The following is a 65,044-nucleotide window of genomic DNA, read 5'->3' as shown; positions in this document are numbered from 1 at the left end:
AGAGGACTCGGAGACTCACATCCAAACCCACAGGGACGTCTTGGCTCCAGGGAGCAGGCTCCGCGAGCAGACTTGCGCTCCGCTCCTGTGAGACGGGCGCGCCCGGACCTGCTCCCAGACGGACCTGGGCGGCCCTGGGGCTCGGGGCGTCCTCCTCACACGACGGCACCTGAGGGACAGGGCTGGGGGTCGGAGGTGAGCCTGCGGCTGAAGGGGCTTCAAATACACACAAACATACGGAATCCCAATATTCCTATTTCCTAGCTTTGGTATTTCTCAACATTTTACAAATTTTTCACTTCTGTACGTTTCATGTCTTTCTCTCTCTCTTCCTTTTCTTCCTTTTTTTGACTGAAATGGGAAGTGTTTACTCTTTAATTTTCATTTATGTATTCATTTATTTTTTAATTGGACTGTAGTGGCTTTAAAACGTTGTGTTAGTCTCTGCTGCTGCTGCTAAGTCGCTTCAGTCGTGTCCGACTGTGCGACCCCTGAGATGGCAGCCCACCAGGCTCCCCCGTCCCTGGGATTCTCCAGGCAAGAACACTGGAGTGGGTTGCCATTTCCTTCTCCAATGCATGAAAGTGAAAAGTGAAAGTGAAGTCGCTCAGTCGTGTCTGACTCTGAGCGACCCCATAGATTGCAGCCTACCAGGCTCCTCCATCCATGGGATTTTCCAGGTGTTAGTCTCTACTGTACAGCAAAGTGAATCAGCTGCATGAATACATGTATCCCTTCTTTCCTGGATTTCCTTCCTACTGAGGTCAACACAGAGCATTTTCCCTTTCTTTTTCTTTTTGCTAGACTGTTTTGAAGCAAATCCAGGGTACCCTGTCATTTCACTGCTCAGCCCTTCAGTGAGCTTCTTTAGCTGATGAGGCCCTTTCTCTTCCAGCATAACTGCCACATTGCTGGTACCCTAATCAAGTCAATAAGAAGCCTCTGACATTACCCAGTCCATATTCAAATTTATCTGGCCCTCTCAAAAATGTTTTCTTGTAACTGGTCTGTTTGATACAGAATCCAAACAAGGCCCACCCATTGGTTGTTTTGCCTCTTTTCTCTCTAATCCTTTCTCCTCAGGCCATTGTTTTTGTAAACAAAAAATAGTTTGTTTTTCCTGTGCAGCATCTCATGTTCTGACTTTGACTTATTGCTTCCTTGAGCACTTGTTTTACTTGTTTCTCTAACTTTTGCATTTCCTGTAAATTGTTAGATGTAGAAACTTGATTAGTTTCGGGTTCAACTGCTGGTGAACCCTGAGGGAATTCAGGAAGGAAACAAGAAATACCCACTATCTAGTAGCCATCAGACTGCAGCCACCCCTGATGGTGCAGCTTGAGGAAACTCAGGATGAGAAAACATAGGATCCTGGCCCCAGAGAGCCGAGGAATGATTTCAGTGAGCCCAAACTCTTGCATCTTCCCATACCTAGAAAAGTGCTAAATTCCTTAACTGGGGATATCGGTTTTTCTTTTATTACCAGTAACCTTTTGTTCTCACTATGTGTTGTTATCGCAAAAATTCCTGTATATCCTGGCATATATACTGGGTTCACCATTTCTTTTTCCAAACACTCTTATCTGAGAGGCTCTCTCCCTAAAACTGCCAGCCGAATAAACGTAACTCTCAACTTTTAGGTTGTGCATTTTTTTTCAGTGGACATGCTTTTGGCCAGAATATTTCTTGGGTGGTGGTGTGTGCTTCTTTGAATCACAGTAGGAGGTCCATGAACTTAGAGTCTTGTAAGCTTACAGTGAGGACAAGGTTGATCATTGAGTTTAGTTGGTCTCAGCCTTAATTTTCTATCATCAGATTCCCTGCCAGGCTTTCCAGTGCATGTTTTAAAGCCATCCAATGACATTGTTTTAGTTCTATGATTTCATTCAGGGGTGCAAAGTGGTGATTTTCCAATTCTATTATCCACTCTTCATTTATTAGCTGGAATTTTCTATAAATATTTCACTTATATAATGGTGGTTTTTTGACTGCAGCCATGAAATTAAAAGACGTTTACTCCTTGAAAGGGAAGTTATGACCAACCTAGACAGCATATTAAAAAGCAGAGGCATTACTTTGCCAACAAAGGTCCGTCTAGTCAAGGCCATGGTTTTTCCAGTGGTCATGTATGGATGTGAGAGTTGAACTATAAAGAAAGCTGAGCACTGAAGAATTGATGCTTTTGAACTGTGGTGTTGAAGAAGACTCTTGAGAGTCACTTGGATTGCAAAGAGATCCAACCAGGCCATCCTAAGGGAAATCGGTCCTGGGTGTTCATTGGAAGGACCTGATGCAAAGAGCTGACTCATTTGAAAAGACCCTGATGTTGGGAAAGATTGCAGGCAGGAGGAGAAGGGGACGACAGAGGATGAGGTGGTTGGATGGCATCACCGACTCAATGGACATGAGTTTGGGTAAACTCTGGGAGTTGGTGATGGACAGGGAGGTCTGGCATGCTGCGGTTCATGGAGTCACAAAGAGTCGGACACGACTGAGTGACTGAACTGAACTGAATGGTTGTTTACCCTAAAATACAGTTTCTACAAGAAGGGCAGAATAAATGCTTAATCTTTTCTCTTATGTACCAGTTTCCAGAGTGATAAGTTGGCACCTTAACAAACTCCAAGTGTAAATAATATTGTTTTTTAAGTATCAGTACGACCTCGTGGATTTTTCTATATTTGGTGTTTAAAATATAATTTACTGTTATATTTTTGTGTATTTAATGCGTTTCTATATTATATATTTAATCAGTTATAGTCATAATTCTCTGCCAGGATGGAAAATGCTCCATCCTAGCCTAGGGAGTCTCTCTCAGATTGGAGCCAGTGTTCTCTGGACATTCACCAGCCTTTGGTAGCTTCTCTACTATCTAGCACAATGAGACTCCAGACTCATCTTGTCCATCTCATGCTCCGTATTTGGAACCTGCCACTTCTATAAGACATCGTGGTTCTTTCTAGTGGCAAAGGTAACGACCCATGGCCTGTGTGCTAGGGGTGCTCATTGCTACTTCACTGTCTCTGTATTTGTAGGGGTGGGGCTGAGAAATATACACTTGTTAAGAGGGGAAAAGTCCGGATTTTATACTAATACATCCAATTCAAATTTAAGGCTATAGGATTTTAATATAACCTTTTAATTTTATATGAATCTTTTCTTATGTCAAAGCTCTTGGTTCTGATGATGTTTTTCATCCTCCCCCCCAACCTGACTTGCATCTTGAGAAGCTTCAGATGGACACACAGGCAAGATTAGTACAGTGCGTACTCGTACACCCTCCCTCCGGATCCACCAGTTGTAATCGCTTTGCAAATTTAATTTGCTTTGAGTGATTATAGAGGAAGTTGCCAGCTTTGTGACATTTCAGCCAGCCCTAAATGCTTCAGCTCGTACCTCCTAGGAATAGGCCATTCTTCGGCAAAATGTCAGTGCAGGAAACAACTCAGATGCAAATCTCATAGATACTGCTCTGAGGAGGGGCACTGGTCATGGTGTGTTCAGATGACTTTGGCTTTTCCACTGGACAACAGTCATGTTTTGCATCTTCAAAATATATGTTCTGCATGCAAACTCTGCATACATTTTACACAAATATACATGTATTTTGTGAAAACAAAATTCTTCAAAAGTACTTAACAGGAAGCCATTGCCTTCCACTGCACCACCAGGGAATTCCCCCACGTTTTTATACTGCTTGATTTTTATGTGTGCTTATGATTGATCGAAGTGGAATGTGGACTTGTTCTTGCCAAATGAAGGAGAGGACAGCATGTGTATCATCAGGAGTTGTAAGAAATTTATTGGAGAAAAGGGAAGGCAACACTCTCTCTCCCAGCAGTGGGTGTCTACAGGCCTCGTGGTGCAGAGATGACAAAAGGCAGGGGCAGTGGTCCCGGAGATGCTTCTGTGAGTGATGTGTAAGTAGATCATGTGACTGTGCCGGAGTTAGAAATGGTCCTCCAGGAACCAGCTATTAGGCCTCCTTACTCGAGATAATTTTATGGTCCTAATGAAAGTTCTCAAATGCTAAGGTTAACCAACCCACAGCCCACTGTCAAGGCCCAGGGAGGAGCAGGGGCAGCAGTTCTGGGCTCAGCAGATGGACAGGCTGCTGAGATCGCTGGGTCTGGGATGAGCTTCTGCTACGAATGAGGGGAGCCTGAGGCTGTGTCATTTATCACGTGCTCTCAGTCTCACCTGGACCCCCTGCATTGCTCACCTGTAGATCTGGTGATGAATCAGAGTGGAGGTGGCAAGGCTCATGGCCTCGTCAGCATCCCCCAGTCCCATACTCGGTGGGCTTTGCGCCTGGCCTTTCTGTCCTTTCAAACTTCAAACTTTCTTAATCTCTTCCAAAAGGAGACACAAGACCCATTCTAGTCTCAAGGACGTCCGCCTCACAAAATCCTTTTATTAAAACAATGGTTACAAATACTCCACGTGGCTCCTGAGTGCCCTCTGCCGTCGCTCCCAGCTCAGAGTCAACGGATGCAGCACTTGGCTTTGCCCCTGTAGCAGGTGCCTTCGATCCTGTTGTAGAGGGGGCAGGGCGATAGGTTGCAGGTCCCCCCTTTCCTGGCACATATGTAGCTGTCAGACCGCTGGCCGAGAGCCGTAAGCTCGCTGGCACCTGAGAGGAGGGAAAAGCAACCATGTCAGACTCCTGGCTTGCGGCCACAGGGATTTCAGGATAAAGCAGGACAGACAGCCCTTTGCAAAGCATGTCACAGGGGTTTCCCTTACAAGAGCCTCACACTAAGATGACCTGTGGAGCTGCTCATGAAACACGGCATCTGAAGAACCCCCTCAATGCTGGTGGGTTATGGTGTCTCTACCCTTAGCGAGCCCTCATTTTTTGGCATTATCTTTGAAGATTTAGTACATTGTAGGGCCAAAAAGGAATAGCAACGTATCTCATCAGAGTGCTTTGATTACGTTCCTTATTCTAGAATGAGTCTGTGTGATTTTCAGCAAAGCACTCAAACATTCTGAACCCCAGTTCTCAAATTTAAAATTAAGGAGACTAGATTATGTGATCTCAATAATTTTCAAGATTCTGAGGCTGGTCATCTTTCTTTTGGTGGGGAAATAGGACTTTTATGGTTACTTTTTTTTTTAATTTAAACTTTTTCTTTTATATTGGAGTATAGCTGATTAACAGTGTTGTGATAATTTCAGGCAGACAGCAAAGGGACACATTGATGCATATACATGTATCCATTATCCCCCAAATGCTCCTCCCATCCAGGCTGGCGTGTAACATTGGGCAGAGTTCCATGTGCTATACAATACGTCCTTGTTGGACGTATAGTACTTATATATACCATTTTACATAAACCATTTTATATATAGCAGTGTGTACATGTCCATCCCATTATGGCCGCATTTAATTCTCCAAGAAATGTATCACTTTTTCCTAACTAACTGACAGAAGAATAGAGATTAAATGTTCTCATTATCTAATCAGTCAATGCTTATATTATGTTAAAAGATGCAGGAAAATATTGGAAAAAATTCAACATTGATTCATGATTGAAAAAAAGAAAGAAAGAACTCCTACCAAATAAGGAACTGGAGGAAACGACCTTAACCTGAAAAAGAGTATTTAGAGAAGCCTACAGCACACTGTACACTTAATGGTCAAGCACTGAAACATTCCATGAGATGGCAATCAGACGAGCGTAACTGCTAGTCATTATCATTCCACATTGTACTTGAGGCACTAGCTATGGGAATAAGATAAGAAAGAAAGAAACAAAAGGTAGAAGCGTTGGAAAGGAAGAAAAAAAAACTGTCTCTATTTGCAGATATTATGGTTATATGTAGGCAGTCTAAAAGGAGTTAACAGGAAAGATTAGCAAATTTGCTGTCCATGAGATCAATATACAAAAAGAAAACAAAGAATTTTACTTCTGCAATCAACAGGAAAAAAAAAGAAAGAAAGAAAGAAAGAAAAACACCTTATAGAAGAGCATAAAACATGCCTGGTTACAAATCTAAAAAATAATGTGCAATATCTCTATCTATAAAGAATATAGTATTTTTTTTTTTGTAATTTAAAGAGGCCTTAAATAAGTAGAAATGCTATGCTTAAGCATTGGAGGATTAATTATTTTTAAACTTTTAATTTTCCCCCAATTAAGTGACTTCAGTTTCACTTTTCACTTTCATGCATTGGAGAAGGAAATGGTAACCCACTCCAGTATTCTTGCCTGGAGAATCCCAGGGACAGGGGAGCCTGGTGGGCTGCCGTCTATGGGGTTGCACAGAGTCGGACACGACTGAAGTGACTTAGCAGCAGCAGCAGCAAGCTGGGGTGCTGGCCCAAAACCATGAAAATCCCAGGAGATTCTTGCAGTGAAACTTGAAGAGCTGATTCTAAAATTTTTGTGGCAATTCAAAGGATCAAGAATAGTTAAGGCAGTATTAGCAAAAAAGGCAGGAGAACTTGCTTTACTGGGTTTTGAGACTAATTATAGAGCACAGTGGCAACCCACTCCAGTACTCTTGCCTGGAAAATCCCATGGATGTAAGAGCCTGGTTAGGCTGCAGTCCACAGGGTAGCTAAGAGTTGGGCATGACTGAACGACTTCATTTTTACCTTTCATGCATTGGAGAAGGAAATGGTAACCCACTCCAGTATTCTTGCCTGGAGAATCCCAGGGACAGAGGAGCCTAGTGGGCTGCCGTCTATGGGGTTGCACAGAGTCAGACACGACTGAAGTGACTTAGCACCAGCAGCAGCAGCATAGAGCCACTGTAATTAGACCAGATGGTGAGGATACAAACATACCAATGGAACAGGGCAGACAAATATACAAACAGAATAGCAGAAGATGCCCAAGGAGATCCATGCAGATACTGAAAGTTGAACAACAGTGGCTCGGCATAACAGTGGAGGAAAATGGTCTCCTCCGTGCTTGGTTCTGGAACAAGTAAATATTCATAATGGAAAAAATAAACCCTTTACCCTTAGTCACACCATACACGGACATTAAAAATCACTGCCAGATGATTATAAACCTAGATGTAAAAGGAAAATCAATAAGCCCTCAGAAGACAACACTGAACACTCTTCATGCCTTTAGGCTAGAAAAAGATTTCTTAAGGCATCAAAGTACTAACACTAAAGGAAAAATGTGACATGCTTAACCACCTTAAAATAATGTGGAAAATTCAGAGTGAAAAACTAAGGCACAAAGTGAGGGAAGATATTTGTCATGCTTACAACTGACACAGCTGCTATGTAGAATATATAAAAAATTAGTCCGGATTACAGGGTCTCTCCTCCAACCAGCCTCCACACCCAGGAGACCAATCACTTAAAGGAGCTATGTCTGGGGCACCCCTGGTGGTCCAGTGGTTAAGAATCTGCCTTGCAATGCAAGAGACATGGGTTTGATCCCCAGCCCAGGAACATCCCACATGCCTCAGAGCAACTGAGCCCCAGGTGCCACACTACTGAGCCTGTGCTCTAGAGCATGGGATCCACAACTACCGAAGCCCACGTTCCAGAAAGCCCGTGCTCATCCCCAACAAGAGAAGCCACTACAACAAGAAGCCTGTACACACAACAAAGAGCAGCCCCCGCTGCATAGCTAGAGAAGGTCCTCACATCAGCGAAGACCCAGCACAGCCAAAATGAAGAAATAGATCCTTACAAAGAAGAAGAAGCCATGTTTGATTCTGTGACTCTGGTTTGAAAGCCTCTGGGGCCCACCTGAACACAGATGGGGTCTCCTGCTGCCTCAGGCCTGATTGACCTGTGCTTCCCTACATCCCTGGCTCCTCTCCTGACCCCTCACCCAGGTCCTGGTACGCTTTGTGCCTTGACAGCCCTGCAGTGTTGGAGCTGATGGCCTGGGTTTGACAGAGTTGCTGCTCTGTCTGTTACCAATCATGTGACTTTAGCCAAGTTATTAAGCCACAGAATGAGGGTAATGAGTCTTCCTCCCCATAGCGGAGCTGGGAGGACTAGAGTAAGAGTGAGAGCTCTGCTTTTTTTTTTTTTTTTTTTAAATTTATCTGGATGTCTGGGCTTTCAAGGGGATCCCCTGGTTTCTCAGTGGTAAAGAGTCTGCCTGCAATGCAGGAGACCAGGGTCCAATCCCTGGGTTGGGGAAGATCCCCTGGAGAAGGAAATGGCACCCTACTCCAGTATTCTTGCCTGGGAAATCCTATGGATGGAGGAGCCTGACAGGCTACAGTCCGTGGGGTCACAAAGAGTCGGACACGACTGAGCGGCTCGCCCACCTCCTGGGCTTTGATCCCAGCTCTCCTTCCATGTGGTTTGTCCTTGCCCCCTCTCGTTTTGACAGAGGCAGATGAAGAGACAAAACAGGTGATGAAATAGTTAATCCCACTAGGGGACTGCAAGCAGAAAAATATGGGAGACCCCTGTAAGTTAGTGATCACTCGAGAGAGCAGGTTTGCTTAACCCCAAAACCAAGCAGATTGCTTAGCAACCAAACCGTGCAGCAGAGGCATGAGGCATGGCTCAAAACAGTAAAACAACGGTGGCATGAGACCCACATCTGCCCAGTGAGCTCAGTGAGTCAATGACCCCCAGGACATGCTCTCTGCACACATAGTAGAACTAATTTGTGGACTTAGCTTGACCAGGAAGAGACGAGAAAATGCCCCTGCTCGATCTGGAGGAGGAGCAATGTTGGAAGCATGATGTCCACTTAAGAAAGTCAAAGAAGTTCTTCTCCCCCTCCCCACTTTTCCATTGCTTATAAAAGAAGGCTGTAAGTTTTTTGGGGTACAGTACCCCTTTGCCTGCCCACTTTTAAATCTCATAAATGTCATATTCTAATAAATCACTTCTATCACTTTGCCTGTCATTGAATTCTTTTCTGGGCTGAGATATAAATAACTTTGGTACCAGAGCTCTTCAAAAACACCCCCGGGCAAAAATGACTCCAGTTTCACTTTCACTGGTTTAGTTAACCTGGGGCTGAAAATCCAGATTCCCACCTCGGCCAGGCAGATAACACAGCTCTGTGAAATGGGCTGAGGTGAGGCAGTAGGGACTGGTGGGGTCTGCGGTGTCCTGAGGAGTGCATCCTGTGTGGAGAAAAAGCCACTCTTGAGCTGCAGCTCACTGCTGCCATGCAGGAGTCTGCCACATCTGTTGTGTCTTTAGGAGAAGATAACATGTACACAGTGCTATATTTGATGTGGATAACCAAAAGGGCTTCCCTGGCAGCTCAGCAGGTAAAGGATCTGCTTGCAATACAGGAGACACAGGAAACTTGGGTTCAACCCCTGGGTCAAGAAGATCTCCTGAGGAGGGCATGGCAACCCACTCTAGTATTCTTGCCTGGACAGAGGAGCCTGGCAAGCTACACTCCATGGAGTCACAGAGACAGACATTGACTGAAGCCACGGAGAACACAACCAAAAGGACCTACCAAATAGCACAGGGAACTCTGCTCAATATTATGTAACAACCTAAACTGGAAAAGATTTTGAAAAAAGAGTAGATACATGTATACGTACAACTGAATTATGTTGCTGTGCACTTGAACATAACACATTTTTCATCAAGTATACTCCAATATAAAATTAAAAGTTAAATAAAATTTTAAAACTTTTTTAAGGAAATAAGATAAAAATCTGATTTTTTGTGTGACATATCCTGACTTTTAAGTGGGAGAGAGTTAAAAGAAATATTATTTTGAAAATTCCATGAGCTCAAAAATGACTTTCATCATTCCCTCACTTCTCAGCATCCTCAACAAAGCCTTCCTGGCTCCTCGAGGCCCCGTCAGCTCTCATCATCACGTGTTCCCCTAGCATTGTGCCCTTAACAGCATTTCACAGCACAACTGTCATTAGCTAAGGAATTCTGTAATCGGTTTGCTTGTGCTCTGCTTCTCAAATGTGCAGCCATGGATTCCGGGGCTGTTCCCTGACGCGTCCCCTCATCCCAGGGCAACGCCTGCCTGCAGCAGCTCTTCGCCTGATACTCCTTGAACAGCGAGGACACAGCCTCAGCCTTTCTCAGCACCTCTGCTGGGCTCCCGTCCAGCTTCTGCAGGAACCTGGGTGGTCTTGCCACTGTGACATTACTCCATGTTCACACAAAGACCATCCGAGTAAGCTAACAGTGGGCGACACAGGCCTTTTTCTCTGACTGGGAGGAAGACTGTTCAAGAGAACACCAAGTCTTAGGATCTCCTGCAGTGACCACAAAGCGCTGGTTCCCCAGAGCCTCACGGGCCTTGATTCCCCACCTGTGAAACGACCTGGTCTGAGGGCTCTTCCAGAAAAGGAGTGAACCGACCCTGTAGGGGTTCGGGGTGGCTGAGTAGTGCTGCCTCCCTCCCTGCACTAGCCCCAGGCCTCTGGCATTGGGGCAGCCTGCTGGCAGGGCGGGTATTGCAGGGGCAGCTGCAGCAGCCACAACAACCAGCACACAGCAACGAGCACGCAACCACAAGGAGGGGAAACACCCCAGCTGGCGCCTGAGCATGGGGCACCTCCACCCTGGGACACAGGCTGGGCACCCCAGTGTGTTCTGACACAGAAAACACCTGGGCTCTTCTTCTCCTCCAGAAGTTTCACATCCCCCAGAAAATGTGGTGTCAAGCTTGCCCTTCCCTGCAGCCCCTTTCCCAGTGTGAGCATCTCAGGGCTCAGAGCGGGTGCTCCACCTGCAGGGACCCCGCCGCTCAGGGCCCCCCAGCTCCAGCCCAGAGGTGGGGAGGACCCCACTCCGCCCCTTCTAGAAGAGAAGTTGGGCTCAGTGAGCAGTCCTGAGGGTCCCCATACTGAGGCCCTCTTTGCTGCTGCTTCTGTGCAACAGGGCTTGCCTGTCGTCCAAGGGCAGTATCTAAGCCAGTCCAGTTTATGCTGGGCGCTCCATCATATTAGCTGCCATTTCTGGAAGGAGTGATTAGTAAGTTCAGTTCCTCCTGCGAGTCCCCAGGAACACTCTTTTTCGAGGCTTTGGATGAGATGCTTGCAATCCTACTTAAATGTCACAGACTGGAAACAACTCTTCAAGTTAATATCGTGGCTTTCAAACATTTTGAGTGTGAACTGAGCTGCAGTAAGAGACTTTGCACAGCTGCTCATGAACACACGTGATGTGAGATGAGTGTGATAACAGCAGGACACTGCATGGATTTCTCTGAGTCTCTTAAGGGTCCTGACTGGAAACATTAAAGTTCTGTATTGGAATACTTTGGAACCCAGCTGTCTGAGGGGAGCCCTGAGGAACCCCTGGAGTAAATGAGGCCCAACTAACTGCACAACGACGTGCTGGCCTGGAGGAAAGCACAGCAGGGCTTGCAGGGAATTCCAGAGCTTAATGCTCTTAGAGCCCTCTGCCGCAGCCCACTCACTCTGCCAATGAGGAAACTGAAAGCCAGAAGAGGTGACTGGCTGGAGATGACCTGGGAGTGAGTGGCGGGGCTGGGATAAACTGTGTTCTTGATTCTTCTGGCAGGCAGGGGCTCGCCTTCTCTTACACCAGGGGCATTGCTGATTTGACCCCGAGGAATTGGCATCCCCTGGCCTGACACAGAGCTCCCCTGCAGTGCACTGGGGAATGGGCCACCCTGGAGGATGTGAGCAGATTTCCCAAGGAAGGTGGATCCCTGAGTGTCTGCACATGGGTGAGTCAAAGACTCTGGTGGAACTGGTCTTGTGGGCAGGGCAGGTGGCACCTGCTTGCAGGAGAACACCTGGGAGGGCCTACCCCGGGCCCTGGCAAGAGACGGGGTGCACCTCTGGGCTGGCTGGACGCTGCACCTCTCGGGGGTAAGGGGGCATATTACAGATGGAGTAGGGGTCCCCTTCACAGAGAATACTTTCTGGAATCCCAAGACAGAGACAGGGCTTGGGGTGTGGGGGCTGCCTGGCACCTGACATCCCCGCCAAGGGCAGAGGGAAGGGAGCCCTGAGGGAAAGATGAGAGAGAGACAGGAGGGCCCTCCTGCCGCTCAGCTGCCCTCAGGCTCCTGGGAGAACTAGCCCAGGGAGGCTCTAGGCAGGCAGGTGCACTCAGGACGGCCCCACCCCTCGGTCGGACCACCCCTCGCCATCTGCCCCCGACAGGCCGCTCAGCCCCGGAGAGGCCTTCCTGCTGCCCTGGGCTTGGGTTGCAGAGAAGGTCAACCTCAGACGCGTCCCCGAGTTCTAGCCCCGGGCGCTGCAGGGTCCCGGCTCACCTTGGCCCAGCTGGGAGAGAAGCAGGCCTAGGGCCAGCAGCAGCAGGTGGAGGACCCTCATGGTGGCCGCCGGCGGCCGGAGGCCCGGGGAGGGAGGCTCAGGGGAGGCCGGGCTCCAGAGGCTCCAGAGGCAGCAGGGTCACCGCCTTTATAGGGCTGGAGGATTGCACAACCGCACACACCGACGTGAAGGGCGGCGTCCAAGGCCAGGGACAGATTCAAATAAATAACCCTTCACGTCAAGCCCTGAGTCGTCGGGGAGTCACGTGGACACGCGTCTCCATTTGGCTGCAGCTGAATCCTGCGCTGGGCTTGCAGGCCTGGAGGCGGCGCCTGCTCTGCTCTGGGTCCCCGCGGAGCCGCTCAGATGGAGTTCCTGGGACGGGAGTGCACGCTGCAAACCCCTCCCGCCAGAGGCTCAGGGAGCCGGAGAGGTGGCCCCGGGGGCACTGAGTGAGATGGCCGCCTGGCTGGCAGCCCGCGTCAGGCCTTTAGCTGAGCTGTGCTTTCCATGCGGTGCCCCGGACTTCACCCTCGTCCCTCACAAAAGCCGGGCTGTTGCCTTTCCTCCAACCTTTAGGGATTGAATTTTCTTCCTGCCCAAGGTTGACTAATACTAGTCTTTCTAGTTTCTGGCTGGTGTTGCTTTTTTTAATCAAAATATCTCTCAAATCTTTTATAATCTATGAGCTCCTTCTGTCACTTAAACTTTTTTTTTTTTTTTGTCAAGACAGATTTTTTGGAGCAGTTTTAAGTGCACAGCAAAATTTAGGGGAAGGGACAGAGTTCATCGTATTCAAACATTTCTCCTTTCACTCACTGACTCAAGTGTGTATATGTGGTTTCTGTTATGTGCTGGGTGATGTTTAGGGTCTTGGGGTGCAGTGACGACCAAGATTTATGTTGGTTCCTGCAAAAGTCTAATTGAGGAGATGGACGAGCAGACAGGCCGTTGCCATGGCACTGGATAGGCCCTCAGATTGGCAGCAAGTGAAGACCACGGAACAAGGCAGGGATCTGAGGGAGTGTGTGTGAGTTTGGCTTTGGTTTCTTCCTTAGGCAATAGGGAGGTCTGGGAAGATTTGAATCAGGAGAAATACACAAGCCAGTTGCCATTTTAGAAACCATCTCAGGGAAGTGTGGGTGGAGAAAGAGAAGACTGGACTTGGGAGGCCAAGGGAGGAGCTGGTGGAGCAATGAGGGTCTTAACTAAGGTCATGAAGAGGGGAAGAAAGGAGACATGGATTCAAGGGATCTTAAGAAAGAAAAGTCTCCCAGACACTGGAGACAGATTGAGCTCGATTCCTGGCTCTGTCTAGGTAAAAGGTGATGCCCCGGACCAAGGTAGCATAACCAGGAGGAGGAGGTGATTCGGGGAAGTGGTGGTGAGTTGCATAGACATTTCCGCAGAAGCAGTGTCTCGGTTTGGGTTTCCCGAGGTGCAGAATGTGAGCCCAGAACGTGACTGAAGGTGGAGAGCTGGGAGAGTAAAGAGAGGGGAGAGGTGACTGGACGAGAAGGAAGCAGACAGAGACGTGCGTCACCAGCCCGAGGTTCCCTTCCTTGTCAGTGGCAGGGCTCCAGGCTCCCGCTTTCTCAGTGGAGCTGCCGAGCCTGGCACCACGGCTGGGACAACCTCTTGGCTGGACTTGCCCCGTCTGTGAACCAGGGAGATTCAGACAGAGCCTGTCAGGTCTGCACAGCTGGCATGTGTGGTGTTTACACAGATCAGGGGAGGGACTGGCGGGGCACCTGTGTGCGGCGCTCCTGAGAGTAAGAACAGCCACTTTCACTGACAGCTCACGGGCCCCGGGCCAGCCCACGTGCCCTGCGTGACTACTGAGCATGGAGCACTCTGCAGCAGAGATGGACTCGACTGCATTTCAACGATATTTATGACATAACCACCATGTGCTGAGCGCCGCAGGAGGGAAGAAGGCGCCCTGCTCCTGGGGGCTGGCGGCTCCTGTGGGTGAGCCTCTCTCTTGTTTGCCAGCCACCTCCTCTGAGAAGTCCTCCCTGACCTTCCCTAGTCCTAAAAGTGGCTGGTACTTCTGGGCTGCCCCTTTTACAGCCTCCTTCCTGTCATGTTCTTGGCATGCAGGCTGCTTCCCCCGACATCAGTGGGGTCTGAGGGAGGGGCCGCATGGAGACCCCCATCATCTCCCCTCCCGGGAGAGTCTGGTGTCAGTATAGATGACCAGTCGCTGGAGGAGATGAATGAAATGAGTGCTGCCATGGACTGAATGGTGTCCCCCAGTTGCCCATGTTGCAGCCCTGTGTTTGGAGGTGGGGCCTTTAAGGAGGTAATTAAGGCTGAAAGAAGTCACAAGGCCCCATCCCTGTAGGACGGGTAGTCTTATAAGCAGAGGAAGAGATTCACTGCTCTCTTTGCCACATGAGCACGTGGTGAGAAGGCCACCTCCAGAACCACGAGACAGGAGCTTCTGCCCTTCAAGCTCCCAGCCTGTGTGTTTTGTTACGGCAGCCATCCCGACTAATACATGTGTCTGCACCTTGGTTAACTCTCCGTCTCCTAGGACCCCAGAACTCCCGGGACTCCGCTCCTGAGAGCTCCCCAAACTCTTGGCACCCCAGCGATGGTCCTTCTTTAAATGCCACAGCCCACGTTTGTGAAAGGATTTCAATCTGAAATGAAACCGGAAGATATAAAATGGAAAATCTCATGCATATGCCCTCAGAAAAATAAAACTTCAGGACTAGAAACAGAGTTTCTGTAAATGCCTGGTTTACAGAAAAGTGATAATATTACAGTTTTCTTAAATGAGAGGGCCTTGGTCATAGGTTGCCTCATATCAGCCTTGGAAGGTTTGCTTACGGTTCCAGAGGTGAGAAAAAGAAATGACCTGGGTTAGGCTCATCTGAGCTTTGTTTGCCTGCCTGGGCTGGTTTTGTCTGCTCAGGGAACTTTAAGGCCTGGTCTCTGTACTTTTTTAAACTGATTTTTATTTTCATAGACTAACTGGACTCTCCCTTCTTTACATTTCCTGGCCATAAACACAGCCTACCCACACCTTTTACTGACTCACTTACGGCTTCTACAGTTTGTGTGCCTGGATGCAATTACTGCTGTTCCTGAATAAACTCATCTTTTCGGCAATTTTGCGCTCGCCTCGGTTTACCTCTTCACATGGTCCACGGTAGCTATTTCCACTCCGCTCTGCTGTGTCTGAAAACAGACTCAAGGCCTTGTTTATAGTTTGGGGCCACGTCAGGAGGGCCTGCATCCCTCACTGCTTTCTGGGGGGCGGCGATCATTAACACTCTTTGCCTGAGAAAGCTTGGGTCAGGGTCTTTTCAGGGAGAAACTTCAGATTTAAGCACATTTGTGTGGGGTAGAAGAAAAAGAAAATCTACGTGCGTGTACATCCACATATGGAAACACAGGGGAAAGCCTGGAGACTAACAGAAAGTCACCGAGTGGAAGCAGTATTTGCTTCTGAGAAGGGGCAGGGGTTTGGAGGGACAGGCCGGGGAGAGACCCTCTGTGTTCCCATGGCAGGTCTGCATCCTGATTATTCGGTTAGTGGAGCTCACATGGTGGTGAGGGGTGGCACATGCCCCGGAACTCCCTGCACTTGCTCCTGTTCTCTCCCTGGTGCCTGACCTTGGCTGCAGCTGGCTGGGTCCTGTCCTCGTCTGCTGGTCTCCAGGGCACGTCTGCCTCGCAGGCTGCGTGGCCAGCCGCTTCCCAGAGGCAGGAGTTGTTTGCATCAGGTGTTGATCACACCTCCCTCCTGAATCAGGGCTCAGGTGCCGCTGGGTGCAGATGACCTCAGGTGTCCCAGGCCACCTGCCACCCTCACGTTCCCATCCAGCAAAAGAAGGCGGTGAATTCTATGGGGTTTTTTAGTGGCCAGTTTCCGAATGAGGCAGCCCATCAGAATCACCAGGGACACCTTCACGAAAAGCTCCTGCTTGAAAATTACCTGCAGTGAAACTCTAGAATCTGTCTTTTATTTTGGGCTGTGCTGCACAGCTTTGAAGGATCGTAATTCCCTGACCAGGGGCGGAACCCTTGCCTTGGCAATGAAAGCACAGAGTCCTAACCACTGGATGCCAAGGAATTCCCTGGAATCTGCCTTTTCAACACGAAAAAGACTCAGGCGACGCCATGGCTCTGTGCACAGAAGGAAGAGCTTCCTGCAGGTCTCATGGCCTCCAGAGTTCCCGCCGGGCTGGCAGCGTGAAGGCAGCATTTGCTCTAAAGTTGTGGACTCACAAGGCCCCCAGTTTTGCTACTGGACAGGTGAGGGCCCTGTGCGGGCATCAGGATGGGAGGGGGTCGCCTGGCCCCCACACACACCCCCTGCTCCCACCCAGATCCACCTGCGGATGTCACCATCTGGCTTCCTTGCAAAGTACTCAGAACTAAAGCAGGTTTTACTTTTTAACAGCATCTACAGTGAATGTGTCAGAAAGGTAATGGAGCAGCTGTCTTAGCAGGAGAAAAGGGGGTGCACTGCCCCCCAGCACCCCATCCCCACACACCTGCCTCCCCATTTATCGAGCCCATGGAAGGCCAGGGTGGGTATTAACCCTGGGTGCTGGGTCCTGTGTAAATCATTACATGCCCACAGTCAGTGCCCTGGCTCCGAGCCAAACTTTTTTTTTTTTCCTCCTTATTTAACAAATATCACAATATCTGCCTGTGCCAGACGTTATGCCTGAGCATAAGGAACACCTTGCTGGTCCTGACAGCCCTCATATTATGTGTTGCTCATCCGTAGACAGAGATGGAAAAATGACCAAATTCTTGTTATTTGAACATATATGTCCAGATTCCTTGTGCACCACCTGCTTGTTACCCAGGAACTTTCTCATCACGGGAAACTGCTTGTATTTTCTCCAGACAGATGCTGCTGTGTGCTCACTGCCATTCTAGAAAACCAAGAGGCCTCTACAACAGGGGCCCAACAGGAGTCCTCAGCAAGTCCCTTCCTGGGCCTTGGTTTCTTGCTTATTAAGAATGAGTTTATAAAATAGAAAACAAATTTATGGTTACCAAAGAGGAAGGAGGGAAGAATAAATTAAGAGTTTGAAATTAACATATAGAAACTACTATATATAATAGATAACCATCAAGGACCTACTGTACAGTACAAGGAACTATACTTAATATTATATAATAAGCTATGAGAATGTAAAAAATGATTGTGCTGTTGCTGTTGCTGTTGCTGCTGCTGCTAAGTTGCTTCAGTCGTGTCCGACTCTGTGCGACCCCAGAGATGGCAGCCCATCAGGCTCTCCCATCCCTGGGATTCTCCATGCAAGAACACTGCAGTGGGTTGCCATTTCCTTCTCCAATGCATGAAAGTGAAAAGTGAAAGTGAAGTCGCTCAGTCCTGTCTGACTCCTACCGACCCCATGGACTGCAGCCTACCAGGCTACTCCGTCCATGGGATTTTCCAGGCAAGAGTACTGGAGTGGGGTGCCATTGCCTTCTCCAGAAAATGATTATATATAATTACATATGTAAATATAATTGAATCACTTTACTGTTCACCTGGAACTACCACAACACTGTCAATCAACTATATTTCAATAAATATTTTGAAATAAATAAAGGAATTTATTTAGGATAATAAAAGAATGAGTTTATAAGATAAACAAGGCCTTTCTGTATAGCACAGTAAACTATGTTCAATATCTTATAATAACCTATAATGGAAAGAATCTGAAAAAGAATATATACACACATATGCATATGGGGCTTCCCAGGTGGCACAGTGGTAAAGAATCCACCTGCTCATATAGCCCCAGGAGAGCTCATTTCCATCCCTGGGTCGGGAAGATCCCCTGGAGGAGGAAATAGCCACCAACTCCAGTACTCTTGCCTGGAGAACCCCACAGACAGAGGACCCTGGTGGGCCACAGTCCATGGGGTCGGTAGGAGTCGGACATGACTGAGCGACTTCACTTTCACTTTTCACTTTCATGCATTGGAGAAGGAAATGGCAACCCACTGCAGTGTTCTTGCCTGGAGAATCCCAGGGATGGGGGAGCCTGATGGGCTGCCATCTCTGGGGTCGCACAGAGTCGGACACGACTGAAGCAACTTAGCAGCAGCAGCAGCAGCAACAGCAACAGCATAATCATTTTTTACATTCTCATAGCTTATTATATAATATTAAGTATAGTTCCTTGTACTGTACAGTAGGTCCTTGTAGGGTTGGACACGACTGAGTGAGCACACACAGTGCACCCACACACATGCGTTTAAAACGGAATCACTGCTGTTTTAGGGAAATGAAAATGGAGTCTTGTTCAGGCTTCAGAGGCAGGAAAGCAGGCCTCCAACTGATGTCTGGTCAGCCTGGACTACATGCCTGCTCGCAAACACACCAGTTGTCATCAGCAAGTCAAGAAGCACGTTCACTAAGAGAGGGAGTGGGTCTTGGAATTTTCTCAAGCCCCTGGAGACCTGTTCACCCCCCAGGGTCCAGAAGAAAACTCACAAGATGAAACAAACAGCCTTGTAAATGTTAAAGTTAAGCCAGAGCTGCATTTCTGTGGGCAAACTGATGATGGTATCAGTTGGAGGCCTGGGATTATAATTGGAAGCGCCCAAAACTGCCATCTGAAGTCTCGCCTGTGGGGTGGATGCACCACAAAATGGCATTCTAAGTCCACTGAGGTTTTCCTCCAGGCAGCCCTGATGTTTCCTCTCCCCCCTCAGAGCTTGTGTTTCCAGAAAAGCTCAATGGGCTGGTTGGACCTGGCATCCACCTGCCACCCCCCCATTCCTGACCAGGGGGACTTTCAGAAATTTCTGGGGAAATTTCTGGTGTTTTTCCTAACCAAGGTGAGGTGGCCATGGCATCTGGTACATGGAGGCTGAGAGGATGGCTAAGCATCTGGGTATTGTCCGGTGCAGGAAACAGCTCTCTGGACCAAGGACTGTCCTCCTAAAGGTCCCGCAGTGCTGAGGCTGAGAACCTAGGTGAGAGATGGTCAGACCTTTCTGCCCTACTGCTTATCATCCTGCTCCTGTTGTTGCTATGACCATAACACCTGCTGTGGGCCTGGGTTCCAGGAACGAGTATTTATGATGAAATCAGTGGGAAAAACTGGTATGCTGTGGGCTTGATCTTATCAAAGATAATTGGCAGGGGAGCGGACCACGCTCGGGTTACTCATCAGGCAACAACTGCGGAGCCTCTAGTCCCGGGCGGGGCCGTGCGGTGATCCAGCCCTGCAGTCTGACACCCTCGAGTGGTGAGTGGGGGTGGGGGGGGGGAGAAATCAGGGTCTGAGCAGGACTGAGCGAGATACTGGCCGGGGATGCCATGCTCTGCTCCGAAGTTCTGAGTCATCACCAGTTTCACAAGCAATCCCAGGGGGAGGCACTCCAGGGCAGGCACAAGAAGCTTTCTGTTAAGAATAAATGTGCCCTAAATTGCTCTTAAATAGCCAACACCATTTTGAGTTGTTGGAGGTTTCAGTTTCCCAGTGCACTTGGATCTAAATATCACCAGTCCCTTATGGGGTGCTCCGTTCCTCCCACAGGGTGACTGCCTGTCTGCTGTGTGTCTGGGACCCTCTTGCTCTGGGGTTGGCCATGGTAGACGTGCTGGTCTCTCCAAGGGCACCATCACCCTGTCCCTTCACACGTGGGCCTAGGTCAGCTTGCTACCTTAGAGAGCTAGTGTGAGACTTGGGGCTGGAACTCTGGAGACTGTGACTCTAGGAAGATGGGGGACCTTCTCAGACTCCCATGAATGAGGCCTCTCACACCCCCAAGTCCAGGCTTGCAAAGGAGCTGAGGCTGGGGTCGTGGGCTACAGCCCAGCTGGGGACACCCCTGCAGGGCCCGCTGTTTGGACAGGTGCTGACTCTGTCTCTCTGATTTGACTCAGACGATTCAAGGACTGCTGGGTCCTTGATGCTAGAACTTTTACTTCAGTGGATGAGGGGGAGATGGACAAGAAATACAAACAGTACACACACGTGTGTGAGTGTTTGTATGAACGAATCAGCTCATGAGGAAAAGGAGGCAGCAGAAAGGATGAAGGGGGTAGTTCAGAGGGCGGGTGGGGGGAAGTGTCTGAGGAGGGAGCCTGAGACCTGCACAGGATGAGGCAGCAGCTCTGTGCGTGCCTGCGGGCAAGAGTCCTCTCGTTACTAGTTCCCAGTGAGGCATGCGTTCCCCCGGGGGGGTACACACAGGTGCACACACATGCCTGCACATGCACACGCACACACACACACAACACAGACATGCACCACACATTTTACAAGAGGTAGAAATAAAATTGTCCAGACTGTTATCCCTTGACTCTTTCTGGTACAATTCAGCCAGTGTTTTCTGAGTTCCCACGGTGTGCCTGAGAGTTGGTCACTGAACAAAAGTGTCTCAGGAGCAGGAACGCGCTTTCAGAAACAGCTCTGCTACTTCTCCGCCTTCAGGTGAGGGACTTGCCAGCAGACCTCAGGTTTGCTGATGGCTTAAAAGGCCACATCAAGGTCAAATAAACTAAGTGATTTAGAAAACTTTGTTTAGCTACACACACACACACAAAAAAACAACAGAAGCCAAATCCAGAAAACACATCTTACGGATTTTATGCAGGCAGGTGGAAAAGCAAAATGATGACATAGTTTGAAATTTTCTTTTTAAAGAAGGTAAAAAGAGCAGTAACCTAGAAACTCTCAAGAGAGGTTATTTAGTGAAGAAACCTGCCTTGTGCTCTGGAATCATGTATGTTTGGTTATGTATATGGTCCTCAGATCAGAGAAACAAGTCAACCTGACATCACTTTCCAGAGTTAATAATGGCATTTTTCTTACATTAAATGAACGATTCCTCTTTCCTCAATGGCCAAGAGTTGCACTCTCCCCTTCAGCTCCCTGAGAGGTGACGCTGGCCTGTCCGAAGTGGCAGAAGGACCCACTCCTTCCTCTCTGAAAGGAGGTGGGGTCCCCTCTCCCTTCAGGAAAATCTGCATTATTTTACTAGAGATGCAGCCTCATCAAGACCAGTGTGGCAAATTTGAGATGATGATTTTTACAATCTGAGAATCTCAAAGATCATGAACAGCTGTCACTGCATGTGAATCACAGGAAAAGTACTGTTGGAAACGTTTCATCAGCGACACTTCACTTTTCTCTGAGTTAAAAAGCAATTTTAGTCACAGTATTTTACAACTGCCCATTGACCAGCCAGAACTGCTTCTTCCTGGTTCAGGCAATGTTCTCAACGACCTTAACACTTTCAGGTGATAAAGTCATGAGACCAAAGGGCAGAGAGGAAAGTTACACACTTGCAGGACAGAGTTCTGCAGACCCTGATGGCATGTGCCACAAGTTACCTGCCCAGCAGCAAACAGGGATCACTGAACAGCTTCTGATGGAGGTAGAATGCTCACATCCTAAGTTCCTTCAAAGAAAGTCCATATGTACGAAGTGCAGACCCAGAGTCTGTTTCTTTCATAGAAGAATAATCTGCATGCAACCATTGCTTGTTGGAACTGAGGAAGGGATGAAGACAAAATCTAAAAACATAGACTCATTTCCTTCATTTTAAATAAAAGATAAGAACAGATTCTGAGTTAGTTGAAGAGTTTGTTTTTTCTTTTAACAAACTCTTCTTTCCTTTCTGTGGCTATCCAGGTAAGACTGTTTTGCCTCATTAAGAGTCACTGAAGCAAAGCACAAAAATAGCTTACATGTTATACACAGTTATACTGTGTATAACACATGTTATACACAGTTATACACACAGGGTGGCAGCGTCACCACCCTGGTTTGGTGGTAACAAGCGAATGGCAAACTAACTTCAGGAGACATGTCCTCTCAGCATGGTCACAGGCCTCTCCTATGGGGTAATCATGTTACGCATGTAATTTCTGTTATTAAGGAAGGACAGAAAGACCAAACAGAACAGCGATTGTCTGTGTTCAGTGCCTGTAAGCGCACCTACAGTGGACAATGCATGCAGTTCATTTCCCTTTTTATTCTGTGTGGTTTGTTCCGACTATGTTTATTGAAATGAAATGTTATGTTTGTTGAATCTAATAACAAAAAATAGGACTAATAATTTGTACATCTTTTAAAAATGCACAGGCTGGCATACACAAACATAATAAAAGTTTTCACCAGGAAACATTTGGGAAGCGTTGCTCTGAAGGATGTGGTTGTGGGGGGTGGGGGGAGGGGAGGGGAGGTGATGGGCAGAACCCCAGTTCTGACCACAAGGGAGATGGGGTGAGAGTTGCCAGCTCCGTGTGCATATTTTGACCAACTTGGGTTTCTTTCTGGGGTTTAGATTTATTTGTTTTCTCTGAAACGACTTTCTGTTTTAAAAGAGTGTAGTGGTTAAGAAAACAAAAGCAAAAACAACCTGGGATCCCTGGCAGGGTGCCTAGAAGGACCACTTGCACAAGCCGAGGAGCTGCCGGGCCTGGAGTCCAGGCGCAGGGTGGGGCGAGCTGCCGCCCTCTAGTGGTCGGACAGAAACACTTCACCTCCCGGAGTTAGCCTTTCTCCTAAGAAAACTCCTGCCTGCCCCCCTTCATTTTACAACCTTCTTTTTTATTTTTTTTTTAACGTTTTTAGTTTTTAAATTATTTTTGGAGTATACTTGATTTATAATGTTGTGTTAGCCTCAGGAGGATAGCAAAGTGAATCGGTTATACATATACATATATCCACTCTCTTTTAGATTCCTTCCTCTATAGGCCATCGTAGAGTATTGAGGAGAGTTGGCCTATAGAGTTCCCTGTGCAGCGCAGCAGGTTCTTATTCGTTATCTATTTTCCATAAAGTAGTGTGTATATGTAGTGTGCAGTGTGTATATGTAGCTTGTATATGTAGTGTGTAGTATGTATACGTACTGTGTAGCTTGTATATGTAGTATGCAGTGTGTATATGTAGTGTGCAGTGTGTATATGTAGTATGTATACGTAGTGTGTAGCTTGTACATGTAGTGTGTAGTTTGTATATGTAGTGTGTAGTGTGTATATGTTAGTCCCAATCTCCTAGACCTTCCCTCCCTCACCCCCACAACAGCCTGGTAACCATAAGGCTATCTTCCACATCTGTGACTCTTTCCGTTTTGTAAATTAGTTCATTTGTACTCTTTCTTAGATTCCATTCCTTTTGATAAACAAGAAAGCCCCACACTTACAGTCCTCCCCTTTTCCACCCAAAGATTCCTGGGGATGCTTGCCAAGAATTCATTCAACTTGCTACATATTTTCATCAGCTAGGAGTTGGTCCAATCTTTCTTGAAGCTTGTAATACAAAAATTAAAGTTGTGCCCCCATATGTCAAATGTAGATAATATTGTAACCCTGAATATACTCAGGTAAACAACTCCCCTCACCTCGGCAAGATTCCTGTTCTCTCCTGGAGCTGCATGTTCCTGAATGATGCCCCTTGCTTTAGTTGCTGCTGAAGATCCCAGCCCCTTTGAGCTTTCCTGTAATTTTCCTGCATGTTTCAGGGGCAGTGATGCAGGTTCTATGAGCAGGTTTCCATCACTCTGGCTCCTTTTGCTTCCCTCCCTTTCCCTCCCCTCCTCTTTCTCACCCTCTTTCTATATCCTCAGCCTGTCTCATCTTGTGGAGGGAAAACTGCTAAAGGAGAGGTAACCCAGCTCCAAGCTTGTGTAGACGGTGGTTCCAGTGAGCTACTTGTACCACCTCATTTATTTTACCCAGCAGCTTCAGGTGGGAGGTAAGACCTTAGAAACGGGAGCTCTGTCCACTCTGCTCAGAGGGGATCGGGGGTGGAGGTTTCTTCTGATGGACCATGGGAGGAAGGAAGCAATGGAAACCAAGTGGCCGCCGGTTGGCGGGGCTTCCCAGAGACCCGCCATCATCACCCAGGGTTTCTGCAGAAGCTCTTCCCTGAGCCCTGTGCTCCCCGGGAGTGGCTACCTCCTGAGCCTCCCTGGCTCCCCAGTCCTCTGCCCACTCCCAACCCCCACTCCCGGCTTCCCGGCTCTGGCATTTGGGGCCACCCTTCTTGCTCTGTGTTTCTTAGCTCCTGTTCATTTCTCCCACCAGCTGTGTCTCTGTGTCAGTTATTGCAGGGTTGCAAAAACACGTTGTCCACATCATGCTAAGGCAACTTCAGCTGCATGCTGTGGCCAAGTTTTGGTGAAGAAATTGAAATTTTCCAAGACTGTCTTGTGTCTGTTTCCTGGGGGCGGGGGTGTTTGTGGGGGGGAAGTGTGTTCTCAAAGGTTCTGCAACCCAGGAAAAGTTACTTCAGAGTGTAGACACCCACAGCCCATCCCTGAGGGGCTTTCTGGGAGTGCCTCCCATTTTTTCCTCTTCACTTGTCCACATTTGGTTGTGAGTCAGTTAGGGTTCTCCACAGAAACAACCCATTTCTTTAAGGAATCCTCTCACACCATTATGAAAGTAAGTCTCAAAACAAACAAACGCTTTGGCAAGTCCCCAAACAAACAAACAGATCCAGTGCCAGTTCGGTAGACCAGCAGGACTCAGGGAGGAGCTGATGATGGAGTTCAAATCTGAACCTGGCTGCTTGCAGAATTCCTTCCCTTTGGGGGGAAGTCAGTCTTTGTTCAGGCCTTCAACTGATTGGATGAGGCCCACCCATGTCACACAGGGGTAATAATAACCTGCTTTACCAAAGTCCACTGATTTAAATGTACGTCTCATTTCTAAACATCCTCACAGGAACACCCAGAATGACGTTTGGCCAAATATCCAGGCAGCAAGACCCAGCCACGTCTGTACGTAAGATGAGGCATCACAGGGAGGTTCTCAGGTTCGCTCTTCTCTGTCTTGTCTCCCTTTCCCTCACAGTGTGGGTTTCCAGCCGTGAGGAGCTTTGAGATGGACAGCATGTGTGGTCCCTTAGAGGTGAGAGGACACATGGGAGCGGTCCTCCGTCCCTCCTGTCCGGCCCGTTTACCCATTTCAAAATGATACCTAAAGAGCTCTTTTTATTACAAACCCTGCATTTTGTCTTTGCTAATTTTCAATTGATGCAGAGCTTGCATAGAGTGAGGAGCACAGATCCTGAGTGTCCAGCTGGAACCCGCATCCCTGTCAAACTATAGGACGGCCCCATCCAGCCCCAAGTGACCTTGACCCCCTCCCCTCCTCCTCTCTGACCCCCTCCTGCTCATCTCATCTGCAGAACTCTGTGGAATCTGGGTGGTGGGGTCAGGACACATTCTCAGCAGTGCAAGGACCTCCGGCTTTGTATCCAGTAGTTCTGATAAGTTCCCATATTTTAATGCCAGTAGTTCTCAACTCACATGGTTTTTCATTGTAGTTTACCTTTAAATAACATTTACCCTCATCTTCACTGAATGGTGGGCATTAGTCCCTTGGACTACAAGGAGATCCAACCAGTCAATCCTAAGGGAAATCAACCCAGAATATTCATTGGAAGCCTAATACTGAAGCTCTGATGCTTTGGCCACCTGATGCAAAGAGCCAAGACATTGGAAAAGACCGTGATGCTTGGAAAGACTGAGGGCACGAGAAGGAGGTGGCAGAGGACGAGATGGTTGGATGGCATCACAGTCTCATGGACATGAATTTGAGCAAACTCCAGGAGATCGTGAAGGACAGAGGAACCTGGAGTGCTACAATCCCGTGGGGTCACAGAGTTAGACATGACTGGGAAAGCAACTGAACAATAACAAGAACAACAGTGACCTCTGGGAGGGGGAAGGGACCACGAACTTGTCTGTGTTTGGCTCCTGACAGGTACTCCATTAAGTCTGTTGCCTCAGTGAGTGTGGAGCCAACACTGAGAACCGAGGAGGGCTTGGTCGTTTACTGGGCTCAGATTATGCATGTGGCCTATGCAGCAGGGAGCTGGAGGCACCACCGGGGTGGCAAAAGGAGCCCAGGGTGTCCTGCACTATTTTCTGCTATTCTCAGCCTGTGAATCACCGCCCCCTGTGGGTCTGATGCACTCCGGAAGCTCTGAAAACAGAAAAAAAATAGAGGCTTTTTGTTTAGGAGACCTAAAACTTAACAGCATACTCGCCCTACCATGGTGTCAGGTAGGGAGAGAATGCATGGGGTGCCTAGGCTTTTGCTTTTGTTCAGGTATAGGGTTGGGGTCTGTGTTTTCAAGGATGCTGCTGCTGCTGCTGCTGCTAAGTCGCATCAACCATGTCCGACTCTGTGCAACCCCATAGAAGGCAGCCCACCAGGCTCCCCCATCCCTGGGATTTTCCAGGAAAGAATACTAGAGTAGGTTGCCAGTGCCTTCTCCATTCAAGGATGCACTATTGGTGAATTGAAAACATACAAGGGAGAATTTAAAGTGTAGGAAGAGAAACCAACAAACAAGTGACCCAAATGGTCAGTTACAGAAATCAACCAAGGTTTGTAAAACAAAGGAGCCTGGGGAGGCAGCCGTGGCCTGGCCCTTCCTCTGGCATTTTCTGGAGTTCTGTGAGTCAGTCTAGCAAATTATACAACCTGAAGGGGGAGGTACTGGGATCTCTGAGTTTGCACCCAAGTCGGGCAGAAGTGTGGGGGAGCTGGGGACCCAAGAGTTGGCATCTGAGGTGGGGACAGTCTTGTGGAACTGGGATCCTACCTGTGAGGCTGCCCCTCCTTCTGGGGTGGTTAGTGTCAGAACTGAGCTGAAGCCCTGGACACACAGTTGGTGTCAAGAAGGGAAAACACACAAACAAAACCCTCTCAGCCAGGACCTGCGAACCCTCTGTAATCTCAGTTTTAAGCAACCACTCTCGACTTCCACCTCCTGTCTTTCTGGCTCAACCCTTTGTAGATGAAGAACCTAGAATCCTTGACCTGATGCTGCTAATCCCCTTCGCATGCCCCCGGGTTCAGCCTGTTTTCAGGATGCCTCATGCACAGAGGGTCCTGTCTCCCCACTGGCCCTGCTTGGACGCCTCCTTCCCCTCCGCTTGCCTTCACTCCCCACGACTGCTTCAGGCGGCATCTTCTCCTCCAAAGCTCCTGTCAGCTCACCACGCCCACTCTCAGCTGAGAGATGTCATCCCAGGTTTTCAAAGAAAACCAAAGCAACCAGAAATGAATTTCCCCAGTTGGGGCCCCCAGGTGTGTCCACGTCTGTGCCCACATGTGGCGTGGGATTCTATCCAAGCTCCCTGCACACCTTCCTGTCTCTTCTCCCTGCCCCCCCTTCCCCGGTCCCCACCATCTCCTTTTTCTTTCAGCATCTTTGAGAGATTCGGAGTGGTTTCTGTTTGATGATGACTCATCTTTGTCCAGGTGAAATATTCCTTCCTATTTTTCTTAATTTATTGTATTTAAGTGCTTGCTTTATACTGATTCTATTTTTTGTTTTTTAATTTGTGCTGGCTCTTAGCTGTTGCATGCAGAATCTTTAGTTGTGACACGTGAACTCTTAGTTGTGGCGTGTGGGATCTAGTTCCCTGACCAGGGATCGAACCTGTGACCCAGCATTGGGAGCTCAGAGTCTTAAGCACTGGACCACCAGGGCTGTCCCTGTACAATCTATTTTAAAGAGGTTTTGTAGGGGGGTAAACAGAATTGGGTTCCAGGCTACAGAGATTTCTCCCTATGATGCATGATTGTTACTATGAATACCTTCTTTCAATGGGTAACCAATGAGAATAACATCCCCATTCTCATAACTGGATTCAAAACTGCTGCCTCCTAAGCAGACTGCTTCCTACCAGTGTGGTCCCTCATGTGATGGTTAAGTTAGTACATCTCTTCTCCTTCCTGAAGCTGAGCTTCCTGTGTTATAAAGCAGCTTCCCACTAGCTAGCTGTTTTATATATGGTGGGATAACAGTCCTTTACCTTCGCTTCCTGAATCCAGTCTATATATAGCTACCGAGTTATTTCCAGATTACAAGCTTGACAGTGTTATTTTCTCATTTAAAGTCCTTCAGTTTCTTCTCTTTGCTTATAAGACAAATTCAAATATCCAAACCTGAGTCTACATATCCTACAGTGTTTCCTTTTTCTTTAGCCAAAGGACACATGACTTCCCAAATTCACATTGCAATCTACACCTTTCTATCTTTGCCTATGATCTTCCTTTTTCCAGGACTGGCTTCACCACTGTGTGTGTGTCTGCCTCATAAATACTGACTCATCCCTTAGACCATAAATCAAAAACTGACCTCACAGCAAAGTTTTCTCAACCTCTCCCCCTGCTCCCACCCCCACACCATAGGAACAGGAATAGCCATTCCTTCCTTTAAGACCCCTCCTCCTCACTGCAGTGAATAGTGATGAACTGTTACAGTGTGGATCTGTTTGATCCAGCTGAAAGCCCCTGCATTCTGGGAGCACATTTTGTACCTGATTCTGCCTAGGAACTGGAAATCGTGGGAGCAGAGGAAATGGGTCTCAGGAAGAATGGTGCTGAGCCAAGCTGCCCTGTGCCTGGAAAGGGGGCCGGGAGAGTGCTAGAAACTGAGAACCAGGTGATGCCCGAAGGGACCCATCTGACTGTTTCCTATCTTTGTGTAATTTCTCTCACTTGAGTGCTTTGCCCAGAAACTTTAAGGATGTTAGATTACTATACTCGTGTAACATGAAGCAGGTGGATAAGCCTACATTCTAAATAATGTACTTCCTTTTAGTAAGCAGGAGGGACAAACATATTTTCCTCAGAGGCAGATAATTAGTGCAGGAAGTATCTTTTTGCTAAGAAACCATCCATCAGAGCCTAGTGTCAGCAGGTGGGAGCCCTGGGCTCTGATGCTATAGCCTCTCAGAGTTGGAGGGACCTAAGTGTTCATCACATTTTCCAGATGAGAAAACTAAGGTCCAGAAAAGAGTGGGTACTTCTCAGGGGTCCAGCGGCAAGTGGCATCTCTGGAGCCACAGCCCTGGTTTCCTGACTCTAAAATTGGTGTTTTCTCAGTTAATCCTAAGACTCATTAATGACACTCTTTCATGGAAGAAATGTCTAGAGTTCTGAATAATAATCAGAAGAGAAATCAGAAAATAAAAGAAGATTAAAAAGGTGAAATTAAGCAATGTTGTGCTATTTCCTTTTATGGACACTTTTTAATATTATTGCCAAAGTATTTTTGTCATTTTCAACCTAAACCATTTTTTTGTCTCCCTATTTCAAATGCACCTGATGAAGTACCCTCCACAGACCAAGGTACTGAAGACCCCAAGACTCCTGCCTCTTAGCTGAGTGCCTTGCTTCCCTGCCCCTGCCCCCTACTTCCCCGCTGATGCGATGGTTAAAGTGCACATCTAGGTATGATTTACTGCGTTGTCTCCCCAGACAGGTTTTCTTTTTCTTGCTGGCATGCCGCCCTATTTCCTCTTGATTTCCTCCCTTCTGCAGGGGGATCTGACCATCTGAGCCCTAAGGCTGTGCCACGGTGTCACAGAGAGCTATTCTCCTCCTTCTATCTCCTCCCGTCCTCAGTGTTCCTGGCGCTGCAGTAGCGCTCGGACCCTCCAAAACCCTCCACTCGCCCAGCAGCTCAGCTCTCGGGGGTCAGCAGTGACTGGCGCCCTGAGCTTGCTGAGGCAGGGGCAGTGACTAGCCCCCCGCATTTTGCAGCCTTGCGTCCCCTCTAGTCTCTAACAATGAGCCAGTCCCGGGTACAGAGTCCCCGGGCACCAGGCACTGGCCCTTGGGTCCCTGCCAGGAGGCACCGCCCCTCTGCCGGTGCCCATTCAGTGATTTCTCTGGTTCACTAGGGCCCGGTGATGGGAACACTGCGGGCCGTCAGGGCGCCTCCAGGAACAGGCCCTGAAGGACGAAGGAGAGGCTCCTCAGGCCCCACAGGAGGGAGAGGAGGTGGGTGAGCGAAGCTGAAGGCCCAGGCGGACGGGGTCTCAGCTCGGGGGACCCCAGGCGGGAGCCCGAGGACCAGGCGAGCGGCCGTCCTCCCGCGGTCCCCACTCTGTGTCGGGCCCCCATGCCTCTCGGAAGCGCCTGGAGCCACGGGCCTCAGAACCACGCCTCAGCTCACCCAGCTCTGGCATCTCGGTGACGAGGGCACGGAGGCGCCGCGAAGGGATGTGACCTGTAGTCAGAGACGGAGCCGGGGCCGGAGCCTGGGTCCGAAGCCTAGGTCCAGTGTCATCTTTCCACACGACATCCCAGAGGTGTCTGAGGCAGCTTCTGAGGGAGCGAGGGGGCTGCGGGACGGGTCACGCGCGGTGGTGGGGCCCGGCTCTGTGTCCTCCGGGGACTCAGTCCTCCTGACCTCCGTGTGGTCCTGCTCCCGCGGAGGGAACGGCCACTCGAGGTCGCTCTCCGGGGGCTGCAGGGAGGGTCCTAGCACACTCCTTACAGAGAGGGTCCCTGGGCGCACCGCTGAAGCCGGCATGGTGCCACCCGACGCCCGACACACTTCCAGGCACAACCTACGCTCATGGCGGCCGACCCCGGCCCAAGACCCAAAGCCGCCCCTGCGCACGTGGGATGGTGCTTCCCCCAGACTGACCTGAGGCAGAGCGTCGGGGGCTTGAAGGGCCCCTTCTTATTCTCACTGGAAGCACGACCCTGAGACTGGAGGGTGTGCAGAGGCGAGCAGTCCGGGGTCAGGGGTCCTGAGCCCCTGATTCAGGAGCAATGAGTGAGGCCCCTCGGGGTCCAGCGCCGAAGGTGTGGGAGCCTGGGCTCGGATGGGAGAGGTCTGGGCACAGGCGAAGAAGGAGAAGAATCCCACATTCCTATGGTTCTGTCAAAGGTGCTTCCTGTTTTCAGGCTCCAGTTATTCTCCGACTTGTTCACACCTAAGGGCTCAATGCTGAGGAGACTCAGTCTTGGGTTTTTAAGACCTCGGAGTCCTGTAGGTGAAACAAGGTCAACAGGTAACAGGACTCCCAACTCATTCATGACTCAAGGACGTCATTCTGTTTCTCTAGGGAGAGAACGAGAGTTCAGAGTGAAGCCTGTCCTGTCAGAGTGGAGTCAGTAAGCTCCTCAGAGCAGAGCCGGGTGGGAACAGAGCTGCCAGCACCCGACAAAGAAGAGACGTGCTAACCCAGGGCCACATGCTCCCTGGCCTGCTCTGCTGGAGGAGCACGTGGGGAGCAGACTGGGGCCTTTTATGGCCCCAAAACTGAAGGATTTTATGAGATTCTTGTGACTGCTCTCTCTCCCTCCCTTCTTCCCTCCATTTCTATTTTCTCTCCTTTGAAGTAGCAAGCATCCTTGCCTTGGACAATTTCTCTCACAGCCCATACATCCTCCAGAGATTTCACTCAGGGCCCATAATCAGAATTAGCCCACGTTACTAGACCCAACGTGGATTTTTATTTTGCTTTAACTTTTCAAACAGAAATCTTGACATGAACTCAGTCATCTCCATTTTGACCCTGCAAGAGTGGTAGACTTAATCCCAGGGTGGCAGAAGCATTGGGTGTTGGTGTTGTCATTAGGATTCCCTCCATTTCTTCACTGGACACAGTCATTTCTGACCACCCCAGGACATCTTGGCTGAAACTAAAACTTGTGCTTCAAGCATGAGTTGAAATTCTTCATCAAGCCCTGGAAGAAAAATCAAAGGTTTTTACAGAAGAAATTACACATAAAGAAAAAAAGGTGGAAGCATCTATTTAAAAAACAGCAACTGTCTTTAAAAATTCTTTTTGTAAAACCTTGTTTCATTTTTGGAGATTGAGGAAGTTGATCTTTGACAGGAGAAATAAGGGATAAAGAAACAGGAAAACAGGGGAAATGGATAGAAACAAGTTAATGTTTGCATTGTCATAACTGAGAAAGAGTTTACAGCATAAGAGATGTTTACCAGAGGATAACCCCTAGACATGATTTTGACCTTGTTTGGCCACAATTTCCTCTTCTGTGAAGTAAGGAAGTTGGCTTTGAGGATCTCTGACAGTTCCAGGCATTGTGAGTCAATGTCTTTCATTAAGAGCAGAAAGGAAGAATCCTACAATTCAGAATCAAGAAGGTTAATGATAATTTTTAAAGACCTATAATTTTAGAACTGCAAAACCACTGAGAAGTAACCACAAAAAATCTAAATGAATAAGAGTTCAACTTGTGGGCTAGTGATGCATTATTATCCCAGATCCACAGCTTTTCTTATGCAGACAGTAGCAGTTATAAAATGTAATGAAAGAAGAATGTGGCTCAAAAAGAAAACCATGAAATATCTAGGAGTCAAGTTACAAAAACACTCTGAAAGACCCAGAAAGAAACTTACTGAAGGTAAGTTTCTTAGTACAAAAGGTTGTACTAAGAGGAGGCAAAAACATCTAAAGGGAAATCTAGTTCTTAGACTCAATCACCCACATATCATTTTTTTTTCTTTAGTAAAACCTGTAATTTCAATGAAGCAGTAACATTGTGTTTAACTTGATGGAATAATTTAAATGTTATTTGGTAATAGAGAATCAGTGAGTGTAGCCATGCCCTCCTAAAGAGACTAAAGAGGGAAATTTGATTATCTTGTATTCGAGGAGCTGTTATTAATAGCTCAGATCACTTAGTGCTGCCTCCAGCAGAGACAAACAGAAGAGCAGAAGGAACAGAACAGTCTCTGACCAGGACTAGGTAGGTGCCAGGCAGGCTGTGTGGTTTAGGTGCTCTGATGGGTGTATAAAATGTGTTCCCCTGTCCTCCCCCGGATGGCCTGCTGTACTTGGATCACCCAGGTGGCCCTGATCATTTTCAATTCTTCCAATCATATATGAGCTTGTTTCTCTTCCATGCAAGACTAGGTTTCCTAAGAGGACAGAGATGTGAACTCAGACATCAGCCTTCCATATGAGACATGTGGGAGTGAGGGCATGTCTGTGGGCTCAGGAAATTCATAGTGCTGGATGGTGCAAGCAACAGTTCTCAGGTCACTGCTGGGGACTTGTCTGTCATAGGTTTTCAGAAGAGCCTCCATTCCAGGGCTGAAAGAATTAAGGATGAAACTAACCAGGAATACAGACAGAAGTAGATAAAAATACTAATAAATATCTTTGAAGAAAACCAAATGTAATCTCTAAGGCTAGCTATAAATTCCATCTATTAGATGAGCAAGCACACAGCCAAAAGCAAGCCAGAAACAATTTTTGCAATACATGTAGTGTAGGATTAGTGACCTTAAATATACATGGGATTCTGAGAAGTCACCACTTACTTGGTGGCTCAGACGGTAAAGCGTCTGTCTGCAATGTAGGAAACCCGGGTTCGATCCCTGGTTTGGGAAGATCCCCTGGAGAAAGAAATGGTAGCCCAGTCCAGTATTCTTGCCTGGAAAATCCCATGGACAGTGGAGCCTGGTAAGCTACAGTCCATGGGGTCGCAAACAGTCGGACACGACTGAGTGACTTCACTTCACTTTCTGAGAAGTCAGCAAGGAAAGATGAATAGAAAAATGGGTAAAGTGTAAGAGATAAAAATAACCAAAAAACGTTTTAAAAAATGTTCAACCTCAGAAACAATTTTTTTAATATATTAAAACAAAAAAGAAAATATTCCCTCATTCAATTTGGAAAAATTGAAAAAATTCTTAAAACCACTAGTAATGAGAACATTGACTGTAAAATATAGTTTTTTAACATTGTCAGCAAGAGGTAAAGTGGTACAACAGTTTCTAGCATGGGCAATTGGGAAAAACCCATTAAAACTTGAAAAATGCATATATATATATATATATATATATATAGCCCGTCGCAGCCGCCTGCGCTTAGCACGACAGCACAGGAACCACCGAGAAGAGTTACTCTGCATCCGAGATCAGGGGCGGCGACGAGAGGATTTACCCACGTCCAAGGTCAGGGGCAGCGGCGAGATGAGTTACCCCAGGTCCAAGGTCAGGGGCAGCGACGAGAGGAGCTACCCCACATCCAAGGCCAAGGGCCGCGGCTGGGAGGAGCATCCCTACGCCCAAGGCCAGGGGCGGTGGCCAGGAGGACCAACCCCACGTCCAAGGAGCCGTGGCTGCACAGGCGCAGGAGGGCCTAGAGGAGCTATCCCACGTTAAAGGTCAGGAAGGGTGGCAGTGAGGAGATAACCCTCCCCCAAGGTAAGGAGCAAAGGCTGCGCTTTGCAGGAGCAGCCGTGAAGAGATACCCAACGTCCAAGGTAAGAGAAACCCAAGTAAGATGGTATGTGTTGCAAGAGGGCATCAGAGGGCAAACACACTGAAACCATACTCACAGAAAACTAGTCAATCTAATCTCACTAGATTAGATTGACTGATAATCTAATCTCACACAGCCTTGTCTAACTCAATGAAACTAAGCCATGCCCATGGGGCAACCTAGGACAGGCGGGTCATGGTGGAGAGATCTGACAGAATGTGTCCACTGGAGAAGGAAATGGCAAACCACTTCAGTATTCTTGCCTTGAGAACCCCATGAACAGTATGAAAAGAGGGCACAATAACAGGCTGTAAATGTCAGCCCAAGAGAGCTGTTTACAGGCTCTGATCCTAGTTTCCAAATTACAGCATACAATTTCTATTCACAACAAATTTGAAATTCAGCCTTTCTCCTACTGAACAAGCAAGTATAATAGGAGGGACAAAGTGAGGGAAAAGAGGTGCATAAGACAGAATACTTTCCTGGCAGTGTATTTTGGGGATTCCTGGTTGAACTGAATTATTTCTTCCCCCGGATCGTGATCTCAAGAGTTTCTTCCAAAAACAGACATTTTTGTTCTTTCTTTAGGTTGTAGAATGCTTAATCTGTGTGACTCTCACACAAGTGTCTGTCTGGGAAGAAAATGAATGGTCTTCATCACATGGTAAACACTTCTGCTGTATGATGAACTCATGTTTGATGGAACTTCCTGAATTAAGTAAACTGAGGAATTCACATTTAATGGATCATCCCTGAATTACATTGGAAAGCTGAAGCCTGATTCTATCGTTTTCTTTATTCATCGACTATTCTGTCAACATCTGTTGAACACCTACTGTGTGCAAGAAACTGTACTGATAGCTGAGGCCATGGAACGAAAGTCTCTTCTCTTACTCAAGTTGGGTGAATGAAGGATGTCTTCCCAGTGAAGGCCATGTGTGAGCTGAGACTATAAAAAGCGAGTACAAATCAGGCAGGGAAAGTCCGAGGACAAGTAGCATAAGTGTGTTTCAGCGTGAGGAGAACAAAATATGACAGAAAGACGACTGACACTATGTCAGGGGTTAGTTTGAGAACCAGGCTGAGATAAGATGAAACTTGAGAAAGTATGGCCAACCGGTGAAGGACCTGAGACACTAGAGAATTTGTCCTTTATCCTTTTACAGAGTAACACTGAAAATTTTACATGGAGGTGTGACGAGGGATGGGAACATGGAGAGACTGGGAACTCAGAGGCCACTGAGATTATCAGCAGCGACCACAGCTGCTTCAGAAAGCAGTCTGCTGTCTCTTGTGACGTTAAGCACATGTTGACCATGTGGAAACTCATATGCCAATGGGAACACAGATATCCTTCCACAAAGGGACACAAAACCTCTGTGACTTTTCACACTATAACACCCACACACACACACTCAAAGCTCTTTCCCTCAGTCCATACATTTGTAGACAGAGATTAACAGGTTGGCTTTCCTGGGGCTCAGTGCTAAAGACTCTGCCTGCCAATGCAGGAGATACAGGAGATGTGGGCCTGATCCCTGGGTCAGAAAGATCTCCTGAAAAAGGAAAGGACAACCCACTCCAGTATCCTTGCCTGGAAAATCACCCGGACTAAGTCCATGGGGTCACAGAAGAGTCAGACATGATTTAGCAACTAAACCCCACCACAAACAAATGAGGTTGTGGAGAACATCCATTTCAACAGTCACAGAAGCAGAGGCTGGGACCTAGGAAAGGCAAGGCCTGTCCAGAGTTAATCAGCTAACGAGTGGTGTGACCAGACTTCCAACTGAAATCTTCCCATCCAGTTCATGACCTCATGCAGTTAGAAAGACCCCACAGGACCCGAATGAGCAGTGTCTCTTTTTAAACAGGACTCAGCTGTGGGGAGTGTCTTGTGTTGCTGAGGATGCTCCGATGCTGAAACTAGACGATGCAGCAGTGTTTCTTCTGACTCTTGCATTCTCCAGACATGATGATGCACCCATGGGTGTTCTGATACTTGCAGGCACCACCCATTTTCTCACATTCAGGGTTTTTCATTTTTCTTTTCCCTATAAAGGAAGGGGAGGTGAAAAAGAAACAATAAATAAGGCATGTGTAACTAAAGCTACCAGAATTCATCTTATATAGCAAGGAAATCCAAATTACAGTCCACAGGGACACAACTGGAACTCTCCTTGGTTTGGTGTGACCTATAAGCTTAGAATGTTTTTCCACATTTTTGTAAAATTATAGTAAGAACTGAGAAGGGGCCTTAAATTGTTCTATAGGAAGGTGATTGTGCTCATTCATTTAAACAGTGTCTATGGGGCTTCCCTCAGTCTTCACTGATGGCTAAGCTGGTAAGAATCCGCCTATCAATGGAGGAGACAAAGAGATGCAAGTTTGATCCCTGAGTCAGAAAGATCCCCTGGAGAAGGGAATGGCAACCCACTCTGGTATGCATGCCTGGAGAATCCCATGGACAGAGGAGCCTGGTGGGCGTCAGTCCATGGGGTCGCAAAGAATGGACCACAACCGAGTGACTAAACAACTAGATCTGTTTGATTAATGAATTATGAGCGGAACTGACATTTCCCTTCAGGGTTGGGGCCCTTAATCACCAGCACAACGGTCCTGAGGGTGCTTTGCTCGGACACAGGACCAGCAGCACCCACATTGGTGGCTGCTCCTCGGGGGTGGGGAGTCGGATCAGAGCACCCGGGCCCTCCTGGGTTGGCCTCATTTGAACAAGAATTAACTTTGGCTCTTTGAAGAAGCTAAGACCTGGAGGCACTGTCATCACAGCACAGCCTGCAGCATGCTATAACCTGAGGAGGGCTGCAGGGAAAATTCAGGACACCCAGTTTAGCTTGGATTGCAGGTGAGCAACACATAACCTTGTAAGATAAGTATGTCCCGAGTGATACACAGATCACACTTGAGCTAAAGTATTTGTTGATTTCATGTAATTCAGTAAGTACATTAGTTTTCTGGGATTGTTGAATATTTAATAAAACAAGGTCTTTGGAGTCAAACCCACTTGGACTTGAGTTAAAGTGCTCCTTGCATTCAATCTGCACTTCTTTGAACAAATTACTTCATTTCTTAATCCAATCTTGTAAAATGGCCTACCTCATAAATATTGCTAAGGAGGAATATATTTGGGATAAGACATGAAAAGTTTCATTGTTTTAGTTAAAGAGGAACTTCAGTTCAGGCGCTCAGTTGTGTCTGATTCTTTGTGACCCCAAGAATAGCAACACGCCAGCCCTCCTTGTCCATCACCAACTCCCAGAGTTCACTCAAACTCATGTCCATCAAGTCGGTGATGCCATCCAACCATCTCATCCTCTCTCGTCCTCTTCTCCTCCTGCCCCCAATCCCTCCCAGCATCAAGTTGTTTTCTAATGAGTCAGCTCTTCACATAAGGTGACCAAAGTATTGGAGCTTCAGCTTCAGCATCAGTCCTTCTAATGAACACCCAGGACTGATCTCGTTGAGGATGGACTGGTTAGATCTCCTTGCAGTCCAAGGGACTCTCAAGAATCTTCTCCAACCCCACAGTTCAAAAGCATGAATTCTTCAGCACACAGCTTTCTTCACAGTCCAATTCTCACATCCATACATGACCACTGGTAAAACCATAGCCTTGAGTAGACGGCCTTTGTTGGCAAAGTAATATCTCTGATTTTCAGTATACTGTCTAGGTTGGTCATAACTTTCCTTCCAAGGAGTAAGCTTCTTTTAATTTCATGGTTGCAGCCACAACCTGCAGTGACTTTCAAACCCCCCAAAATTAAGTCTGGCACTGTTTCCACTGTTTCCCCATCAATTTGCCAGGAAGTGTTGGAACCAGATACCATGATCTTAGTTTTCCAAATGTTGAGGTTTAAGCCAAGTTTTTCACTTTCCTCTTTCACTTTTATCAAGAGGCTTTTTAGTTCCTCTTCACTTTCTCCCATAAGGATGATGTCATCTGCATATCTGAGGTTATTGATATTTCTCCCGGCAATCTTGATTCCAGCTTGTGTTTCTTCCAGCCCAGTATTTCTCATGATGTACTCTGCATATAAGTTAAATAAGCAGGGTGACAATAGACAGCCTTACGTACTCTTTTTCGTATTTGGTACCATTCTGTTGTTCCATGTCCAGTTCTAACTGTTGCTTCCTGACCTGCATACAGGTTTCTCAAGAGGCTGGTCACATGGTCTGGTATTCCCATCTCTTTCAGAATTTTCCACAGTTTATTGTGATCCATACAGTCAAAGGCTTTGGCATAGTCAAGAAAGCAGAAATAGATGTTTTTCTGAAACTCTTTTGCTTTTCGATGATCCAGCGGTTGTTGGCAATTTGATCTCTGGTTCCTCTGCCTTTTCTAAAACCAGCTTTAGCATCTGAATGTTCACGGTTCGTGTACTGCTGAAGCCTGGCTTGGAGAATTTTGAGCATTACCTTACTGGCAGGTGAGATGAGTGCAATTGTGTGTTCGTTTGAGCATTCTTTAGCATTGCCTTTCTTTGGGATTGGAAGTGGTCAACATGATTTACCATTATTATTAGTGTTACTGTTAGTCACATGGAAATGATTTGTAAGCCTCAAAGTCCCCAGTAAATCTTTTCTATCACCAATTACACTTTATGGTTTTAACACCAACTAGTTAAGGGCAATCATGGGAGGCTATTTTTCACTTCTTGAAGCTTCTCTTTCATTATTTGTAAAATGGAGCATGTCGCATATGCTATGCTTCTCTCAGATTTGATATTATTCCGTTTAGCACCTCACTGGATGATGAATCAACTTGACCTTCCCTACTCTAGGCTCCACGGTCATCCACCATATCACCTGACCAGTTGCATCTGCCACTTACTTGATGTTGTCTGGATAAGACACACAAGTAAGAGGAAGAGAAGTACAGTAGCTTCATAATTGGAAAGGAGTTTTCAGAATTCCAAGTAGAACCTGTGGCTGGTGGCACATCTGAATCGGGGCAGGCAATCTGGGAGAGAGTTTGAAAACTTCAGCTGGAAAGAAAGCACTTTTTTCCAACCAGAGATGTTCAGCTGGGCCTGGGCCTAATTTGAGGATGTTTCATCTATGAACACATGGTCCAAGTGTTTGCTTGTTGTAAAGGGAGAGGTTTGTAGGAAATCGGGGTTTCCACATTGATTCTCACTTCTACTTATGGCTCTTAGGTTTGGTGCATATTTGGAGAAAAATCATTAAACAGTGAATTATGTTAGACAATTATTCATTTCTTTTTTTTCACCTTTATTTCATGTCTCTGCATCTGTCCATTTCTCCTTTCAGAATAAACACCCTCAATCCATGGGTCACAGAGTTGAACACGACTGATTGACTGAACAAAAACAACGCAACAGTATATAGCTTTTACAATGGAAAAATGAGAAGGAATTTTGGAAATTAAAAAGACGTTTTTTTAACTCTCAACATTTTTTTTTTTTATGCTACCATTTACAGAGAGAATTGATCCATCCTAAGCAAGCTCTTGCATAGACCACAATCAGGTGAGGCTTTATGAGCTAGATTATTTTTAATACAGGTAATTCATCAATGTACTCTTGAGTGAAAAGCACCAAAGGATACCAGTTAAGGGGCTTCCCAGGTGGCCCTAGTGACAAAGAGCCCACCTGCCAATGCAGGAGATGCAGTTTTGATCCCTGGGTTGGGAAGATGCCCTGGAGAAGGGAATGGCAACCCACTCCAGTATCCTTGCCTGGAGAATCCCATGGACAGAGGAGCCTGGTGGGTGACAGTCCATGGGATCCCAAAGAGTGGACCACAACTGAGTGACTAAACAACTGGACCTTCTTGATTAATGAATTCTGAGGGGAACTGACGTTTCCCTTCAGGGCTGGGGCCCGTAATCGCCAGCATGAGAGTCCTAAGAGTGCTTTGATGGGGCAGAGGACCAGCAGCACCCACGGTGGTGGCTCCTTGGGGGTGGGGGTCTGATCAGACTACCCAGGCCCTCCCTGGTTGGAGTCATTTGAGCGAGAATTAACTTTGGCTCTTGTAAGATGCTAAGATCTAGAGGCGCTGTCACCACAGTACAGCCTGGAGCATGCTGTCACCTGAGGATGGCTGCATGGAAAATGCAGGACACCCAGTTTAGCTTGGATTGCAGGTGAACAAGATGTAACCTTGTAGGATAAGTATGTCCTGAGTGATGCACAGATCACACTTGAGCTATAAGATTTGTTGATTTTATGTAATTCAGTAAGTACATTAGTTTTCTCGGATTGTTGAACATTTAATACAACTGAGTCAAACCCACTTGGGCTTGAGTTAAAATGCTCCCTACATTCAATCTGCACTCCTTTGAAGAAATTACTTAATTCCTTAATCCCATCTTGTAAAATGCCCTACCCCATAAATATTGCTATGAGGAATATATTTGGGATAAGGCATTAAAAGTTTCATTGTTTTAGTTAAACAGGAACTTCAGTTCAGCTCAGTTCAGGCACTCAGTCGTGTCTGACTCTTTGTGACCCCATGAATCGCAGCACGCCAGCCCTCCTTGTCCATCACCAACTTCCAGAGTTCACTCAAACTCATGTCCATCGATTCAGTGATGCCATCCAGCCATCTCATCCTCTGTCGCCCCCTTCTCCTCCTGCCCCCCATCCCTCCCAGCATCAAGGTCTTTTCCAATGAGTCAGTTCTTCGCATGTGGTGGCCAAAGTATTGGAGCTTCAGCTTCAGCATCAGTCTTTCCAAACAACACCCAGGATTGATGTCGTTTAGGATGGACTGGTTGGATCTCCTTGCAGTGCAAAGGACTCTCAAGAGTCTTCTGAACACTACAGTTCAAAAGCATCAATTCTTTAGCACTCAGCTTTCTTCACAGTCCAACTGTCACATCCATACACGGCCACTGGAAAAACCATAGCCTTGACTAGATGGATCTTTGTTGGCAAAGTAATATCTCTGCTTTTCAATATACTATCTAGGTTGGTCATAACTTTCCTTCCAAGGAGTAAGCGTCTTTTAATTTCATGGCTGCAGCCACCATCTGCAATAATTCTGGAGCCCGAAAAAGAAAGTCTGGCACTTTTTCCACTGTTTCCTCATCTATCTGACATGAAGTGATGGGACCAGATACCATGATCTTAGTTTTCTGTATGTTGAGCTCTAAGCCAACTTTTTCACTCTCCTCTTTCACTTTCATCAAGTCTTATTAGTTCCTCTTCCCTTTCTGCCATAAAGATGGTGTCATCTGCATATCTGAGATTATTGATATTTCTCCCAGCAGTCTTGATTCCAGCTTGTGCTTCTTTCCGCACTGCATTTCTCATGATGTACTCTGCACATAAGTTAAATAAGCAAGGTGGCAATAGACAGCCTTGACATACTCTTTTTCCTATTAGTAACCCTTCTGTTGTTCCATGTTCAGTTCTAACTGTTGCTTCCTGATCTACATACAGGTTTCTCAAGAAGGCGGTCACATGGTCTGGTATTCCCATCTCTTTCCGAATTTTCCACAGTTAATTGTGATCCACACAGTCAAAGGCTTTGGTATAGTCAAGGAAACAGAAATAGATGTTTTTCTGTAACTCTCTTGCTTTTGCTATGATCCAGCAGATGTTGGCAATTTGATCTCTGGTTCCTCTCCTTTTTCTAAAACCAGCTTGAACGTCTGGAAGTTCACTGTTCATGTACTGCTGAAGCCTGGTTTGGAGAATTTTGGCCATTACTTTACTGGCGTGAGAGTAAATTGTGTGTTCTTTTGAGCATTCTTTGGCATTATCTTTTTTGGGGATTGGAAGTGGTCAACAAGATTTAGTATTATTATTAATGATACTGTTAGTCACATGGAAATGATTTGTAAGCTGTAAATTCCCCTGTAAATCTTTCCATCACCATTACAATTTATGGGTTTACCACCAACTAGTTAAGGGCAATCATGGGAGGCTATTTTTCACTTCTTTAAGCTTCTCTTTCGTTATTTGTAAAATGGAGCATGTCCCATATGCTATGCTTCTCTCAGAGTGGATAATATTCCGTTAAGCACATCACTGGATGATGAATCAACATGATCTTCCATACTCCAGGCTCCAAGGTCATCCACCATATCACCCGACTTGTTACGTTTGCCACTTACCCGATGTTGTGTGGATAAGATGCACAAGTAAGAGGAAGAAAAGGTACAGTAGCTTCATGAGGAGAAAGGAGTTTTCGGAATTCCAAGTTGAACCAGTGTCTGGTGGCACACCTGAATCAGGGCAGGTGATCTGGGAGAGAGTTTGAAAACTTCAGCTGGAAAGAAAGTGCTTTTATCCCACCAGAGATGTTCACCTGGGCCTGGGCCTAATTTGAGGATGTTTCATGTATGGACACGTGGTCCAAGTGTTTGCCTTTTGTAAAGGAAGAGGTTTGCAGGAAGTCAGGGTTCCTACACTGATTCTCACTTCTGCTTATGGCTCTGAGGTGGTGCATTTTTTGGAGAAAAATCATTAAACAGTGAATTCTGTTAGAAAATTATTCATTTCTTTTTTTCACCTTTATTTCATGTCTCTGCCTCTGTCCATTTCTCCTTTCAGAATATACACCCTCAATCCATGGGTCGCAAAGAGCTGGACACGACTGATTGACTGAACAACAACAATCCAACACACATACACCTTTCACAATCGAAAAGCAATTTTGGAAATTAAAATTATCTTTTTTCACTCTCAACATGTTTTTGTTTTTGGTTTTTTTTTTTTTGCTACCATTTACAGCGAGAATTGATCCATCCTAAGCAAGCTCTTGCATAGACAAGTGACTTAGCACACACGCCTACCAGGTAAATCATTGATATTTTTCTCCATGTTTTCCTTCTCTCCACTTGGTTTTACTTTACAGTGTTCATACTTCTCTTTTTCTTTATATGTAAATCTCCAAAGTAACAAGTCCTGTTTTATTATCTCACATTCTCAACACCTAGAACAGTGCCTGGCATTGAGCAGGTAGTCAAACATTTGTTTCTATGAATAGGTAGTAGTATGGAAGAGTCAGCATATAGGTGAATGAATAAACTGATATGAATGGAGGGAATGAGGGAGGGAAGGAGAAAAGAAAGGAAGGCTTGGGAATAATCCTTAGGGTTTTGAGGGTCTGGAGAGAGCCCATTAACTTGCTTTATCCCAAAGTGTTCCCGAGCACAAGCACCCACTCACCCACTCCCAACCTAACAGGTCAAAGCAGGTCATAATACGTCATGGTCTCTAGCCTTCACTCACCCACCTCTCTTCCATCTTATGTGATCTATATGTACAGACGTTTTTCTCTCTGTCCTGAGGCAACTTAGCAATAAAATGTTTTCACTTTTAATCTTTTGATCTGCATTTGAATCTTTCACTAAGTGGAGATCTATTTTAGTTTAGTGACATCAACCTAAAAATAGAGTAAGTGTTTGTAGCAAGCTGTTTAAATAAGTCTTACTTAATTCTACAGAATAGCTGTGAGGGTTTTACTTCCTTGGCCCCAGCAACAGTACTTTTATAGTAATGGAAAAGAAAGTATAGCCTACAGGCAATTGGCCACAATTGTACTTTTATACTGAAAGTTATCCTTTACACTGACTCCCTAAATGTTACACATCTAGTCCCACGCTTTCTTTAACCACAAATGTCTCTCTCTCTCTCCTGGAAACCTACCTTGCAGTTAGCTCCTCTGCCCTTCTCAGGTGGACTGTGGCAGAGACACCTGGGAGCCCCTGTGCATGGCTACATGATAAGAGGCCGGGTCAACAAAGGGCGGAGGAAGGGGTGAATGAGGTCACACAGGATGCCTCCTGATCCCCGTTGGCAGGAGTCATCCTGGCGGAGAGGTGGGGAACCAGCCAGACTCGATGACATTGTTGCCATGGAAATCTTGGTTTTCTCTGCCCACTGGAGTCAAATTAAATTTGCAGAGACAGAGTTTGGGGCAAACAGAAAGATGGATTTAACCCTTAAGCCGGCAGAAGGGAGAACACAATAGGTTCCTGCCTCAAGGAGACTGTCTCCCCTCCATCGGGAATCCAGGGGATCAAACAGGCGGGGCTCACAGTCAGGGTTTGGAGATATGGGATAAAAGGTGTAGGGGTCCTGAATTCTCTCTTTTTGCACTGTTTGGAAACAGTCACTAGGCCAGGGTCAGGTAGCTAGGTATTTGGATCTGGCAGTTGGTCCTGGTGCTTGGGTCCATTGTCCTTTGGGGATTTTCTGGTGACTTTCTTCCTGTAATACAAAAGGGGGAAAGCAAACCACTATGGGGTGGCTTCCAAAGAGAGTGCACCATAAAGTTAAGCATCAACATGAGGTTAAAATAGAGCAAAGAGAGGTACCAAACTACAAGGGGAGGTTTATGATGCCATAAAGTTAAGTATCAGGATGTGACTAGAATAAGTTAAGGAATAATAGATGCAGAGTGTGGCTCCTGCAGAATTAGAGGGCAACTGGTACAGATGTAGTTTGCATAATAGGTTGCTGCTGCTAAGTCACTTCAGTCTTGTCTGACTCTGTGTGACCCCATAGACGACAGCCCACCAGGCTCCTCCGTCCCTGGGATTCTCCAGACAAGAAAACTGGAGTGAGTTGCCATTTCCTTCTCCAATGCAGGAAAGTGAAAAGTGAAAGTGAAGTCGCTCAGTCAAGTCCGACACTAGCGACCCCATGGACTGCAGCCCACCAAGCTCCTTGGGATATTCCAGGCAAGAGTACTGGAGTGGGGTGCCATTGCCTCCTCCAGCATAATAGGTTAGTCTTCTGGAAAGAAGAAACTTAGTTATCAATGCAGACTGTTGATTGCTAGCCAAGTAGGGCTCAAAATCCTCCAAGCTAGGCTTCAACAGTACATGAACTGAGAGCTTCCATATGTACAAGCTAGATTGAGAAAAGGCAGAGGAACCAGAGATCAAATTGCTAACATCTGTTGGACCATAGAAAAAGCAAGACATTTCCAGAAAACATCTACTTCTGCTTCATCGACTATGCTCAAGCCTTTGACTCTCTGGATCACAATAAACTGTGGAAAATTCTGACAGAGATGGACCACCTGACGTGCCTCCTGCAAAACCTGTATGCAGCTCAAGAAGCAACACTTAGAACCAGACATGGAAAAACAGATTGGTTCCAACCGGGAAAGTAGTAAGTCAAGGCTGTATATTGTCACCCTGCTTATTTAACTTCTGTGCAGAGTTCATCATGCAAAATGCCAGACTGGATGAAACTCAAGCTGGATCAGGATTGCTAGGAGAAATATCAATAAGCTCAGATTGCAGATGATATCACCCTTATGGCAGAAAGTGAAGAGGAACTAAAGAGCCTCTTGATGAAGCTGAAAGTGGAGAGAGGAAAAAGCTGACTTAAAACTTGACATTCAAAAAATGAGATCATGGCAACTGATACCATCATTTCATGGCAAATAGATGGGGAAACAGTGGAAGCAATAGATGACTTTATTTTTTAGGCTCCAAAATCACTGCAGATAGTGATTGCAGCCATGAAATTAAAAGACGCTTGCTCCTTGTAAGAAAAGCTATGACCAACCTAGGCAGCTTATTAAAAAGCAGAGACATTAGTTTGCCAACAAATGTCCATCTAGTCAAAGCTATGGTTTTTCCTGTAGTCATGTATGGATGTGAGTTGGACTATAAAGAAAGCTGAGCACTGAAGGATTGATGCTCTTGAACTGTGGTGTTGGAGAAGTCTCTTGAGAGTCCCTTGGACTGCAAGGAAATCCAATCAGTCCATCCTAAAGGAAATCAGTCCTGAATATTCATTGGAAGGACAGATGCTGAAGCTGAAACTTCGGCCACCTGATGGGAAGAAGTAACTCATTTGAAAAGACCCTGATGCTGGGAAAGATTGAAGGTTGGAGAAGGGGATGACAGAGGATGAGATGGTTGGATGGCATCACTGACTTGATGGACATGAGTTTGAGTAACCACAGGAGTTGTTGATGGACAGGGAGGCCTGGCATGCTGCAGTCCCTGGGGTCTCAAAGACTCAGATATGACGCAACTGAACTGAACTCTAGCATATGAGATCTTAGTTCCCTGACAACGGATTGAACCCATGCCCCTTGCATTGGCAGCTGGAGTTTTAACCACTGGACCACCAGGGAAGTCCCTGCTTTTAGTTTTTGTAGCTGCACTCGATGGGGGCAAGAGGTAGAAATAGTTTGGGTCTCACCCCTGAGTAAGCATGAGAAATGAGACCCAGGACCGAGGTGGAAAGGCTGGCCTTGGACCAGAGCATGAGCCCATTTGGCTCAAGAGTCACATGGGAAAGCCATCATCTTCCCGGTGCTTGAATAACATGAGCATTCCTCCCATGCAGGAGTCCAACATGACACCCAGAAATGTTATGGCAGTAAAACATCAACAGATACAAGAATGCAACTTAAAATTAAATAGAAATTAAAAACTGAAATCCCAACAAAGAATATGATAAAAATTTCATATAAACAGTAACACCAAACCACACTTAATGGCAGATAAACATTCCATGATAATAAAACAAACTAAAAATAAAGGATAAAAGGTATACAAGATACTTGAGGTGTAAGACTGAGTCCCCAATACAACCTTCGAGATGAAGAAGAGTTGGCAGATTCACCATGGGCATTTCTGTGAAAAAAGAAATATAAAGTTGAGTAAAATGTTGACAGCTGTTATCATTTTTTTCCTCCATTAAACACACACAGGTCTGTGTCTTTTGAGCTGCTAATTTTAGGCTCAAGGCATGATTTTAAGGTACTGCTGTATTGATTTCCTGTTGCAGCTGTAGCAAATTGCCACAAGCTACGTGGCTTAAAGGAACACATACTTGTTATTGTGGTTTTGAGGATCCAAAGTCCCAAATGGGTCTCCTTGGCTTCATATCACAGTGTCAGCAGGATGCCATAACTTCTGGAGGCTTCCTTCCTTCTCACACTTAGAAGCTGCCTACCCTCCTTGGCTTATGGCCTCTCCACATCAGTGTGAGCTTATGAGAGGCTGGTTTAGCCTCTCAGCGTGCATCTCTGACACTGGTCTGCATCCCTCCTCCGCATCTAAGGCTTCTTGTAATGAGATGGCATTGGGCACAGCCAGATACTCCACGTCATTTCCCTATCTTAAGGCTGAATGCTTAGGTACTTAATTCACCTGTGTTGTAATTCTCACTTGTCATGTGTCTGCCCTTTCAGGCTACTGAAACAGAAAACTATAGGCCAGGTGGCTCTTTTTTTGCACTTTGTTTTTTAACTGAAGGATGATTGCTTTACAGAATTTCGTGGTTTTCTGTCATAGAAAAACAGGAATCATCCATGGGTTCACCCATGTCCCCTCCCTCTCGAACTTCATACCATCTCCTTCCCCATCCCACCCTTCTAAGAGGTCTCAGAGCCCCTGTTTGAGTTCCCTGAGTCACACAGAAAATCCATGCTGGATATCTATTTTACACGTGGTATTGTAATAGGTGGCTTACTAACAACAGACCCTTACTTCTCAGTTTTGAAGGCTGGGAGCTCCACGATCAAGATAGAGCAGGTGGCTGGTAGACGGCAGTCTCCCTGTGTCCTCAGAGGGCACAAGGGGTGAGCCATCTCTCTGGGGTCTCTTTCATAAAGGCCCTCATTCCACCCAGGAGCGTCCCACCCTCATGACCAAATCACCTCCCAAAGGCCCTGTCTCCTAACACCATCCCCTTGGTGACCTCAGCTTGCACTGAGGGAAGAGTTAGTGCAAAGACTGGAGAGCTGCTCACACATACAGTGTGCACCAGCAAAGCTCTTGTTTTAACTAGCAAACCCTCTGAAGAAACTGCAAGCAGGCTGAGGTCAGCATGCTCACCCCGCCCTTGAGGTCTCTGTGTTCTGTGCTGTGTTGCCTTCATTGAACTGTGCTTTCCACAGGACTTGTTTTTCCATAGCATCTAGTTGCATCATATCATGTACACACAGAGAGGCATGCTTCATCCACGTCAACTCTGTCATTCTGTTGATGACAATTTGTGAAGCAATGTCTCGTCTCAATGCCCAGCACTTACAGGAATAGGACAATCCATGCCTACAGAGATCTTATAGCCCAAAAGGGAATCAGAAGTGTATCCACATGCGCACAAGGCAGGAGTAAGAAGCAGAAACCAAATGGAAGTGAGGGCTGCAAGGGACAGAGGAGAGGGGTTTCCTCCTGGAGCGGGGGCAGGGGCTTTCCTATGGGACTGATGTGCTGGTGATTCTGGACCCCTGGGGTGCATGTTTGAGGGGAGACGTGGGGCAGGACAGGGTGCCCTGGGCTGGGAAGCAGGAAGGACAGCAGACAGAGGGGCTGGGGATGGTCAGGCCCCCAAGGAACAGGGGGTCACACCCCTGGGAGCACAGAGCACCCCACCATGATTTCCCGATAGTCCACATGGGGAGCTCAGAGAGCATCCTCAGGGATTTCAGAATTCACCTAGGATCAGACACCACACAACAACCTCAATGACCAGTGGGCAAGATTCTTTAACTTTGAACAAAATTTATTCTGGTTTACATTTTAGACGCTCTGTCAAAGGGTGCAGTTTCTGTCTCCGCATCGGTCCCGGCCGCATCTTCACCTTCTTTTACCACCTCCTGCAGCATTTTACTCGGGGCGCTAAACAGGTGCCAATCTGTCTCATGCGTCCAGGGCACCTGTTCAGCAAACACATGCCTCTATTCCCCCAGCAGCTTAGATAACTTCTTGCTCCTTGAGTAAATCCTAAAAAGAGAAGGAAGAGGGAAAAACGTGTCAGCAGGAAAGCAGCATCTCGAGAAGGCCAGCTGTGTCCCCTCTGAGCGAGGCCCTGGGGCTTTCTGTTCTGAGATGCGGACATGGCCTCGTGACAACAAGATGTGAGTCCAGGACCCCGTGGACCAGCTTCCAGACAGACACTGACCCTGCCCAGGCTCTGGTGGACCCTCATATTTCCAGAACCAGAGGCTGAGGGACTGGGGTGTGAGGACCCTGGTTGTGAGCGAGGTCAGCTCCACCATGAGGGCAAAGACTGGGAAGCTCTGCTACATCCACCTTCCCACCAGGAGTCAGAAGTGGCCCGTGGGTTCTATTTTCACCGCTTAGTTTTCCCACTCATGGAGCCAGTCAAGTAGTGCAGCTGAGATAGGAGGAAAAGATACAGCTGAAAGTAAGAACTGGTTAAAGAGAACTTACTCTCAAAGTTACCTACAGCTGACAGTGGCAATGGTTCAGAAAAAAAAGTTTTGTATCATCGTCTCTACTGACTCAGAACGCTCTCAGCGCTGGTGCGATTCAGCCCCTCTCCTCCTCCCTTTGTGGTTTCCTCCCGACCAGAGGCCTTCCCGTCTTCCTCACACGCCTTTTTCCTCTTGACCACAAGGCACCTCTGGTCCCTCTCTAGTTCCCCGTCCAGGGATAGAACCCGGGCCACACTCCTTACACCCCCGTCCTCTCTCCCTGCCACTGTGCTAAGAGTTGGGTTACAGTCTTAAACAACACTGATCAGACAAGGCCTTTTCAACTTGATTTTGACATCTAATCAGTTGTCTCAGGTCTCAGTCTCTGCAGCCTCTCCCGCCCTCCCTTCCTTTCTCCTTCCTCCCTACATACTTTCATCCTATTTCAGGAAATATCAAGGGTAAGATGAAATTCAGACAGCCGATCCTGCACACTACTTTGGATGTGCTGCCTCCCAGCTGTGGAGCGAGGGTCACATTGTCAGCGACGTGTCCTGGAGGACCTTCCTGCTGAGGAGACTCAGCACGGAGCATCCCAAGGGCAGCTCCTGAAGCCCAGGCTCGGCCTGACTCTCCTCTGGACTTGTCTGGTCACCTAGAGCCACCACCCTTCAAATATAAAGATTTATAAAGTGACATTCTGTGCTTCTGTCATGGGACAAAATCAAATTTCTTGCTTTTATGAAAAAGAAAACAAGGAGAGTCACTTAACAGAGGCATCTTCTGTTTCCTTCTCATGAAACCAATGAGGAGACAGGCTCAGAAGTTTTGACTCACTAGAGTGGTTAGAAACAACCAGGAATTTGCAGGGCGGTTCTCAGACCCCTCTCGCTACTAAGGACTCAGCGCTGGCTTCTCAGAAGCATCAAATATGGTGGGTTTAGTCTGACCACGTGTAGATGGGGATAGCAGGACAGAAGGAGGTAGAAACAGGAGAGAGAGCCCACGGCTCCCCCCGGGGCTCCCACGAGCTCACCTGACCCAGAAGACAGGACCACCAAGAGGAGCGGGAGGAGCAGGTAATAGAGCCTCATGCTGGCGTCCCGAGCTCTGCGGTTGATGCTGGAGAAGAGGCTGCGCTTGCCGCTTTAAAAAGGTGCCAGGTTCCGGAAAGAATTCCGCACTGGCTGTGGATTTGGTTATTAGGAACTGGTTAACTGAGCCTCTTCCCTGTGTGTCATGGGAGTGGCCTTTATAGCACAAAGCAGGGGCAGTCACTTGTATGCTAATGAGGCTGTGGAAACCCCAGGAAAAGCTTTCCTGCTGCCCTTTTAACCACAAACTTCTCCTTGGCAGTCAGTTCAGCTGATGGGCAGGGGTGTGGCAAGCGGCACAGACTTGCCTGTTTCCCCTGGCAGGGGCACAGACTTCTTGTTGAATCTTCGCTTACCCGCTCCCCAGCCTCACCCTCACCCTTCCAGGGCTTTAAAACTGCCCACTGTTTTCCTGTGCAGAAGGAAATGGCACCCCACTCCAGTACGCTTGCCTGGAAAACTCCATGGATGGAGGAGGCTGGTGGGCTACAGTTCATGGGGTTGCAGAGAGTCAGACATAAAAGGCAGAATTCACTTTCTTTATTTCTATACCTCCTTTTGGGCTTGAAGAAGCACAAGCTGGAATCAAGATTGCAGGGGAAAATATCAATAACCTCAAATACGCAGATGACACCACCCTTAGGGCAGAAAGTGAAGAGGAACTAGGAACCTCTTGATGAAAGTGAAAAAGGAGAGTGAAAAAGTTGGCTTAAAGCTCAACATTCAGAAAACTAAGATCATGGCATCCGGTCCCATCACTTCATGGAAGATAGATGTGGAAACAGTGGAAACAGTGTCAGACTTGATTTTTGGGGGCTCCAAAATCACAGCAGATGGTGATTGCAGCTGTGAAATTAAAAGACACCTATTCCTTGGAAGGAAAGTTATAACCAACCTAGATAGCATTTGAAAAGCAGAGATATTACTTCGCCAACAAAGGTCCGTCTAGTCAAGGCTATGGTTTTTCCAGTGGTCATGTATGGATGTGAGAGTTGGACTGTGAAGAAAGCTGAGTGCCAAAAAATTGATGCTTTTGAACTGTGGTGTTGGAGAAGACTCTTGAGAGTCCCTTGGACTGCAAGAACATCCAACCAGTCCATCCTAAAGGAGATCACCCCTGGGTGTTCTTTGGAAGGACTGATGCTGAGGCTGAAATCCAATCCTTTGGCCATGTCATGCGAAGAGTTGAGTCATTGGAAAAAACCCTTATGCTGGGAGGGATTGGGGGCAGGAAGAGAAGGGGAGGACAGAGGATGAGATGGCTGGATGGCCTCACTGACTCAATGGACATGAGTTTGAGTGAACTCTGGGAGTTGGTGATGGACAGGGAGGCCTGGCATGTTGCAATTCATGGGGTCGCAGAGTCAGACACCACTGAGCGACTCAACTGAACTGAACTGATAGTTCCTTTTGGAGAAGGAAATGGCAACCCACTCCAGTGTTCTTGCCTGGTGAGTCCCATGGACTGAGGGGCCTGGTGGGCTGCAGTCTACCGGGTTGCATAGAGTCGGACACCACTAAGCAAATAACACATACACTGTTTCCATGAAAGGCTGTTTCAGGCCCAAATAGGGACTAACTCGTTCAGAGGTAGTTTCACTCCCTGGGCAAGACTTGCTGACTCCCAGCATCCGCAGGGACAGCCACGCTCTTTCTGGCCCCTGGAGCACTGAGGGAAGAGACCCAGTGGTCCTGACCTGCTCCCCATACCACCTAGCTTGTTATGGGATGGCATCAACAGTCGCTGCCAAAATCTTGGTTTTCTTTGCCCACCAGAGCTGAATAAAAATTGTGGAGAAAGAGTTTGGAGGACACATAAAGATGGCTTTAATCATTAAGCCGGCGGAAGAGAGAACTCGATAGGTTCCTGCCTCAAGGAGCCTGTCTCCCCTCCATCGGGAATACAGGGGATCATACAGTTGGGGCTCGCAGTCAGGGCTTGGAGATATGGGACAAAAGGTGTAGGGGTCCTGAATTCTCTCTTTTGCACTGTTGGGAAACAGTCAGTAGGCCAGTGTCAGGTAGCTAGGTATTTGGGTCTGGCAGTTGGTCCTGGTGCTTGGGTCCACTGTCCTTTGGATTTACTGGTGACATTCTTCCTGTAATAAAAAAGGGGGAAAGCAATCCACTAGGGGTGGCTTCCAAAGAGAGTGCACCATAAAGTTAAGCATCAACATGAGGTTAAAATAGAGCAAAGAGAGGTACCAAACTACAAGGGGAGGTTTATGATGCGAAAAAGTTAAGTATCAGGATGTGGCTAGAATAAGTTAAAGGATAAAGGATGCAGAATGTGGCTCCTGCAGAAATGGAGGGCCATAAGTGTCAGGTGTAGTTCGCATAATAGGTTAGTCTTCTGCAAAGAAAAAACTTGGTTATCAATACAGACTGTAGGTTAGGAACAGTTCAAGTGGACAAAGACACAAATGGGAAAAAAGAAAGAAAGAGGGGGAAAAAAAACTTTTATTAATTCTCTGAAACACAATCACACACCTGTCTCATGAAATCTCAGTGGGACATGTGATGGGCAGATGGGTGCTCTGTTTCCCTTCATCAGAGACAGAGTGGGAGGATGATGCTACCACTGAATTCATCTCCCCAGCCTAGTATCACAAAGCAGGCCCAGCAGTGGAGACCCCTTTACTGGTTTGAGGGGGACCTCCATCACTAAGTAACATCTCTCACTTAGTAACATCTGTCCGTCTCAGTGTTGGAGAGACACTGACCTGGCTTTTCAGAAACTCTAAATCTCTGGATGGAACTTGCCATACAGCTCTGAGTAGAACTCCAAGCCCTTTAGAAATGTGGGAACCCAGGAGGACTCCATCCTGAAGGAGCCCCCGGAGCTTCAGTCCTGTTCAGGTCCCCCGCTGTGGCTCAGAGTCTCGCATCTGAGGCTTGGCAAAGCCATGGAGACTGCCTCGAGCAGACAGTCCCTGGCTGGCACCCAGGGATAGGATTTTTCTGAAGGAAAATAAGTTGTCTTGATCATAGTTCCTTCTGCTTTAGCTCTAAATAATATTTGAGAGAGGTAGATATCATCTACATATATATAAATATATATATATATAATTATCTATACATACGAGATATATATATATATATACACATATTTGTTTGTTTATGGACCTTGCAGGCAAAATCTTTACTACAGGGTCAGTTTATAAATACGCTATAATACTACACTGGAGAAAGAAGTGAGACTGAATCGTTGTCTACTGTGTCTCTTCATTGAAAATGATGTTTTTCAGGGAATTCTGCTTAATGTTATGTGACAGCTTGGATGGGAAGGAAAATTGGGGAAGAATGGATACATGTATATGCATGGCTGAGTCTCTTTGCTGTCCACCTAAAACTATCACAATATTATTAATCAGCTATACTCCAAAGTTTTTTAAAAAATAATTTTTAAAAATGCTGTTTTACGAGACTTCGTTGAAGAGTGGGTAAGAGTGGTAAGAGTGGGTAAGACTCTGTACTCCCAAGCATAGCACATCACGTAAGTAGATCCCACATGCCACAACTACGACCTCAGTTCAGTTCAGTTCAGTCGCTCAGTGGTGTCTGACTCTTTGTGACCCCATGAACTGCAGCATGCCAGGCCTCCCTGTCCATCACCAACTCCTGGAGTTCACTCAAACTCACGTCCAATGAGCCCATGAATCCATCCAGGCATCTCATCCTCTGTCGTCCCCTTCTCCTCCTGCCCCCAATCCTTCCCAGCATCAGGGTCTTTTCCACTGAGTCAACACTTCACATGAGGTGGCCAAAGTACTGGAGTTTCAGCTTTAGCATCATTCCTTCCAAAAAACACCCAGGACTGATCTCCTTTAGAATGGACTGGTTGGATCTCCTTGGAATCCAAGGGACCCTCAAGAGGCTTCTCCAACACCACAGTTCAAAAGCATCAATTCTTTGGCACTCAGCTTTCTTCATAGTCCAACCCTCACATCCATACATGACCACAGGAAAAACCATAGCCTTGACTAGACGGACCTTTGTTGGCAAAGTAATGTCTCTGCTTATTATATGCTATCTAGGTTGGTCATAACCTTCCTTCCAAGGTGTAAGCGTCTTTTAATTTCGTGGCTGCAGTCACCATCTGCAGTGATTTGGGAGCCCAAAAAAATAAAGTGCAACACTGTTTCCACTGTTTCCCCATCTATTTCCCATGAAGTGATGGAACCAGATCCATGATCTTCATTTTCTGAATGTTGAGCTTAAGCCAATTTTTTAACTCTCCTCTTTCACCTTCATCAAGAGGTTTTTTAGTTCCTCTTCACTTTCTGCCATAAGAGTGGTGTCATCTTCATATCTGAGGTTATTGATATTTCTCCTGGCAATCTTGATTCCAGCTTGTGCTTCTTCCAGTCCAGCATTGCTCATGAAGTACACTGCGTATAAGTTAAATGAGCAGGGTGACAATATACCACCTTAACGTACTCCTTTTCCTATTTGGAACCAGTCTGTTGTTCCATGTCCAGTTCTAACTGTTGCTTCCTGATCTACATATAGGTTTCTCAAGAAGCAGGTCACGTGGTCTGGTATTCACATTTCTTTCACAATTTTCTACAACCTAGTACAGCCTAAATAAATAAACAAAACAAAAATTGTTGTGTTTTAGTTATCTATGGTTTGCAGCACAGCAGATTTTTCTTTTTTCTTTTAAGGAAGCTGATGATGCAGTTTTATGTGCAAGACCAGGCATGACTTTTCATAGAAGGGCATTTCCAAAACGGGTCAGGGTGCCATGGTGAGTTTCAAGGGAGTTTCTTGCCATGGTTCCTCACCAGTTGAAAACGGCCCTTGTCAGGAATTGCACAATTTCAGTGGCTTATTTTTCCTTGGCAAGGTCTAAAGATGAGTCCTTTGCAGCTATGTTAATCCTGGAGATAGCACCCAGGGCCATCTCTGTCCATCAGGGAAGGGTCCTGTTGCCTCAGCAAGGAGGTCACACACCCAAGAAAGCATGGGGTGGCTCACCAGAAACCAGAGATGAATTCATATAGAATAGAGGAAAGGGTTATATTTAGGTCAATCTACATGAACTATTAGTTTTACCAGGTTCAAAGCGAAAGAAGGCCATGTGGATCGTGGTTGCTTCATGCCTGGGCTGAGAGGTAACTCATGGATTCATTCTTTAAAGGGAAGATAAATGCTGTGTCCCCAAACCCTTAACCTGTGAGTAGGAAATTGAGGCAGGCTCTTTCCAGCAAAGCGTCTTAGTTCCTCAGGTAAGAAGGGGAGTCCCAGTTCTACAGATAAGGTTTTGAAGACCAAATCCCTTTACATCTATGACTCCACAAACAGGTGTTCTCAGCACAGAGCCCTGGGTGTTAATGGGCAGAGGCCATTGTCCCCAGTTCCCTTGTCCTATGGACAGGGCAGGTGCCATGGCTTCTGACAGTCATGTGGGGACCTACCCTGAGAAGGGGACCAGGGCTGGGTCTAATGCTGTGCTCTCCCACTGACACTTTTACTAGTTTCTTATTTGAACTTGTCCCACAATTATATTTTGCAATGAGCCTTGCTCAGTAGCTGGGCACTTTTATTCAAATTATCTCTTTGAATTCCCCTAAACAAACCTGCCAGGTAGGTATGCCCCAAGGTTTATACAAGATGGTCCTGAGGACTAGAAAGCCATGTCTGAGGCCACAGGCAAAACTGACTTCAACAGTTGATTAAAATTGGCTGCAAATCCAACAAAAAGATGTGTCCAAGGTCGCAGTCTACTAAGTGGCAGTGATGTAACTTGGAGCAAAATCGACCTCTCTTTCAATGTTCCTGCCTGCCTCCTGCAGTCACCACAGTGTCCTGAGAGCTTTTCCAGGACATTCTCCTATAACGAGAAAGCTTGAATAGCGCTGTCAAATGCCAGCTATCTGGTGCTAATGAGATCGGAATTGGGCGGGGCACAACCTTTAAAAGAATGATGGGGACTTCCCTGGTGGTCCACTGGTTAAGAATCTGCCTTGCAGCACAGGGGATGTGGATTCAGTCTCTGGCCTGGGCACTAGAATTCCACATGAGAGAAAGAAAGTGAAGTCGCTCAGTTGTGTCTGACTCTTTGCGACCCCATGGACCTTTGGCCACCAGGCTTCTCTGTCTATGGAATTATCCAGGCAAGAATACTGCAGTGGGTTGCCATTGCCTTCTCCACATGCCATGAGGAGACTAAGCCAGTGTGCTGAGATGAATATCCTGCATACCACAACTAAGGCCTGAAGTAAATATATGTTTTTAAATCCCTTTGTAACACGGCAGCTAGGTGACACACCCAGAGGCGCCATGACAATTCCAAGGCTGACCATAAAGGTCAAAAAGGAGGTGCTGACCCAGTTCCTGGAAATCCCAACCCTTTCTGCAAAATAGCTGGAATACTCCTCTCACTCATTAGCCTATGAAATGACCCCCCCCTATAAACACCGACAGCCCCATACCCTGGTGCTGGGCTTGCTTTCCAAGATGGCCCACACTCTCCGTGTAGCCTGTTTCCTCCCTGGATTGACCTTCCTTCACCATGACTCGCTCTTGAGCCCTGCCTGTGTGAAGCCAAGTCCCCACATTCGGCGGCCATCCCAGGGAGTCGGACGTGACCTGGGATGCGACCATCCTCTCTCACCCCACTCTTTCCCTCAACACTGCTGCCATCTCCTCCAGCCTCAGAGATCACTGGACCATTAAAAGAGCATCCTCTTTTCAGTTTGTTCATTGTTTGCTTTGCTGTGCAGAAGCTTTTCAGTTCGATGGATCCTACAATTTAGCTTTGTTTTTGTGGCTTATGCTTTTGGTGTCAAGCTCAAAATCATCCTTGTGGAGGCCCATGCCAAATAACTTTGCTCCTATGCTTTCTTTTAAGAGTTTTGTGGTTTCAGGAGTTTTGTGATTTTTGTAAACCTTTAATCTATCTTGCATTGAATTTTGTGTAGGGTATAAGAGGTCTTACTTGCTCAACCAGGGATGGAACCTGTGCCCCCTGCATTGAAAACTTGGAATCTTAACCACTGATGGTCAGGGAAATTCCAACTGTAACTGCTAATTTGTCTGTCTCTCCAATGATTCCTGTAAGTTTTCTTTAAGAATTTTAAAATTCCTTTGCTAAGTACATTCCAATTCAGTATTCATATGTATTCTTGACGAATTAAACATTTTATCATTAGGATAAATACCCCTCTCCATATCTGGTCCTTGTCCTAAAAGTTACTTGATTGTGCTGTGCTTAGTCACTCAGGCATGTCTGACCCTTTGTGACCCCATAGCCTGTAGCCTGCCAGGCTCCTCTGTCCATGGGGATTCTCCAGGCAAGAATACTGGAGTGGGTTGCCATGCCCTCCTCCAGCGCATCTTCCCAAACCAGGAATCAAACCAGGTCTCCTGCACTGGAGGTAGATTCTTTACCGTCTGAGCCACCGGGAAGCCTGTCAGTTAACCAATACAGCCTACCACGTGTTCTTTAAATTAATGTTTCCATAGCATATCTGTCAGCTCAACAGTAAAGAATCTGCTTGAGATGCAGGAGATGCAGAGACATGGTTTTGATCCCTGGGTCGGGGGAGATTCCCCAGAGGAGGGCATGGCAACACACTGCAGTAATCTTGACTGGATGATTCCATGGGGGTCTCAAGAGTGTTGGACACGACTTAGGGTCTAAACAATGACCACAGCATATCTGTTTCCATCCTTTCATTTTAAATCCACTTGCCTTTATATTTGATGTCTCAAGTGGGTTTTTTATAGTTAATTTATATCTGATTCTTTTTTTTTTTTTTTTTTTTACTGAAATGACCATCTCTCTCCTTAAGATAGGGTCTAGAATATTAGCATCAGACTTTATCACATCAAGCTGAGCCAAAATCCCATCTAGTATCATAGACTTCATTTTTCAGTTTTTCAGAGCAGTTTTAGAATTGAACGAGAAGCACAGAGTTTTTAGGCAGGCTACACAGGCAGGCTACAGTCAGTGGGGTCACAAAGAGTCAGCACCTCCACAGTCCACAGAGTAGCAGAGTCGGACACGACTGCAGCGACTTAGCACACAGGCACACACCCCTGATCCTGACGCCCATCGCTGGTTTTCTGTCCAGAAGTGAAGATACCTGCACTCTCTGAACTTTGACCCCACTCTCTTGGACTCAGAAGAATTGTTGGTCTGTTTGGGTTCTTGTTGCCTGAGCTTTAGGCCTGGAAATCTGTAGAGGCTGGAGATATCATAAGTCTCACTTCACTTGTTTTCTTTTCTTTTTTTTTTAAATGGTTAACCACATAACATTTAATCAGCGAATTCATTAATTTGGCTGCCTTGGACCTTAATCATGGCAGGCAGGATCTTAGTTGTGGCATGTGGGATCTAGTTCCCTGACCAGTGGTGCACCCAGGCCCTCTGCATTGAGAGCACAGAATCCCAGCCACCAGACCACCAGGAAAGTCCCTCACCTCACTTGTTTTCTTCTCTCCTCATTAGGGTCCTGTACTGCTTATGCAAGAGTCTGAATCAGTAGTTTCACAGGTTTTGCCTGGTTCCTTAGTTGTGTACTGTAGGAGGGCAGTATAGAGTCCCATCACAGTCCATTTATTTTTTTAAATGCTGAATTCTGCGGTCCAAGCTCTTGTCTTTGAAGGTGTTCCCTTTCTTCCTGAGATAATCAGGTAAACAACTCCCCTCACCTCGGCAACATTCCTGTTCTCTCCTGGAGCTGCATGTTCCTGAATGATGCCCCTTGCTTTAGTTCCTGCTGAAGATCCCAGTCCCTTCAAGCTTTCCTGTTATTTTTCTGCATGTTTCAGGGGCAGTGATGCAGGTTCTATGAGCAGGTTTCTGTCACTTTGGCTCCTTTTGCTTCCCTCCCTTTCCCTCCCCTCCTCTTTCTCACCCTCTTTCTATATCCTCAGCCTGTCTCATCTTGTGGAGGGGAAACTGCTAAAGGAGAGGTAACCCAGCTCCAAGCTTGTGTAGACGGTGGTTCCAGTGAGCTGCCTGTACCACCTCATTTATTTTACCCAGCAGCTTCAGGCAGGAGGTAAGACCTTAGAAACGGGAGCTCTGTCCACTCTGCTCAGAGGGGCTCGGGAGTGGAGGCCTCTTCTGATGGACCATGGGAGGAAGGAAGCAATGGAAACCACGTGGCCACTGGTCAGCGGGGCTTCCCAGAGACCCGCCATCATCACCCAGGGTCTCTGCGGAAGCTCTTCCCTGAGCCCTGCGCTCCCCAGGAGTGGCTGCCTCCTGAGCCTCCCCAGACTCCCGGGTCCTCTGCCCACCCCCAACCCCCACTCCTGGCTTCCCGGCTCTGGCATTTGGGGCCACCCTTCTTGCTCTGTGTTTCTTATCTTCTGTTCATTTTGCCCACCATCTGTGTCTCTGTGTCAGTTATTGCAGGGTTGCAAAAGCACATGGTCCACATCATGCTAACACAACCTCAGCTGCAAGTCTGTGGCCAAGTTTTGGTGAAGAAACTTTGAAACTTTCCAAGACTGTCTTGTGTCTGTGTTGGGGGGCGGGGGCAGGGTGTTCTCAAAAGGTTCTGCAACCCAGGAAAAGTTATTTCAGAGTGTAGACATGCACAGCCCATCCCTGTGGGGCTTTCTGGGTGGTGCCTCCCATCTTTTTCCTCTTCACTTGTCCACATTTGGTCATGAGTCAGTCAGGGTTCTCCACAGAAATAACCTATTTCTTTAAGGAATCATCTCACACCATTACGAAAGTAAGTCCCAAAACAAACAAACGTTCTGGCAAGTCCCCAAACAAACAAACAGATCCAGTGCCAGTCTGGTAGACCAGCAGGACTCAGGGAGGAGCTGATGCTGGAGTTCAATTCTGAAGGCTGGCTGCTGGCAGAATTGCTTCCCTTTGGGGGTAAGTAAGTCTTTGTTCAGAGCTTCAACTGATTGGATGAGGCCCACCCATAACACGCAGGGTTAATAATAACCTGCTTTACCAAAGTCCACTGATTTAAATGTACGTCTCATTTCCAAACATCCTCAGAGGAACACCAAGAATGACGTTTGGCCAAATATCTGGGCAGCAAGGCCCAGCCGCGTCCATACGTGAGATGAAGCACCATAGGGAGGTTCTCAGGTTCGCTCTTCTCTGTCTTGTCTCCCTTTCCCTCACAGTGTGGGTTTCCAGCCATTAGAATCTTTGAGATGGACAGCATTTGTGGTCCGGTAGAGGTGAGGGGACACATGGGAGTGGTCCTCCGTCCCTCCTGTCCGCCCCATTTACCCATTTTAAAATGAGACCTAAAGGGCTCTTTTTATTACAAACCCTGCATTTTGTCTTGCCAATTTTCAATTGAAGCAGAGCTTGCATAGAGTGAGGAGCATAGATCCTGATTGTCCAGCTGGAACCCACATCCCTGTCAAACTATGGGATGGCCCCATCCAGCCCCAAGTGACCTTTACCCCCTCCCCTCCTCCTCTCCGACCCTCTCCTGCTCATCCCGCCTACAGAACTCTGTGGAATCTGGGTGGTGGGTTCAGGACATATCCTTAGCAGTGCATGGACCTCTGGCTTTGTATTCCAGTAGTTCTGATGAGTTCCCATAGTTTAATGCCAGTAGTTCTCAACTCACATGGTTTTTCATTGTAGTTTACCTTTAAAAAACATTTACCCTCATCTTCACTGAATGGTGGGCATTACTCCCTTGGACTACAAGGAGATCAAACCAGTCAATCCTAAGGGAAATCAACCCAGAATATTCATTGGAAGCCTAATACTGGAGCTCTGATGCTTTGGCCACCTGATGCAAAGAGCCAACTCATTGGAAAAGACCCTGATGCTTGGAAAGATTGAGGGCATGAGAAGGAGGTGGCAGAGGATGAGATGGTTGGATGGCATCACAGTCTCATGGACATGAATTTGAGCAAACTCCGGGAGATAGTGAAGGACAGAGGAACCTGGAGTGCTGCAATCCGTGGGGACACACAGTTAGACATGACTGGGAAAGCAACTGAACAATAACAAGTACAACAACAGTGACCTCTGGGAGGGGGAAGGGACCACGAACTTGTCTGTGTTTGGCTCCTGACAGGTACTCCATAAAGTCTGTTTCCTCAGTGACTATGGAGCCAACACTGAGAACCGAGGAGGGCTTGGTCATTTATTGGGCTCAGATTATACATGTGGCCTCTGCAGCAGGGAGCTGGAGGCACCACTGGGGTGGCAAAGTGAGCCCAGGGCACACAGTTGGTGTCAAGAAGGGAAAACACAGAAACAAAACCCTCTCATCCAGGACCTGCGAACCATCTGTAATCTCAGTTTTAAGCAACTGCTCTCAACTTCCACCTCCTGTCTTTCTGGCTCAACCCTTTGTAGATGAATAACCTAGAATCTTGACCTGATGCTGCTAAGCCCCTTCCCACGCCCCAGATTCAGCCTGTTTTCAGGACGCCTCATGCACAGTGGGTCCTGTCTCCCCACTGGCCCTGCTTGGATGCCTCCTTCCCTTCCCCTCTGCTTGCCTTCACTCCCCACAACTGCTTCACTTGGCACCTTCTCCTCCAAAGCTCCTGTCAGCTCACCACGCCCACTCTCAGCTGCGAGACGTCATGCCAGGTTTGCAAAGAAAATCAAAGCAACCAGAAGTGAATTTCCCCAGTTGTGGCCCCCAAGTGTGTCTACGTCTGTGCCCACATGTGGCGTGTGATTCTCTCCAAGCTCCCTGCACACTTTCCTGTCTCTTCTCCCTGCCCCCCGTCCCCGGTCCCCACCACCTCCTTTTTCTTTCAGCATCTTTGGAGAGATTCTGAGTGGTTTCTGTTTGATGATGACTCATCTTTGTTCAGGTGAAATATTCCTGTGCTATTTTTTTAATTTATTGTATTTAACTGCTTGCTTTACACTGATTCTATTTTTTTGTCTGTTTCTTTTTTAATTTGTGCCAGCTCTTAGCTGTTGCATGCAGAATCTTTAGTTGTGACACGTGAACTCTTAGTTGTGGCACGTGGGATCTAGTTCCCTGACCAGGGATCGAACCCATGCCCCAGCATTGGGAGCTCAGAGTCTTAACCACTGGACCACCAGGGCTGTCCCTGTACAATCTATTTTAAAGAGGTTTTGTAGGGGGGTAGACAGAATTGGGTTCCAGGCTACAGGGATTTCTTCCTATGATGAATGATTGTTACTATTTTCAATGGGTAACCAATGAGAATAACACAAATGGACCATTCACATTTTCATAACCAGATTCACAACTGCTGCCTCCTAAGCAGACTGCTTCTTACCAATGTGGTTCCCTTATGTGATGGTCAAGTCAGCACATCTCTTCTCCTTCCTGAAGCTGAGCTTCCTGTGTTATACAGCAGCTTCCCACTAGCTAGCTGTTTTATATATTATGGGTTTATAACAGTCCTTTACCTTCACTTCCTGAATCCAGTATAGCTACCGAGTTATTTCCAGATTACAAACTTGACAGTGTTATTTTCTCATTTAAAGTCCTTCAGTTTCTTCTCTTTGCTTACAAGACAAATTCAAATATCCAAACCTGAGTCTACATATCCTACAGTGTTTCCTTTTTCTTTAGCCAAAGGACACATGACTCCCCAAATTCACATTGAAATCTACACCTTTCTATCTTTGCCTATGATCTTCCTTTTTCCAGGACTGGCTTCACCACTGTGTGTCTGTCTGCCTCATAAATGCTGACTCATCCCTTAGACCATAAATCAAAAACTGACCTCACAGCAATGTTTTCTCAACCCCTACCCCTAATCCCACCCCCACACCATAGGAGCAGGAACAGCTGTTCCTTCCTTTAAGACCTCTCCTCCTCGCTGCAGTGAATAGTGATGAACTGTTACAGTGTGGATCTGTTTGATCCAGCTGAAAGCCCCTGCATTCTGGGAGCACACTTTGTTCATTTTGTACCTGATTCTGCCTAGGAACTGGAAATCGTGGGAGCAGAGAAAATGTGTCTCAGGAAGAGTGGTGCTGAGCCAAGCTGCCCTGTGCCTGGAAAGGGGGCCAGGAGAGTGCTAGAAACTGAGAACCAGGTGATGCCCAAAGGGACCCATCTGACTGTTTCCTATCTTGGTGTAATTTCTCTCACTTGGGTGCTTTGCCCAGCAACTTCAAGGATGTTAGATTACTATACTCGTGTAACATGAAGCAGGAAGATAAGCCTACATTCTAAGTAACTTACTTCCTTTTATTAAGCACGAGGGACAAACATATTTTCCCCAGAGGCAGATGATTTGGCTTTTACTTAGTGCAGGAAGTATCTTTTTGCTAAGAAACCATTCATCGGAGCCTAGTGTCAGCAGGTGCGAGCCATGGGATCTGATACTGTAGCATCTCAGAGTTGGAGGGACCTAAGTGATCATTGCATTTTCCAGATGAGAAAACTAAGGTCCAGAAAAGAGAGGCTACTTATTTCCCAGGGTCCAGAGGCCAGGGGCATCTCTGGAGCCACAGCCCTGGTTTCCTGACTCTAAAATTGGTGTTTTCTCAGTTAATCCTAAGACTCAGTAATGACACTCTTTCATGGAGGAAATGTCTAGAGTTCTGAATAATAATCAGAAGAGAAATCAGAAAATAAAAGATGATTAAAAAGGTGAAATTAAGCAATGTTGTGCTATTTCCTTTTATGGGCACTTTTTATTGCCAAAGTATTTTTGTCATTTTCAACCTAAACCATTTTTTTTTTGTCTCCCTATTTCAAATGCACCTGATGAAGCACCCTCCACAGACCAAGGTACTGAAAACCCCAAGACTCTTCACTTCTTCTCAGCTGAGTCCTTGCTTCCCTGCCCCTGCCCACTACTTCCCCGCTGATGTGATGGTTCAAGCGCACGTCTAGGTATGATTTACTGCGTTGTCTCCTCAGACCTGTTTTCTCTCTTTTTCTTGCTGGCATGCTGCCCTATTTCCTCTTGATTTCCTCCCTTCTGCAGGGGGATCTGACCATCTTAGCCCTAAGGCCGTGCCACCGTGTCACAGAGAACTGTTCTCCACCTTCTATCTCCTCGTGTCCTCAGTGTTCCTGGCACTGCAGCAGTGCTCAGACCCTCCTACACCCTCCACTGGCCCAGCAGCTCAGCTCTCGGGTGTCCGGGTGACTGGCTCCCTGAGCTTGCTGAGAGGGAGGGGCGGTGACGAGCCCCCTACATTTTGCAGCCTCGCGTCCCCTGCAGTCTCTGCCGATGAGCCAGGCCCAGGCACAGAGGCCCCGGACGCCAGGCGCTTGCCCTTGGGTCCCTGCCAGGAGGCACCGCGCGTCCTCAGGTGCCCACTCAGTGATTTCTCTGGTTCACTAGCGCCCAGCGATGGGAACACGGCGGGCCGTCAGGGTGCCTCCAGGATCAGGCCCTGGAGGACGAAGGAGAGGTTCCTCATGCCCCGCTGCCCACAGGAGGTAGAGGAGGTGACGGAGCGAAGCCGAGGACCCAGGTGGACAGTGTCTCGGCTCGGGGGACCCCAGGCGGGAGCCCAAAAACTAGGCCAGCGGCCATCCTCCCCCGGTCCCCGCTCTGCGTCGGGCACGCGTGCCTCTCGGAAGCGCCTGGAGCCACGCGCCTCAGAACCGGGGGGCCCTGCGGGTCAGCTCACCCAGCTCTGGCATCTCCCTGATGAGGGCCTGGAGGCGCTGCGAAGGGCCGTGACCTGTATTCTGAGGCAGAGCCGGACT

General features: G+C 47.1%; 2 protein-coding genes across 2 annotated transcripts; both read right to left on the bottom strand.

Annotated features, from left to right (window-relative positions):
* Positions 1-4,377: 4,377 nt before the first annotated feature.
* Positions 4,378-12,698, bottom strand: LOC147343494 (beta-defensin 1-like). Its single transcript, XM_086379812.1, has 2 exons — positions 12,186-12,698; positions 4,378-4,633 (listed from the first exon to the last, which is right to left on the bottom strand). Exons 1-2 carry the CDS (start codon positions 12,244-12,246, stop codon positions 4,485-4,487), a joined length of 210 nt encoding a protein of 69 aa, XP_086235938.1. The 5' UTR covers positions 12,247-12,698; the 3' UTR covers positions 4,378-4,484.
* Positions 12,699-48,656: 35,958 nt separating this feature from the next.
* Positions 48,657-50,613, bottom strand: LOC147343493 (beta-defensin 10-like). The gene is made up of 2 exons (XM_086379814.1): positions 50,366-50,613; positions 48,657-48,895 (listed from the first exon to the last, which is right to left on the bottom strand). The coding sequence occupies exons 1-2, from the start codon at positions 50,421-50,423 to the stop codon at positions 48,759-48,761; spliced, it is 195 nt and encodes a 64-aa protein (XP_086235940.1). The 5' UTR covers positions 50,424-50,613; the 3' UTR covers positions 48,657-48,758.
* Positions 50,614-65,044: the final 14,431 nt, after the last annotated feature.

The sequence above is a fragment of the Bos grunniens genome, chromosome 27 (genome assembly GCF_055505025.1).
Source record: "Bos grunniens cultivar Pamir isolate PY7600 chromosome 27, Bosgru_T2T1.0, whole genome shotgun sequence".
NCBI lineage: Eukaryota > Metazoa > Chordata > Mammalia > Artiodactyla > Bovidae > Bos > Bos grunniens.
This window is presented reverse-complemented; position numbering and strand designations above follow the sequence as displayed.

Bases quoted from the DNA above. Each gene is read 5' to 3' on its own strand.
- LOC147343494 (XM_086379812.1), bottom strand. From the start codon at position 12,246: ATGAGGGTCCTCCACCTGCTGCTGCTGGCCCTAGGCCTGCTTCTCTCC. The intron at 4,634-12,185 runs GTGAGCCGGGAC...CCCTCCTCTCAG, and splicing joins TCTCTCCCAGCTGGGCCAAG to GTGCCAGCGAGCTTACGGCT.
- LOC147343493 (XM_086379814.1), bottom strand. From the start codon at position 50,423: ATGAGGCTCTATTACCTGCTCCTCCCGCTCCTCTTGGTGGTCCTGTCT. The intron at 48,896-50,365 runs GTGAGCTCGTGG...TTCTCTTTTTAG, and splicing joins GGTCCTGTCTTCTGGGTCAG to GATTTACTCAAGGAGCAAGA.